This window comes from Podarcis vaucheri (assembly GCF_965113315.1).
Source record: "Podarcis vaucheri genome assembly, chromosome: 5".
NCBI classification, from domain to species: domain Eukaryota; kingdom Metazoa; phylum Chordata; class Lepidosauria; order Squamata; family Lacertidae; genus Podarcis; species Podarcis vaucheri.
The window spans coordinates 35,337,800-35,409,288 of NC_138763.1; the positions used below are offsets into that span (position 1 = coordinate 35,337,800).

General features: G+C 42.4%; 3 protein-coding genes across 3 annotated transcripts; 1 reads left to right on the plus strand and 2 right to left on the minus strand.

The window, feature by feature from the left end:
• Positions 1-7,545: 7,545 nt before the first annotated feature.
• Positions 7,546-12,818, minus strand: MRI1 (methylthioribose-1-phosphate isomerase 1). The gene is made up of 6 exons (XM_082221910.1): positions 12,659-12,818; positions 11,267-11,508; positions 11,013-11,182; positions 10,365-10,541; positions 9,226-9,450; positions 7,546-8,474 (listed from the first exon to the last, which is right to left on the minus strand). Exons 1-6 carry the CDS (start codon positions 12,788-12,790, stop codon positions 8,341-8,343), a joined length of 1,080 nt encoding a protein of 359 aa, XP_082078036.1. The 5' UTR covers positions 12,791-12,818; the 3' UTR covers positions 7,546-8,340.
• Positions 12,819-22,681: 9,863 nt separating this feature from the next.
• On the plus strand, positions 22,682-41,808 carry COPB2 (COPI coat complex subunit beta 2). The gene is made up of 22 exons (XM_082225302.1): positions 22,682-22,810; positions 24,757-24,894; positions 25,308-25,394; positions 26,167-26,293; positions 27,504-27,652; positions 28,104-28,250; positions 28,599-28,698; positions 30,383-30,525; positions 30,760-30,959; positions 31,144-31,254; positions 31,683-31,771; positions 31,865-31,971; positions 32,165-32,308; positions 33,229-33,359; positions 34,536-34,743; positions 35,012-35,122; positions 36,055-36,269; positions 37,864-37,956; positions 38,044-38,224; positions 38,337-38,405; positions 39,574-39,663; positions 41,482-41,808. The coding sequence occupies exons 1-22, from the start codon at positions 22,808-22,810 to the stop codon at positions 41,572-41,574; spliced, it is 2,736 nt and encodes a 911-aa protein (XP_082081428.1). The 5' UTR covers positions 22,682-22,807; the 3' UTR covers positions 41,575-41,808.
• A 136-nt stretch (positions 41,809-41,944) lies between these two features.
• On the minus strand, positions 41,945-48,815 carry MRPS22 (mitochondrial ribosomal protein S22). Its single transcript, XM_082225301.1, has 8 exons — positions 48,659-48,815; positions 47,744-47,907; positions 46,739-46,903; positions 45,347-45,490; positions 44,176-44,259; positions 43,675-43,820; positions 42,500-42,608; positions 41,945-42,128 (listed from the first exon to the last, which is right to left on the minus strand). Exons 1-8 carry the CDS (start codon positions 48,789-48,791, stop codon positions 42,036-42,038), a joined length of 1,038 nt encoding a protein of 345 aa, XP_082081427.1. The 5' UTR covers positions 48,792-48,815; the 3' UTR covers positions 41,945-42,035.
• Positions 48,816-71,489: the final 22,674 nt, after the last annotated feature.

The window sequence follows — 71,489 nt, forward strand, 5'->3', positions numbered from 1 at the left end:
AGTAAAGTTATGTGGCTAGTTCTTATTCTCATTAGGAATGTGACATACATTTTTCCAACTTTGTATTTTGATTGTGGAATGCAATACATGAATTCATCTCTCAGCTTTGTTGAAGAGTCGTTTCTACATAGACATCTGGACATGGGGCAGGATGCAATGTTGTTTGGTATCACACATATGAGCAAGGGTGTGTGAAAGTTTCTGAAAGATGAGGCTTAGGAAGTATTAATTCTACTTTAACTACCGTATTTTTCGCACTATTGGACGCACCGGTCCATAGGACGCACCTAGATTTGGGGGGGGGGGGAATAAAGGCAAAAAAAAATTATTCCCCCCCGCCAGGCGCGGGGCTGGGGCGGGGGAAGCCCGAGCTTCCCCCTCCCCCAGAACGGGACCCAGAGCCATGCCGAAGCTGCGCGCAGCTTTGGCATCGCTCTGGGAGCTTGCGGGGCTGGGGGAGGAGGAAGCCCTCCGCCAGCCTTTAAACCATGTCGGGAGACAGCGGGATGGCGCGCTGCGCCTCTCCCGCTGTCTCCCGAGTTTGCGGGGCTGGCGACGGGGAGGAGCAGGCTTCTCCCCCCGCCAGCCTTCTAGCCAAGTCGGGGGACAGTGGCAAAGGCGCGCTGCGCCTCTCCCGCTGTCCCCCGAGCTTGTGGGGCTGGCGGTGGGGCTCTCCTGAAGCCTGGAGAGCGAGAGGGGTCGGTGCACACCGACCCCTCTCGCTCTCCAGGCTTCAGCGAAAGCCTGCATTCGCACCATAGGACGCACACACATTTCCCCTTCATTTTTGGAGGGGAAAAAGTGTGTCCTATAGTGCGAAAAATACAGTATATCAAAATACATCCATTAACAGTGTATGTAGCCACTGATGAAGTTTCTTTTAAAAAGAAAAGAAGTGTATTGAATTCTGCCCATACAGTATTAAAACTCCATTTTTTTATGTTTAAAGAAGGCTTTTACAGAGCAAGTAAAATGACGAGAAACATGAATAGTGTAAGTGGACTTACTGAACTAATCTGAATGACTTAAAAGTGAATCCAGTAAAAGAAAGTTTCCTGATGGGATCATTTTAGAACAGTTTACAGAGTCTATATGCCACCTAGTGGCGGAATATATGTACTTTTAGTGTGTGGGCAAATCATATGAAACAGGTCCTGTAGCTCTAAAATGCTACCTTGATAACACAAATGCATATGGCATTTGTGGCCCTAAACTGTATCAGAAATTAAGGAGGCTACATTGAAATACTGTGGTGCTTAATCATGGTGCAGGGGACAGACATTTAAATTTACTCTGTTTGTGTGCGCAGAAACACACCACTCACTGAGTCTTTAAATGTTTTCAGAAATGCTCGACAAATCTATGGTAGATAAATGCAAAAGTATTTGGACCAATACAAGTGACTACAGGGGTTAAGGTTTGGGTGTACAAATTCTGTCCACCACTAAATTGATCCACAGTGGTTATATATCAAAGCAGGCAGAACATTACAAATAAAAGACTGAAGACCAAGGCTATAATAAGAGGGCATTGAGTCCTTAATTCAAGGAAGGGGAACCCATGGTTGTGGCTCTGCTTAGGTTCTTGTGCTACAGCCCCATCTCAACAGGCCATGATGGCTGGGGCTGATAATAATAATAATAATTTATCATTTATACCCCACAAATCTGGCCGGGTTTCCCCAGCCACTCTGGGCGTCTCCCAATCGAATATTAAAAACACAATACAGCATTAAACATTAAAAACTTCCCTAAACAGGGCTGCCTTCAGATGTCTTTTAAAAGTAGGATAGTTGTTTATTTCCTTGACATCTAATGGGAGGGCATTCCACAGGGCGGGCGCCACTACCGAGAAGGCACTCTGCCTGGTTCCCTTTAACCTCACTTCTTGCAGCAATGGGAACCGCCAGAAGGCCCTCGGAGCTGGACTTCAGTGTCTGGGCTGAAGAATGGGGGTGGAGACACTCCTTCAGGTATACAGGACCAAGGCCGTTTAGGGCTTTAAAGGTCAGCACCAGCACTGTGAATTGTGCTCAGAAATGTACTGGGAGCCAATGTAGGTCTTTCAGGACTGGTGTTATGTGGTCTCGGCAGCCACTCCGTCACCAGTCTATCTGCCACATTCTGGATTGACTGTAGTTTTTGGGTCACCTTCAAAGGTACCCCCACATAGAGCGCATTGCAGTAGTCCAAGCAGGAGATAACTAGAGCATGCACCACTCTGGAGAGACAGTCTGCGGGCAGGTAGGGTCTCAGCCTGCGTACCAGATGGGGCTGGTAGACAGCTGCCCTGGACACAGAATTGACCTGCGCCTCCACAGACAGCTGTGAGTCCAAAATGACTCCCAGGCTGTGCACCTGCTCCTTCAGGGGCAGTTACCTCATTCAGGACCAGGGAGTCCCCTACCCCCGCCCACCCCGTCCCCACAAAACATTACTTCTGTTTTGTCAGGATTCAGCCTCAATCTGTTAGCCACCATCAATCCTCCAACCGTCTCCAGGCACTCACCCAGGACCTTCACTGCCTTCACGGTTCTGATTTAAAATAGAGGTAGAGCTAGGTATCATCTGCATACTGATGAACACCCAGCCCAAACCCTGTGATGATAAGTGTACTTACACCCTAATAAGTGTAATATGTGTACTTATGATGGCAGCTAAATCTAACCACACACAAAAGACTGCCAAGAGTTTAGGATATTCATTGTCCATGCCCCCAGTTCCCATTCTGTGTCCAGGTTTACATGTGAACACAGTACCGTTTGTCAGAGTCCACCTGCTCCTATAATCATTTTCATGACCATCAACAAGCAGTAAATTCTGGAGATGAGACTTTAATTGTTTTTATTTATTTATAAGTATTGATAGCCTGATCTTCATTGAGTATTTTATTTATTCATTCATTTCATTAAATTCATATACAGCTTGATTGCAGGGGGGGGGGAACCCCTCAAAGCGGTTTACAGAAAATATAAAACAATAAAATGATCACTAAAAAAATTACAGTCATAATTTAAAACACACAGAAAGCTAAAACTGCAATAGAATTGAAACAAATGGAAACTCCTCATACAAACTTTCCAAACATTTAATCCTAAAGCAGGGAATAGTGAAATAAAATTAAAATCCATTAAAAAAGGAGAATAAATAACATTTTTTTAAAAATCACAATTCCAATGTAAAACAAGCCTATACTGCAGCAGGGACAAAAAGTAGAATTTCTAATTCATCGTCATCATCATCATTTTATTTGTATGCCGCCTTTCCATAATTGAAACTATGCTCAAGGTGGTTTACAACATGACAAGATTTACATAATTACAAAAATAACAGAAGTCATAAACAATAAACAAAACACATCAAAAAGTACACAACCAAATGGAAACAATTTCCACGTAAATCATAAGATCTAAAACTAAAGATAAAACAATAATATTAATAACAGCAACAGCTCCCTCAACCCCTCATAAACAATACCCCAGCCCAAGAATCTGTTCAACAATATAACCAAATGGATGGGGAGGGGGAAAGGGGGGACTTTAACCAACTGAAGCAAATGGCCTTAGCAAGAGTTCCCACACTCCCTCTCTCACCTGGGACAGCCCACAACCTCCCTCTGTCTGTCTCATGTGAAGGGGGCTCTACTCTGTGCTATCAGACCCTTGATCTTCGGCTTTTGAGCAACACCTTCCACCCTCATTCTCCAACTCACTAAAGCTCTCACCCCAAGCACCATGAATCGTTGCCCACAAGCAAAACCCCAACTCACCAGGGGGTTTCTTGGTCACTTCTGCAGTCTCCTTGTTTGAAATCGCTCCAGGGTAAAGCCTAACCCCTCCCACTAATTTTTGCATGTGGATCAGCAGTCAAAACAACCCATGTGGTGTTTTTCTGTTGAAAAGGAAAAAAATGAGATCTGCAAGCAACAGTGCGAATAAAATACTATTATTATTATTTTAAGTATTTACTTGTGAACTGGAAGCTGTACATATGGCACCTTGCATGCAACAAAACAAGAGCAATAGCCTGTACAGAGGCTGTGCAATCACTCATTGTAGTGAGTAAATTATTGGTTAACCTGGTCTTGACAAAGTCTCAGGTGGTTATACCAACATCTGCACTGTGTAATGAATATATTCTGCGATTGCTGGGTGATTGCTAATTGTTTGACCCACAATACAGTTGAAATGCCAGGTGTTTTTTGATTTATTTTTTTTAAGGAACAATCACTGGTTTTACCCTTTCCAACAAGACCATTAAATAGGCATTACAACTTCTGGAGAAAGAAATTATTTTTAAAACGCCTACTATTACCCCACACTGCCGACAGAGCTGTTTTCCCCTTGAAGGAACGGTGCCAAAATCAATGCTTAATATAAGGCATGCCTTATGAGAAATCTTGTGGATTATAGTCACACACTGGGTTTTCTAAAAGCTTCTCTTGACAGACTATTTAAATTACCCTGACCTTAAAGCAAATTTTCACATTAGGACTTTTCATGAACACAGTGCATCAAGAGCCCATCTGTGAGTTGGTGAAACAAAAATCATTAGACTCAGTCGAATGCAACTTAGCTGTGCAGATCAGGCTGCTATTGCAAATTTGATCACTAGCTGTGTAACAGTCATAACACACACTGGTAAAGCTTCAAATCCAGTTCATTTAACTGATGAAACAAATTTTAAAGCGTAAGGTCAGATCTGCAGCTGCTGCAAATGATGGTAAATCAAGCCAACTTAACCTACCGGAGGCAATTTCCCCCTGTACGATAAACGGAGATTCCTTTGACCTCTATTTTCCTCCTTCGTTTTGTTATGAATTTGAAATCCCTTATGTATCATAAAGCCCTGCCTGGCCAAGTTAAACATTTTAAATGAATGGTTTATGCCCAGATGATAGGAAAAGACTCGGGGCCAAACTAGATGCGATGACATTCCCAGAAATTAACAATCATACGAATGGCTTTTTGAAACGTTAATTGCTTGGGTCCTTATACAGATCATGGTGCTGGCATGAAGAGTTGGGGGAATTAACCCCTTGCTCCCTCCAAGCTCCTGAACTGGATTGGGGTCCAATCCCTGCCATTTGCATTGAGGGCAGAGCTCCAGTGGAAACTTTTTTTCTCACTGCAGATAGCAGGCACCCACCTCAAAAGGACTGCAGGAGGGGTTGAAATAATTAAATCCCCACCACCATGATGTCAGGGTCTCTACCCAAACTGAGCCCCATCGTGTCTGCAATTTTAAAAATCCATTGCCAATTGCATAAGATGCATCATGTCTAATTTGGCCCTAAAATAGGGCTGACATCCATGCAGAAATCCTTCTTTTCTATCTGAAGTTTGCATATCTCTTTCTGGCATAGCTTCTGTGGTTTTAACAGCTGCGAGATTGCTGGATTTCTGCTAAGACGACTCAGCATTTTCATAGCATATGTTAAATGTTAGTAGCATTTCCTATACACTATCACAGTGGTTTCTACAATTGCCTTTCAAAAGCTTTATTATGCCCACGTTGGAATGGGTGCTAAAGGTGAGAGATGGCAGCTTGAATAAAGCAATCCGGCATGGCAGAGGTGAGATCTGGACCACTCTTAGGAGGCAACGCTATGGCAAGATCCTCCAGGATGAGCTTAGGATGCCCCGGATCTCTGGCTCAGCTGGTGCTAAATCCCCAATCCCAACTCAGCCAGAGTATAATATGCTGGAGTAGCTAAGGGTGCTGTAAGTCTCCCAAAACAGGCATGGAAGGGGCAACCATTGAACTAGCTTACATGACCTTACACAGAACACTGTTTTAAAGATGTGTTTTTCCTTTGCCAGGCTTCAGATGGAGCAGCCTCACTTCTGCACAGAATTTGGACCCAGTGTGACTTTACAATGGGTTAACTCATACGGTGCACTTCATTCCATCGTCTCATGCAGAGGATTATTTCCTTAGCTTAGACCTACACTGGCTCCCAGTACATTTCTGAGCACAATTCAAAGTGTTGCTGCTGACCTTTACAGCCCTAAACAGCCTCAGTCCAGTATATCTGAAGGAGCGTCTCCACCCCCATCGTTCTACCCGGATGCTGAGGTCCAGCTCCGAGGGCCTTCTGGCAGTTCCCTCACTGCAAGAAGCCAAGTTACAGGGAACCAGGCAGAGGGCCTTCTCGGTAGTGGCGCCCGCCCTGTGGAACGCCCTCCCACCAGATGTCAAAGAGAACAACAACTACCAAACTTTTAGAAGACATCTGAAGGCAGCCTTGTTTAGGAAAGCTTTTAATGTTTGATGCATTACTGTATTTTAATATTTGTTTGAAAGCCGCCCAGAGTGGCTGGGGAAGTGGGCGGGGTATAAATTATTATTATTATTATTATTATTATTATTATTATTATTATTATTATTAATGACTGTTTTAATGTATTTTTAATCTTTTAAAGCCACTTCCCCAGAATGGCTGGGGAAACCTATCCTAGTAAAGAACTTCCTAAATTGATTTATGCTGTTCATATCATATTCATCAAAATTGAGGTTTACTGAAGAGCCTTCTCTAAAATTCATGGAAAATCTTTTGAGTAAGAAGAGCTAGCAGCTGGAACAGCTATTAGATAGCTTTTTAGGAACTTAGTAGAAATGTTACAAAACTCCATTTTATGGCATTTCCCAGCTCTCCTGCATCATGTGTATTGATCATACATGAAAGTAAGTCCTGCTGAAAGTAGCTCAAGAAAATCCTACAGCCAAATCTGAACTTGGCAACGAATCCACCAGAGGACTTGAGTCAAGCCACTCTCTTTCAAGCTTGCCATCTCCTCTGCAATAAACAGCTAATCAATGTGACTTTTCAGCCATGCAAATGTACTCAAGATGGGCGTACAGGAAACAGGGGTATTGTACAGATTTCCTGAGTCAAAACCTGTAGGGTACATTACAGTTGTGCAGAGAATCACAGCTTCTTGGGTCAAAGAACTAAACAAGTGAGACTTTAGGGGAACAATTGTTAAATTAAGACGATGAAGAAATAATTAAACAAGGCCATCTGAAGTCTTAGTGGACCTATTCATATTAGTGTAACTTTGGAGGGGAGAATGATGTTTTGACATTGCATAGTATTACTTTAAAAATTTCATAAAATAATAACCATGTGCCCTACAAGGGAAACAAAATAGAAAAGTTCTTTTGGGCAAATATTTCATGTTCCCTATACGAACTCTGCAACAATTTCACTCTAATTAGCAGACAACCAAACAAGGGGGGATGGCTACCCTTCTGTTGCCCTGCTTACAGCCTCCCAGGAGCAGCTGGTGGGCTAAGCTTGAAGACAAGAGTGCTGGATTTGATGTAAATTTAGTCTGGTACAGAAAATCAAGTCTTACATTCTTACTACGTACTACAGAAGGTATTGTCAGAACATGGATTTTCACCCCACTCTTTTACCTCTTCCTACACCAGCCCCCCCCCCCCCCCCCGCAATTTATTTTGTTTCACTCCTGGCATTTATATGCTGCCTTTCAGGACAAAACCTTCAACGATGCTTTTTACATGTGTTTAAAACATAAAATTCAGCTTAAATATTTTTATTGCATTTGTTAGAAAAACGAATGAGTCTGTTTAAAAGCACTACACAGTCCAGTTGAGAAAAGCAGATCAACAGTGTGACCCCCCCATACCCTAGTGCCCACCAATCTAGCCAAATAATAGTAGAATGCAGAATTCATACAATTTCACATTGTGTCAAAGGAAGTCTATTTTAGCATGGTACACTGCAAAGCAAAAAAGGGAATATGCAAAATACAGAGTGCAAAACCAAAGCAGCTAGCTACAATTCGGCAGATAAGCTTGCACATGTATTAATTTTGCTTTTGTGCAAAGAGGAACCTCACAGCTTTCTTTCGAAGGAGCTAAAGAATATGCAAGGATGTAAGTTGTGCCCTAAGGGTGTAGTGAGAAAGAAGTCTCAAACTCTTCTCTGCTGCTCCAGTAAAAAAGGAACATCTCTATTGGCTGAGGCAGAGGCAGAGGATCTAAAGAGCCACAAATGGCTCAGGAACCAGATCACCATCCTCTGTATTATTGAATACAGATGCTGTACAGTAACTGGATGGAAACACGAACAACCCTTCTGATCTGGATTTCCAATCTGCAACATAAGACACAAGGAAAGTAAGTGTCCTTTGCATAGACCCCACTGGTTTGGCGGAATGGTAACGAGTATTTATCAACAACTGTATAAATACAAAGCCAGAGAGCTGAATTAGGAATATATCCCACCAAGCTCAAATACTGATCTCTCCAGCTAACTCATCCTCGTCACACTCTTCTCCACAAATCCAGAAAGCAGCCCAGCTCAACATGTTCAGACTTTCTTCGCTGCCTGTGTCAGTCCTGCTTTAAGTTCAACAGGAGCAAAGACACCAAATTCAGTGATAATGCCACCAGTTATCAGCTCATGAGGGGTGACATCGAAGGCTGGGTTCCAAACGTCAATGCCTAGGAAGCAGAAAGAATACAGTCGGTCCAACAGCATGGTAAAGGTTGTCCTAGCTTAACGCCCCCAATCTCTGCTTCTGTTTCATGATCCCAGTGTTGCAAATAGGAGGCAGACACATTGTCACAAGAGCTCAGAGATGTTTTGTCCCTAAATCATAAATCAAAACATTATGGGAGATGGAAAGGCTTGCTTATTTTGATTTATTCATTTGTTACGTTTGCATTCCACTCTTCCTTCCAAAGGAGCCCATGCATTTTTGCCCCTGGAAAGAGAAGGGATGATGGGAGTTGTAGTCTAACATTGGGAAGGTCACAGGATGGCCATGCCTGGCCAAAGATATGTAGCTGTCTGTTGGATTCTGAGATACTTGAACCACTTTTCCTTGACTTTCTTTTAGGCTTACTGTAAAAACTGCAGTACAGTGGTACCTTGGGTGAAGAACTTAATTCGTTCCGGAGGTACGTACTTAACCTGAAACTGTTCTTAACCTGAAGCACCACTTTAGCTAATGGGGCCTCCTGCTGCCACTGTGCCGCCGGAGCACAATTTCTGTTCTCATCCTGAAGCAAAGTTCTTAACCCGAGGTACTATTTCTGGGTTAGTGGAGTCTGTAACCTGAAGCGTCTGTAACCCGAGGTACCACTGTACAGAGCCTGGTGTGTCCACCTGTTAAAAGCACTGCAACTGAAGATGGAAATGTCCCACTGAATGACCCATCTCTTTGCACACGTCCTTCCCACACTTCGGTACCTGGTGCTGCAACCCGCACACCGTTGATGTGTGTCACTTCTTCACTTGGCCTCTCCTCAATAATGATCTTCCCACCATGTTCCAAGGTCAGGTCACATGAGGTGCTGGGTGCTGCCACATAGAAGGGGATCCCATGGTACTTTGCAGCAATAGCCAGCTGATAGGTGCCGATTTTGTTCGCAGTGTCTCCATTGGCAACAACCCTGTCTGCTCCCACGATGACAGCTGGGGTTAAAAAAAAGAGAGGATGACAAGCCCCTTACACATTTTAAAAAAAAAATGCCCACCTGCAAGCTGCACTTGATTCCTTTTGAAATTCCCCATTACAGGATGGGTGAAGCAGTGCTCACGCTAAAAATTTGTGGCATGTTTAGCCTTGGAAGATAGGTGACAGAGAAAGCAATCCCCATGGAATTCAGTGTGACATGAGCCCACACTAGACACTGACAGCAGGTAGACCTTCTGAACCAAGGTAGGACACTTTAAGTGCCAAGAATTAATAAATTAATAAAACTGTAATGTTTAAGTGTGCACTGTATCTTTGCAAAGATGATAAAAAAATAGAATCAGAACGGGTGGAGGCCACATAACTTTTCTCTCAGCAGAGGAGCAACTGTGACAGCAGGCACTGCTTCTAAACCACAGTAAGACACTTCTCAATTTAGTTGAGTGCTAAGTAATCGTAAAATCGCAGTGCTTAAGTGTCCATGGAATGTTTACTAGGAAGGAGGATGGGGTAAACAACTTGGCCACACCCCTGTGACCGCACTGGCCACACCCCTGTGACCGCACTGGCCACACCCCTGTGACCTTATAGCATCCCTGCCAAGTCCAGAGGACACTAGCTGCCACTGACTTAAGGGCCTCAAAAGCTGGAAATGCCCTGGGTCTCTGAGAGGGCCTGCGTCCTCAGACTTGGGTTCCCCACTCAAACCAGTGTGCCACATTGGCTAAATTGTCCCTGTTCTTCCTCCGTGTTCAAGAGATGCTTGAGCCACCAACAGTTGTTCCAATAGCAAAACTACCTCCAGAAGACAGCCTGATTGCTACATATCAAGCTTCCTTGCTAAACCAAAATGCAACACTAAGGGCCAAACTAGATGAGAGAGAGAGAGAGAGAGAAGCACACCAGCGCTCACCTGCACCAACGAGCTGCTTCATGAGCGCGGCCACCATGCTATCCGTAATGAGGCATGCAGGGATCTCTTCATACTTTAGCTCGTAAGCAGTCAGCCGGGCTCCCTGATTGTACGGCCTCGTCTCTGTGCAGTAGACCTTCTCCAGACGACCCATAGCATGCAGAGAGCGAATGACACCTAAAAAGCAACATCATGAATATTGACACTAGGGAGAAGGTGCCAGCTGTCACTTCATACACAACCTTGTTTTTTCAGAAGGATCCCTAGCTCCTTCCTTTATCTGCCAAGGGAGGGACAGTGGGGAGCCAGAGAAAAATATGAGAAGGTTGGGAGAGGGAACCACCACTCATGGGAAAGGTGCCCCACGGTTTGAGAGGTTTTGTACTTGAGCTTAGGTGACACTTCCAGACTACAGTGGTACCTCGGGTTAAGAACTTAATTCGTTCCAGAGGTCCGTTCTTAACCTGAAACTGTTCTTAACCTGAGGTACCACTTTAGCTAATGAGGCCTCCTGCTGCCGCCGCGTCACCGGAGCACAATTTCTGTTCTCATCCCGAAGTAAAGTTCTTAACCCGAGGTACTATTTCTGGGTTAGCCGAGTCTGTAACCTGAAACGTCTGTAACCCAAGGTATCACTGTATAACTTACCAAGTGCAGTGCCATACCCAGCAGTGGCCAGTGAGCCCGTGTTGCAGTGGGTGATGACAGTCACCTTGTCCTTCCCTATGTGCTGCAGGAGGTGGCGTGCCCCATGCTCCCCGATGCTTCTGTTGTCTTTCAGGTCTTTATCCAACATGGCTTCCGCCCAGCTGATCACGCTGTGACAAAAGGTTACATTGACCTGCGTGTTCTCACCTAAAAACAAAAGGTGTGGGGAGATTGGGAAGCTGTTGAGCCCTCACCTTTCTCGCAAACTCTCCGCAGTGCTCCCTTCACGCTTGGCCTCCTGGTGAACAAAGTGGCCTAGCTCCTGAGCTGCCCGGGCCATGTTGACAGCAGTAGGACGGGCACTCTCTAGGTAGCGCAGCGAGTCTGCCACAAATTTTTCAAGGCTGCCCACAGTCTGCTCTGCATTTCCTTTGGTGTGCAGCTCCACTGCCAGACTCAGGCAGCCGACAATGGCGATGGCTGGAGCACCTCGCACCTAAGGGAAAGGAAACTGGAGTGTAAGCACCATACTACACAGTAAATGAGGAGTTGTGATTCACTTTAATTTGTCCCTCAGCGCTACTTACAGCCTGCCCCAGAACAGGTAGCTGAAAAGCATTTTCGTTTGGGAGATGGATCCTTCTAGCATGTGCGAAGTGCACTTGAACACACGTGTCTTCTCCACAAGGCACATGGCAACGCTGTACACAGTTCAACTGGCATGTAGATTATGTGTGATAATTTTTTTATGTCACTCCTAACACAGAATGTGCCGTAGGGAACTGATTTTTAATGGCCTCTTATGGGAATTTTAGGAGAAAACAATTTAAAGAACATGGATAGCAATTAGCAAGTTGAACAGCAGAATCGTATGTGGTCAGTTCTTGTTGGCCTGCATTACTTCAGACCTTCAGTGGGGGGAGAAGAGATCACATGTTCTAAACCAGGTATGGATAACTTTAAGCCCTTCTAGATGTAGCTGAACTACAGTTCCCATCCACCCCAAGACTCCATTTTGTAGTTGTCATCGGCCCCACCAAGAAATTGTAGTTCGGCAACATCTGGAAGGTCAAAGCCTCCTCAAGCCTGTCTTTATAAATAGAAACAAACCCTGCCTGTCACTCTAGTTTCCTGGGAATGACTTTTTGAACAGGAGCTGCATCAGCTCAACTCTGAATGCACGACTGCTAAACAGATGGAACTCTTCGCGTGAGCAGCAATTACAAACTTTAGTTTTGGCCACGAAGGAGAAAACCAAGTGTCCTCCCTTTTTAAAAGAAAATCCACCTCTGCACAAGATGAACCCCGTTCTTTTCGGCCAGTAATGTTTTGCCTCCCCCCACAATACGGGAAAAAAATATCCTGCTCATATGCCTTCACTTCTGAATCCTCTGCCTGCCACTCTTTGTCGCGGTTCCTTTATCTGAATGATAAACAGTCCCGCAGCTCTACCGCCCGAACTGCGGGCTGGCACTCAAACGGGAGTTTTCTCCTATCACTGCCCCTCCACGTGGCACGAGCTTCTCCTGTTGAACCGCTGCCTGCTGTGCAGCTGATAAAGGTGCGAGACCACAGCCGGGGAGCAGCACGCGGAGCCCCAAGATCGCTCGGGTCCCTTAGGCGTTTCCCCTTCCCCGTCGTAGCACCTTCATGGCGCGGATGGCTCTCCAGCCGTCCTCGACGCTGCCGATTTCCTCGTAGAGGTTCTGCTGGGGCAGCAGGAGCTGGTTGAGAATCTGCAGGGATCCCCTGCGGTAGCGGATCGCTTCCAAACTCATGGCTGCTTCCGAGGCTGGGCTGCGGGAGGCGGAGCGAGAAGGCGGAGTGGAAGCAGCCCGCGTGGGTGCTTCTGCCCGCGGCCGAGAAGCTGCGCTGGGTCCTAGGAAGAACCATTTTCAAGTCCCTGCGAATATGCCCCACTGCTGACCCCAACAGCTCCACTAGGGCAAAGGATCCTTGCTTCTTCTCCTTCTTCTTTTCTATTCGTCTACCGCTGAGTTATTTGTTATTTATTTGTAAGAATATTTATATAACGCTGCATCATAAAAATATATCGCAGAAGTTTATGTCGATATAAAACCAAGCAATAACATCGTAAAAAGTTAAGAACAAGCTAAAAGCAAAAAAGAAATTAAAAACATCAATAGACCATTTTGCGGGATGGATGTATTCTTACATGCCTGCATAGGCCTGGCTGAACAAAATGTTTTCAGCAGGCGTTTAAAAGTTGACGCAGAAGGTGCTCACTGAATCTCTAGTGGCAAAGTGTTCCACAGGACTGGGACAATGACACTAAAGGCTTGGTTTCTTGTTCAAACAAGCTTCCAGTCAGGATTCAAGCCTCATCATGGGACTGAAACTGCCTTGGTCGCACTGGTCGATGATCTCCGGTGGGCTAGGGACAAAGGTGGGAGCTGTTTCCTAGTTCTGCTGGATCTCTCAGCGGCTTTTGATACCATCGACCATAACATCCTTCTGGACCGTCTAGAGGGGCTGGGAACTGGGGGCACTGTTATACAGTGGTTCTGCTCCTTCCTCCTGGGCCGTGTTCAGAAAGTGGGGGGGGAATGAGTGTTCAGACCCCTGGGCTCTCACTTGTGGGGTGCCTCAGGGTTCTGTCCTCTCCCCCAGGCTTTTCAACATCTACATGCAGCCATCATGCAGGGAGAGATCATCAGGGGGTTTGGGCTGGGTGTTCATCATTATGCGGATGATACCCAGCTCTACCTCACTTTCAAATCAGAACCAGTGAAGGCAGTGAAGGTCCTGGGTGAGTGTCTGGAGGCGGTTGGAGGATGGATGGCAGCTAATGGATTGAGGTTGAATCCTGACAAGGCAGAAGTACTGATTTGAAGGGACATGGGGCGGGCAGGTGTGGGGGACTCCCTCGTCCTGAATGGGGTAACTGTGCCCCTGAAGGAGCAGGTGCACAGCCTGGGAGTCATTTTGGACTCACAGCTGTCCATGGAGGTGCAGGTCAATTCTGTGTCCAGGGCAGCTGTTTAGCAGCGCCATCTGGTACGCAGGCTGAGACCCTATCTGCCAGCAGACTGTATCTCCAGAGAGTTGCATGCTCTAGTTATCTACCACTTGGACTACTGCAATGCACTCAACGTGGGGGTACTGTTAGCTGTGGGAGAACATAGCAGATGACACAGCGATTTCTCCAGAGCAGCTCTTTATTTGTAAGCTGGACAGAATTGAACAGCAAACAGCTCAGCCGGCCTGCTTTTATAGGCAGCCGGCTGTCAACATTGTAGCAACAACAACCCAGGGTTTCCCGCCTAAAATAACTGATGTGGACCTGAGTGAAAACTATCTACAGTATCCCCCTGCTGGCCCAGGGTGAGAACTTCAGTACATAACAGGTACCTTTGAAGGTGACCCAAAAACTACAACTAATCCAGAATGTGGCAGTTAGACTGGTGACTGGGAGTGGCTGCCAAGACCATATAACACCAGACCTGAAAGACCTACATTGGCTCCCAGTACATTTCTGAGCATAATTGATAGTGCTGTTGCTGACCTTTAAAGCCCTAAACGGCCTCGGTCCAGTATATCTGAAGGAGCGTCTCCACCTCCATTGTTCTGCCCGGACACTGAGGTCCAGCTCCGAGGGCCTTCTGGCGGTTCCCTCGCTGAGAGAAACCAAGTTACTGGGAACCAGGCAGAGGGCCTTCTCGGTAGTGGCACCCGCCCTGTGGAACGCCCTCCCACCAGATGTCAAAGAGAAAAACAACTACCAGACTTTTAGAAGACATCTGAAGGCAGCCCTGTTTAGGGAAGCTTTTAATATTTGATGGACTATTGTATTTTAATATTTTGTTGGAAGCCGCCCAGAGTGGCTGGGGAAACCCAGCCAGATGGGCAGGGTATAAATAAATTATTATTATTATTATTATTATTATTATTATTACTACTACTACTACTACTACTACTACTACTATTCAACAACTCAGGGTATGACCAAAGATGTTCCTGCAAATGATTTCAGTGATCGAGCTGGGATATAAGGGTTCAGGTGATCCTGGAGGTATCCTGGATCTGAGTTGTTCAGGGCTTTGTAAATCAATGCAAGAAGCTTGAACTTGGCTCAGAAGCAGGCGGGCAGCTACTGCTACCTGTTTTAACAATAGTGTCACATGGTGTCTCAGCCAGAAGCTCCCATCAGCAATCTGGCTGCAGCATATGGCACCATCTGAAGCTTCCAAACCAGACCCAAGGGTAGCCCTACATAGAGCACCTTACAGTAATCCAGCCTCAAGGTTACCAATGCATGGACTACCGTGGTCTGGCTATCCCTGGCCATGAACGGCTGCAGATGGCGAACCAGACAAAACTGGTAAAGGGTACTCCTAGCCACAGGACACTTGGGCCTCTGGTGACAAAGATGGGATTAAAATGTAATAAATTAAAACAAACTGAGCACTCCTGTTTATTAGCCTGTGATTTATTGAGGCGTTGCGAATGGACTGCATTAAGAGATGCATCGTTTGCACATTTGCTGAACGAAAGCTGTTTAATTACTTTCCACCAAAGAGAATGCAGACATTAGGAATCCTGCTGACCATCTTATCTATCCCAAAATAGCAGGCGCACGTGTCTTACAATGCAATCCTATGCACATTTACTCAGAAACGCATCTCCACTGTGTTCAGTGGAACTTACGGTACTCCCTAATTAGTATGTTTACGATTGCAGTTTAAACAGAAGATATGATTTGGTTAAAAGTGTTTCCCAGCAAGTGCACGTATGTGTCCCACAAACCTGCATCCAGTCAAGCGGGATACATATAATGGTACCTCATGTGAATGTAATCACAGTAATGCCGAGCGGATCTAGGCACTGAGCCTTGGCATACTAATAGGAGTCTTACAGTGTGTACCTGTTTTCATCTCCCTGCCTACCTACTCATTGCAGAGTTTTGATAACATCCCTAAACATTGCCAAAGGCTATCTTCCTACGTAAATATGCTGCCTTGTAAATAATGCATGGTAAAATATGCGCCTTAGCATGCGATGTTTTTCTAGTTTCAAGCATTGGAAGCAGAACTGAAATCTGAGCCAGGAGCAATCCCTAAAGCAGAAGGATACAACTTTCGTTCAAATAGAAGCGTGGGATGATAACCATGCAATCTGAAAGCTGTAGCACAGGTTCTCTCATTTCTGGTAAAAGATGCCTGCGATCTGAAGGTACTTACTTGTTAGCAGAGTTCTGAAGGGGGGGAGTGACGGCGGAAGAGATTAGTATTCTTGGGCAGCAGCTGCAGCCCGCAGGGCTATCACTAGGCCAACGAGGCAACTGCCTAGGGCACAGACCTCAGAGGGGCAGAGTACTGACTTTGTAGGGGCACACTTTTATACAGATTAGTTTCTGCTATATCTTGTGCATTACTGATAGTATTTTACCTTTATTTTATATTTTGAAGAATTTTATCATTTTGGAAGTAATTAATAAACGAGATAGAATTGTTGTTCAAGTATATACAAAATAGATACATTGTAGAGTTGATCTGTAAATAATAACAATAGTAATAATAATAGTAGTAGTAATAATTTTATTATTTATACGCCACCCATCTGGGCGGCCCCCAACAGAATTAAAAGCAGAATAAAACATCAAACATAAAAAACTTCCCTAAACAGGGCTGCCTTCACATGTCTTCTAAAATTCAAGTAGTTGTTTATTTCCTTGACATCTGGTGAGAGGGTGTTTCACACGGCGGGTGCCACTACCGAGAAGGCCCGGGTGCCACTACCGAGAAGGTCCCTGTAACATCACATCTCGCAGTGAGAGAACCGCCAGAAGGCAGCCTGTGTACCAGATGGAGCTGGTAGACAGCTGCCCTGGACACAGTAAAAATGAACTTAATTTTAAATCTTACAGTCCTATCCTGATCTTATTTAGAAAAGGTATTCTTGCAATTTAAAATGAATTTAGCAGGTTAAAGTTTTGTGCTTTTTTTCCTATGAGAGATCTGTGTTTGAAAGTTGAAGTTAGCAATTTCCCCCCCGGGGGGCGGGGTACAAGTAGTTAGCTTTGCTTAGGGTGCAAAATAGCCTGGCACTGGCACACACGCCTCATCACAAGGGCCCCGCAGCTGACCCACCAGAGCCCCCTGACTCTGCGGCTGCTGTTCCTTTTGCCATTGTTTCCTGTTTGTCTACTCTCTCTCTGGGCTAGAGAGTGTGAGACAAGATCAAGAAAAAGGAGCAGTAGGTGTCACTGCCTACTCACTCACCTGGACCCAGAGGCAGAGAGATGCAGTGGTGCATCTCCTCCAACATTTCTCCAATTAAAATAGGGATGTCCTTAAGAAAAGCAAGACATTCCAGGATCAAATCAGAAAGCGGGATGGCTTCTGTAAATCTGGGACTATCCCTGGAAAACAGGGACACTTGGAGGGTCTGGTGGTGGATGGCTTTAAAAGAGAATTAGAACAATCCATGAAGGATAAGGTCATGTTCTATTTTCACTGTTGGAGGCAGTATGCCTGTAATGCCAGTTGCTAGCCATTAGGATTATCTCCCTGTTTATTTAACTTATATGCAGAATTCATCATGCGAACGGCTGGGCTGGATGAATCCCTAGCCGGAATTAAGATCGCCGGAAGAAATATCAACAACCTCAGATATGCAGATGACACAACCTTGATGGCAGAAAGTGAGGAGGAATTAAAGAACCTTTTAATGAGGGTGAAAGAGGAGAGCGCAAAATATGGTCTGAAGCTCAACATCAAAAAAACGAAGCTCATGGCCACTGGGCCCATCACCTCCTGGCAAATAGAAGGGGAAGAAATGGAGGCAGTGGAGGCAGTGAGAGATTTTACTTTCTTGGGCTCCATGATCACTGCAGATGGTGACAGCAGTCACGAAATTAAAAGACGCCTGCTCCTTGGGAGAAAAGCGATGGCAAACCTAGACAGCGTCTTAAAAAGCAGAGACAACACCTTGCCAACAAAGGTCCGTATAGTTAAAGCCATGGTTTTCCCAGTAGTGATGTATGGAAGTGAGAGCTGGACCATCAAGAAGGCTGATCGCCGAAGAATTGATGCTTTTGAATTATGGTGCTGGAGGAGACTCTTGAGAGTCCCATGGACTGCAAGAAGATCAAACGTATCCATTCTGAAGGAACTCAGCCCTGAGTTCTCACTGGAAGGACAGATCCTGAAGCTGAGGCTCTAATACTTTGGCCACCTCATGAGAAGAGAAGATTCCCTGGAAAAGACCCTGATGTTGGGAAAGATAGAGGGCACAAGGAGAAGGGGACGGCAGAGGACGAGATGGTTGGACAGTGTTTTCGAAGCTACAAACATGAGTCTGACCAAACTGCGGGAGGCTGTGGAAGATAGCAGTGCATGGCGTGCTCTGGTCCATGGGGTCACGAAGAGTCAGACACGACTAAACGACTAAAAATAAATAAATAATAAAGCCATTAGGGCTGTATCTGCACTATACATTTAAAGCAGTGTCCTAACACTTTGAACCGTCATGGCTTCCCACAAAGAGTCCAGGGACTGTGGTTTGTTGAGGATGCTGAGAGTTGCTAGGAGTTCTCTATTCCGCCCACACAGCTACAATTCCTAGAGTTCCCTGGGAAGAGGGGTTGATTGTTAAGCCACCGTGCAAATTGTAGCTCCCATTCTCCACCTCCAAACACCCAATTTCAGGGCCTTCTGCTAGCTATCACTGGCCAGCACCCATGTGAGAGTTTTGCAGAAGGATACCTCTGTTTAGTCCAAACCAACCTTCGCCCTGGCATAAGAGCCAGCTGCCCTGCTGAGCAAGTCAGAAACTTTCAAAACCACTACCCTATAGGATCACAAGTGTTTAACATTACAGGAACTTATCTGGAATGTGTCACACATCTTGATCCCACTAGTCCTCATTTTTCCATATGAACTATGGACATAGGGTTTGGCAGCGGTCCCTACATGTGCATCAGACATGCTGAGTCAATATGTGGAAGGGAATAATTCTAGCTTCATTGAAATGAAAAGGCATTGTCCTGTACAGTATCTCCTTTTTAGGGTCAATGTGTTAGTATATTATTCTATCCAGATGGCCATTGTTGTTTTCTGATCTATTCCAAATTGTCTTTCTAAATAGCAGCTGTCAGAGCTGCTTCCAGATCCCAGCTCACATAGGACCACGCTAGCCAGCGTTCACTTTATAAAAGTCTTTATTGATTTACAGATTCCATTTCCAAACTGCAGCGTGCAGCTCTACATCTTAATAGCTAGACCGACGAAGTTCCGTCTGATTCTCCGCCCCCTGCACACCAACCTAATACCCTAGCCTTGCTCCACCTCTTGCGTCTTTCCTTCCTCCTCTGGGTCCCTCTGCCCTCCGGGGTTCCCTCCTTCCTAGACTCTTCTGACGCTGACGACCCCCCCGGACCCTTCTGCCTCCTTGCGGCGGGCTTTAGGACCTGGCTCCCTTTCCGGGCTGCTTACTGTGCCGCCTTCCTGTGTATTTGAACTTGGCGCGCGCGCCCAACCTTCCACCTTCCGCTTAACCGTTTCCTCGCTCCCTGATGAGGGCGTGACCACTCCTGACTCATGCCCTCCCTCCTGCGGAGAGCCTCCGGGTCCCGATACCTGGCCCCCTTCCTCCCCACTACGCTCTGCTGGGGACGCTGGCCCCGATCTCCAACTGCTGCTCTCTGAAACCCCTCTGGTTCCTTCTCCCTGGGGTGTCCCCCTCGGTTTCCCCCTTGCTCTGGCCACTGGCGCTCCTTTCTGTGAATCTTCCGATTCACTGGAAAGACTCGGGGATCTCGGGTCGTCGTCATCACTCATCTTCCCTTCGGACTCCTCCCCTTCGCTCTCTGTTTCCTCCCTTTCCCGCGCCTCTGCTCCTGAACCCCTGACAGCAGCGATTTTGGAACTACTGTTACTTATAGGCAAGCGAAGAAACTTGGGCAAGCCCTGCAGGAAGTGGTACACCGGCTGGCACTGTAGCACAGTTGCTATTGCCTTCTAGCTTTTTAAAGCCTGCTCTTCCAAGCTGTTTCCAATTTGCTTGTTGCTTCATTGCACCTCCTAAATCACAGTAAGTTGGTTAATAATAGAATATGCAAAGCCCTACCATTACAGAGCGGTTTCATAGCATTTTTCATTTTTATACTTTCTAAAACTCAATTCAAGTGTCAAAATCTAATTACTGCAACTTGAAGCATATAGTGCTTGATTACAGATAAAATAAAGTGCTCTTTTATTTTTTAATAACCAAAACTCATATTGATGCAGCGGCTCAGTTGGTTGGCAGTGATTTTGATGGAAGTGTATATTACAGTCCCCAAGCAAGTTATTGAAGTATTTCTAGGATAGCATTGCTGTGTTCAGTGTGATTTCATCTAGTGTATTCAAAAGAAAACTGTTTATTTTGTAATGGTCCCATAGACTTCTGGGCTGCCTGTTTTGGTAGTGATTTTAGAAGTCTGTAGTAATCTCGTTTGACAAGTCCTTTCATAACAGCCCTTAGACACATGATCAGAGGCGTGTGTACGTGTGGAATTGTTGGACCAAGATTGCAGAGTCCCTGATCACACAAAGAGCACTTACATGCATCTCTAGAGTATGTACATAGACTCTGCAAAAGTGACCAAAAGTGGCTCCACATATCCCCTTGTTTGGTTGTAGGGAACAAGGCTAGTATCTGAGCTGGCAGGAAGATCACATGTGCAATAAAGTCTGCAAGGAAAGGGGTCGTGCATCATTGGTAAAGCACTATTTTACATGCAGAAGGTCAAGTTTCATTTGCTGCCAGCTCTGGAGTGGGGAAAGTTTGAAAACTTGGTGTTTGACTGCCATCCAGATTGGTAGATGGTACAGGTCTAAGTAGACTAACAGCTTCACTCAATATAAGGCAGCTTGCTATGTAAAAATGTGTTTTCAGGAGTAAATCTAAAAATTTAAGCAGATACAAAGCAACCTGTTAGAAACACTGATTGTTTTTCTATGGTGTTTGCTTTCTTTAATTCCCTGCTGTTCCACAAGCTGCCATGTTGCCCTTTGGCAAATGATAATGGCTATCTTGCCGTAACACATTCTCCACGCTATATTCCACCACCTTCCATGTTCAAAGTCCAAATGCTAATCATCGGATGTCGTTAAGGACAGACAGCAGGAACCGACTCAGGAAAGTACATCAGTGATAAACTAATTATTCTTCCATGCAGAAATAATACAATGCATCTAGCAATTCTAGATTTTATTGTGTCCTGGGTGCTTGGTTCATAGGTTCAGCCAAGCAGTGGGATAGCCTAGCAGATGGGTAATGCAATACACAACCTGTCACATCTAGATCACTAGCTTAAATTCAGCACGGATTTCGGATGATCTGAGAGTGGTTACCATCTGTTCAATAAGGGTTAATGAAGTGGATTAATATCCTTTCAGCTCAGGCCTCTTGAAGGACATATGCCATTGAACTAAACATCCCAATTAGCCAACTAGTTGAAAGTCACGACATGCAGACCAATAACTAAATAGCCCTGCAAAATGAAGAAGGCATTTGCATCAGATAGTTAAAACATGTGCAAGTGAAGTTGGCATGGCAAATACATGTGATGTACCTGAAAATGATTAATAATAAGGGCAAATAAAAGAGAACTGTTTATGTGTTTATGTGTTACTGTTTATGTGTACATACTAGATATTTTAAGAGCCCACACCATACACCTTTACTACAAGCCACTTCAAAAGCTTCCAGCATGGACCTACTTAAAATCTGCTAAATTGGGAATAGGGAACCTGTAGTCCTTTAGACTACAGTATGGAAGTGAAAGCTGGACCATAAAGAAGGCTGATCGCTGAAGAGTTGATGCTTTTAAATTATGGTGCTGGAGGAGACTCTTGAAAGTCCCATGGACTGCAAGAAGATCAAACCTATCCATTCTTAAGGAAATCAGCCCCGAGTGCTCACTGGAAGGACAGATTGTGAAGCTGAGGCTCCAACACTTTGGTCACCTCATGAGAAGAGAAGACTCCCTGGAAAAGACCCTGATGTTGGGAAAGATGGAAGGCACAAGAAGAAGGGGACAACAGAGGACGAGATGGCTGGATAGTGTTCTGAAAGCTACCAGCATGAGTTTGACCAAACTGTGGGAGGCAGTGAAAGACAGGAGTGCCTGGTGTGCTCTGGTCCATGGGGTCATGAAGAGTCAGACATGACTAAACGACTAAACAAGTTCCAGATCCATTTATTACCCGAGTATACATCATTGTTTCCACCTGAGTGAAACATGTATAGCTTATTTTGCGTTTCTTAGTGGTATTGAGGTCAGCTGGATTATTCTGAGGCAAGTAGTAGAGGGAGGGAAACGAAGCACATTTGCAGATAGAATCGCAGATTGAGTTGGAATGGACCACTAGGATCATCTAGTCCAACCCCCTGCAATGCGGGAATCTTTCACTCAAAGTTGGACTCAAAGCTACTGGGCAGTCGAATTGTCCACTTAATATTCACGGGAGGTAGAAACGAGCGTGCTTTCCCCCTATTCGAACAGCGCCGAATCGAGAGCCCATAGAAAGCGGATAAGTCTCCCTCCCTCTCTCCGTTTCTAGACATACGCGGTCACTCTACCCTTTTTGGCTACCTCTACGAACGTTCCCTTCCCCTCCACCCATTGGCTGAGATAGAGGCGACTAGGCGGAAGGGCTCGTGCTCTCGCGTTGTTTCCCCGCTTCTCGCGGGAACCGCTGCAGCCGGAAGCTCCACGTCGGTGAATTGGGCTGTGAGGGAGACGGGGAGCGTCGGTGGCCGCAGCCCGGACTGCGTGAGCCAGAGCCATGGTGAGCTGGGCGAGGAGGGGCCGGCGGCAGCGGGACCCGAAGGCAGGAGGCCGGCTGTTTCTGCCAGGGAAGTGGGCCTGGTGGGTGGGGAGGAGCAGGCGCTGCTGGAACCGGGGAGAGAGAGAGAGGCCTGCCCGGCGGGGCCAAGGATTCCCCGTCTTTTTAAGCCGCACAGCAGGCAGAAATCCGGCAGGTGAAGTGTTTCCCGGCCTGGAGGCGCCTGGACAGGAGAAGGCTCACCTGCTGGTTTCTGCCTGCTTTGATTATGGGGTGGGGGGCGGGGAAGGTGGTACCTGTGCTATTGCTGCCTCTCCCGAAGCTCTGAGCGGATTTACCTCCATCAAACTGCCTGCATCTTTCGTGTTGTGCAGCGCAAAGCTCACAGCCAGCTCCCCTTTGGAGCCCATGGTGGTGTGTTCCAGTGCTGCTTATATTCACAAGTAGCGTCTGGACTGGAGGTGATGGAAGAGATATTGGGGGTAGGGTGTGCATGATGGTTGATGGTTCAATGAAAGCATTTGCTCAGTTGAAAATGGCAAATTCTCCTGGCCACCACTTATCAGCTGTCAGCCTGTTCTCATCTGAAGATGTGTGAAAGGCAGGCAACCAGTGCTTTTTTTCTTCTTCTAAAAAATGTTTAGGGGTACTCTCATTTTCCTACACATATTGAAATACTGCCCCTCAATGAGACCAAACTTTGATTCACAAAATGTTTAGGGGTATGCGTCCCCCCAGAAAAAAGCACTTCCTTCAACCATTGCTGTAATTCGCACTCTTGTGTATCTTGTGTACATATCTTAAGCTGAGGGCTCTGCAGTATGGATAGTAGCCCGATGGCCAGGCATGTGGTTAGGGTATTGGCAGAGTTGCTTCCTGTATTTAGTGTCCCGCTTCATGCCTGCTGAAATGGAAGTGCATCTCCCAATCTGTGGCCCTCCAGATGTTCTGCTGCAACTCCCATCATCCCATTAGCCTTGCTGGCAGGGGCTTATGGAAGTTAGAGTTGAAAACAAATGGAGGGTGAAAGTAAGCTTGCACATTTCTGGGTTTTATGAATTGTATAAATAGGTTAGCTTAGATGTATCCAAGAAGGTGTGAGATTTGATCGAAGCAGTATAATAAAAATACCAGTTATAGAGACAGATCTGTGGTCCATTTAGCCCAGTACTGCCAACTTTTACTAGCGGCAGCTTCTTAGGATTCTGTTGATTTATATCAGGCAGAGGGAAACTCGGCTCTCCAGATGTTTTGAGACTACAATTCCCACCATCTCTGACCACTGGTGATGTTGGCTAGGGATGATGGGAGTTGTAGTCCCAAAACATCTGGAGGGCCGAGTTTGCTTACTCCTGATTTATATGCTTTTAACTGGAAGAGCCTGGAGTCAAATGCATGCAGTGTGCTTTGTGAGTGACCTGTGAGTTTTCCTGGATGTTTGTATATATACTAATGGGGCATCAGTTGTTGTTGTTTTTTAATCCTACCTAGTACTTCTATTACACTTGCCAAAAAAGGGCTGTGCACAAAGGGCATGAACATGCTCTTTTGTCTGTGTCACTTTTTGTGAATATTGTAGCAGTATAATTTCATCCCAAACTGTTGTTTCATATCTGAAATCCTCTCACATTGTCAAAATTCTTAGCCTAGGACTAGGTATATGATGAACGTGTGTTATTTATCACAATAATGTTTTAATAAGCTGACAGCTGTTGCTGATTTTAGCATGGCCTGGGTAAACTAAATCGTTGGGCCATTCCAGAGAACAGTCTGTAAGGGAATGAATGAATGAATGAATGAATAGGTTTATTGCAGTCAGGCTAGTGTGAACCACTTATGTAAATATGACTGGCTGTTTAGGTCCTGTCCAATTTTCTTTCAGCATAAATATATTTAACCAGCTATTGTATGTGTTTGTAACAGCCTCATTCTATTCTTCTGCTATTTAGCCTCTTCGACTTGACATAAAGCGTAAGCTAACAGCTCGATCTGATCGAGTGAAGAGTGTGGACTTGCATCCCACAGAGCCATGGATGTTGGCTAGCCTTTACAATGGTAGTGTCTGTGTTTGGAACCATGAAACACAGGTAATGTGTGATATAAAATATGTTCAGTGAAAAGTTGTAAAATGATTATTGATATTAGGGCCCAATTAAATGTGATTGGGGAGATTTGTGATCAGGACTGCTTGTGTTTTATGAAGTCACAGGGTCCTCTGAATTTGATTGGGATTTTGGTATCACATTAAGACCCTTCCCCCCCCCACTCAAGGGCATTGAACTGTGTGGTGTATTTATTTTCCTAAGAATATTAAATTTATGAAGTGTTTGAAACATTTTGCAACTTATTTATGTAACTTTTGTAACTTATTTATGTTTCTAGAATATTGTCCATCGTGTTCCGACAGTTGAAAAACAGCTATCTGAAATAGCTAAAGAGATTTCTAAATAGCGGTTTTTCATGAATAAAAGTTAACATAAAATGTAACCTTTGTTTTCAGACATTAGTGAAGACTTTTGAAGTATGTGACCTACCAGTGAGAGCATCTAAATTTGTGGCAAGAAAAAACTGGGTTGTTACAGGAGCCGTAAGTTATCTTCTTTCACTAAGAATGTTTTGTTGTTTATTTTGGAACCTTGAAGCTACTAATCATTTAGAGGTTTGCTTTTGAAAAGAAGGATATTTAAGTGGTAAGAAATTCTGAATTGCAAATTTAATTGCAGAGGAACCTTATGGACTGAGGAGGGTTGATGATTTTTAAGAGAGATACAGTGTAGTATAAGGTGCTATATTAGCAAAAATAGAGGTATACAGTCCACTAAAGCAGAGGTGGTGAACCTGCAGCCTTCCAAATGTTGTTGGGCTTCAGCTCCCATCAGGCCCAGCCAGGATGACCAGTGGTCATGCATGATGAGAACTGTAGTTCAGCAACAACTGGAGGATCCAGTTGTTTTCCCATCTCTGCACTAAAAGATATGCAAAGTGATGCTAGACGTTACCTTTTATTTTTTAAAATGTATCTTTCTGTATGAGGGAAGCTTAGAAACAAGTTTAAGAAAAACAATGCAAGATCAAAACCAATAAAGTTGTGAGTTGTGTTCCATTCATACAGTGGGACTTCCCTTTCTTCTCCTGTCCCTGCACATTGCCTAAATCTGCTCTAGAGAGTCCCCCGACTCTTTGGAGCAGGTTTTGAGAGTGCATGGCTGGGACACAGAAGAGAAGGGAAAGCTCCATTGCACAAATAGAAGTCTGTTGCACAAGCAGAATGGCAGCATTAGATACAATCCTTTATTTGGAAGTGGAAATTCCGTTTTCATTTATAGAGAAGCTGATTTTTATTGGGTTTTTCCTCATAGGATGACATGCAAATTCGGGTTTTCAACTACAACACTTTGGAAAGGGTTCACATGTTTGAAGCACACTCAGATTATATCCGTTGCATTGCTGTGCATCCTACACAACCTTTCATTCTAACTAGCAGTGGTAAGAGTTTAATTTTATTACTAATTGTTATTTTAATGAGTTACTCTCTAGAATTTTGTAAGAAAGTAAGCTACGTACCTCCTTGAAGTAGCAACATATTTTAGCGACTCCAGAACTTGTAACAAGATTGCTGCAGAATCCTACCAGAAGCTGTACAAGAGGGTTGACAAAACTTTAGCCGTCCAGATGTTGCCAAGTTATAATTGCACAACTGTTGTCCATGCTGGTTGTGGCTGTTGTAGTTCTGCAGCATCTGGATGGCCACAGGGTAGTCATCCCTGATTAGAACTAGATCCATATTAGCTGGCTTATTGTCTCATAGTCTTCCTATTTATGTTGTTTTATATCTTAAGTGCCCCAGATCTTTGTTTGCATTATACGCTAGTCCCATTTTAACATAAACCCAGTTACTTCTTACAAAACATAAGTATTTATGGTTCTCAAGCATCTGTATTCAGTTATCCAGTTCACTGTGGTAGGATGTAGTCAAACTTCAAAGAATTTAAATGTATGCTGCTGCTGATAATGATGATGATGATGCATATCTATGCAACATAAAACTCTCATTATGGGGATGCAAAACTGGGGCCCTCTACATTTTGCTTGCCTTCAACTCCCATCAACCCCAGCTAGCATGACCAAAGGTCAGCCATGATGGGAATTGCACCTCAACAACATCTGGTGGGCCACAGATTTCCCATCCATGCTCTAGAAAGAATATGTCATAGAAGTATTTGATTAAGAATAAAACTTGACCAAACAGCAGCAACTCAGTATCTGAAAGAGAAACAGTGCATGCTTTCCTATGGCACATCTGAATATAACAGTAGTTTGGGGAGGGGGCTTAGCTGTGAACCTTTTTGGGGGGCCAGGTAGGATTAGAGAGAAACACCCTCTGCCAGGTTATGTCTAGGGAAAAGAGGAAGGGAGCGCTGTCAGATCAATGGCACTTAGGCATGATGCTGTCCCACTGGCATAGTTCATATTAAAGAGGAGAGAGGGACTGCTAAACAGGTCACTGCAAATTTGATATCACTAGAATGAGTAGACTCTTGAAAAGTGATTTTGTAAAGATAAGCTTTTCAGCCATATTGAACTCTTCAGGTAGATCTTCAGGGAAACAAAAGAAAAATAGTTTTAGGTTATCACTATTTTTCTTTCCCTTTGGTGCTTATGAAGTGCATAATGGAAGGTATTTTTTCTCTCCTAGATGACATGCTTATTAAGCTGTGGGACTGGGATAAAAAATGGTCCTGTTCTCAAGTGTTTGAAGGGCACACTCATTATGTGATGCAGATTGTCATAAATCCTAAGGATAATAATCAGTTTGCTAGTGCCTCTTTGGACAGAACAATCAAGGTAGAGTGATTTCTTACTTGAAAATCAGAATTTTAAATTTAAAGTGAAATGCTCTTCTTATATTGTAGGTGCTTAACAGCTGTTTGGAGGATATAGCATAAACTGTATTTTGAGTCATTTTAATACTCTGGGAAGATTTTTTTATTTTATTTATCTGCACCAGTATGCATCCAATACAAAGGTTGGTGCACATGATACACTTGAGTGTAGATTGTGCTCAGAATAGTGTGATCCCTGGGTTTAAATTTTGATCTGCTTATCATAGGGGTTATTGTCAGCACACAGAATTTGGATGGGACAAAATCTGCACCAGGATTTAACACAGGCTACTAATTATACTGCTCCCTTTGACTTCTGTTCTAAACACATGAAATTAGCCAATAGTGATATGTGAAAGGGCTTCCAGGGTTTCATTAGACCCAGTCACCAATCATTTTCATATTCTTGGAAGGTGTGGCAGCTTGGTTCTTCATCACCCAACTTCACTTTAGAAGGCCATGAGAAAGGCGTAAATTGCATTGATTACTACAGTGGAGGTGATAAGCCGTACCTAATTTCTGGAGCAGATGACCGCCTAGTAAAGATCTGGGACTATCAGGTATGTTGTGTCGTACTATTCCTATACCATTTATTTGCATTATATTGAAAAAGCAAAAATGTTATAGTTTTGTGTTTTGTGTTTTTTAAATCAGGTATATGAATATTTTTGTCATTGGCTGTTTTCAGTTCAAGATTATTATATTTTGCTGGAAGCCACCCAGAGTGTCTGGGGCAACCCAGTTAGATGGGTGGCATATAAATAATAAAGTTGTTGTCATCATCAGAAAGGTCTAGTTAGGTACTTTATAACTGTCATTCAGTTTTATAGTTTATAACATTTATCATATGTTAAAGAGTGCTATCAAGTCTTTGCATCCACAGCTTCATTTCTTTTTCCCCTTTGCAGAATAAAACATGTGTGCAAACTCTTGAGGGTCACGCACAAAATGTGTCCTGCGTTAGTTTCCACCCTGAGCTTCCCATCATCATCACTGGCTCTGAAGATGGTAAATTCAACCATTTCTCGATTCTCTTTAGAGTGCCAGTTTATTTTCCTATGGGGGTTTCTGTAGCAGTGAGAACTTAACATCTCACCAAAGCTTGACATGAGCCATAAGCATTTTTTTTCTTTCAGATGCTTACAAATTAACTCAAGACAATTAGAAATAGTCCTGTTATATTTGTATAGATGGGTTGCAGAGCCGAAGTGTAGGTTTGTTAGTGGGTTTCTTTGTGAAGTGTTTTCATTTACAGCTCCTTTATTGGAGGAGCATTGTAAACAAAAGTGAAATATACCTAGAGGCTGAGATTTTTAATAATCACGAAGGCTTAAAAGGGGTATGATTACAAATAAATACGAAATGCAAGAAGGGTGGAATTGTTCCATTAGAGATATTTCCATTGCACAGATTTAAATTCTTCTCAGTTAGAAATGTCTGAGAAGTGATAAACAAATGCTTAATACTCTGATTGGAAAATACTTACCTTTTATATGAAGACTGAAGAAGGCAGACCTGGCCACAGTCATTCATGCTATGGCAACATCCCTGTGGGATTTCTGTAATGTATTTCTTGTTAGACTGCCTTGAAAAATGTACAGAAGCTACAGATGGTTCAAAATGCAGCAGTTACTTCTAATTGGGACTGCAGTAACTATGATGATAATTAGGTTCAGGCATTTGTAAGTCATTTACAGTGGTGCCCCGCAAGACGAATGCCTCGCAAGACGGAAAACCCGCTAGGCGAAAGGGTTTTCCATTTTTGAGCTGCTTCGCAAGACGATTTCCCCTATGGGCTTGCTTTGCAAGGCGAAAACGTCTTGCAAGTGTTCCGATTTTTTCCCGCCTCCCCCCCCCTTTTTCTAAGCCGCTAATAGGGTTGCTTCGCAAGACGAAAAAACCGCTAGACGAAGAGACTCGCGGATCAGATTAATTTCGTCTTGCGAGGCACCACTGTAAATGAAAAAGGGAGTGCTGCTAGAACCACACACACCCTCATCATTTTTGATGCCCTCCACAAATTGGAGGACTTATCTGAAGCAGGGAACCTCCTGCACACGTGATGGTTATCTACACAGTTGTAAAATGTGCAGGGAGCCTCCACAGGTACAAGGTAGCCTTCCCACTCCAGAATATGCCCCCTTCCCACTCATGGAAGGCAACAGAAAACTGAGGGGCAGTGGATCTATTGTTCTCGTCCTCACAGCTCCCGTGCCCTCCCATGTATTGTACACAGGTTACAAACACCTGGAGAGGGCAGTTGTGCAAGTTTTATTGAGTATCTGTTTGTTTCTGGGTCCAGTTCAAAGTGTTGGTTCTATCCTGCTGTGTTCTCCTGCAGGGGAGCACAGGATAGAGAGCTTTTTCAGGTACGGCACCACGCATGTGGAATCACCTGGCCCAATAGCTGCTTGCCTTTCTGTGGACAGTGGAAACATAAATCTTCAGAAAAGTTTTTGATGATGCTTTTGTTCTTTTATTTCATTATGATTCTGCTCCTTTATGTATTTAGGTGATTTGTGCAGTTTACATATTTGTTGCGTTTTATTTTATAGTTTTATTCTTTGTCCTTTATGTAACCCAGTTTTGCACAGGGTATGAAACAGTGTATTAATAATCATGATTGGGGGTTGGGTTCCCCCCTCTGAAGTATCTAAGTAATGTTGAATGCAATAACTCTGCCACTGCATAGGAACTGTTCGGATTTGGCATTCAAGCACTTACCGTTTGGAAAGTACTCTGAACTATGGCATGGAAAGGGTGTGGTGTGTGGCGAGCCTGAGAGGATCAAATAATGTGGCTCTGGGATATGATGAAGGTAGCATCATTGTTAAGGTATGTGCCTTAGAAAATATTTAACTGTGCTAGATGTCCACTAGTGGAATAATTACTTGGCATGTTTTTATTAAATAATTGGGGTCAGTACAGAGGACACCACTCTTATTTGAAATACTGCATTGGAGACTTAACTGTTGGTTGTCACTGTCAAAAGGTTTTTAAGCAAATTGGTTTATTAGTTACATTGAGTATTGTATACATCTCCTCTCCTCATGCTTCCTTCCTTGCTAGCTTGGCCGTGAAGAGCCAGCCATGTCAATGGATGCTAATGGCAAGATAATTTGGGCTAAGCATTCAGAAATTCAGCAAGCTAATCTGAAAGCAATGGGGGATGCTGAAATCAAAGACGGAGAGAGACTGCCACTTGCTGTGAAAGATATGGGCAGCTGTGAAATATATCCCCAGACTATTCAGCACAATCCCAATGGGCGGTAAGGGATTTCTTTTTCCAAAGATAAAAACTTAAATCCGTTCATTAATTTTAAATTCTGTTTAGGACCAGAGACATTGTATGTGTGTATCTTTCTGATCATGCTTTTCTGAGTTTTACAAGTCTTACACAAACCTTCCTTGCATACTGTAATTTACATTTCTTTTGTGTTTACCACCTTACAGGTTTGTAGTAGTGTGTGGGGATGGTGAATACATCATTTACACAGCTATGGCACTGAGAAACAAAAGCTTTGGTTCTGCTCAGGAGTTTGCATGGGCACATGATTCTTCAGAGTAAGTCCTTTGTGCTTTGTTTAATCTTAGCATTTCGTTTAATATTATGGCGCTTTGTTTTGGACTATGAACAGCAATCGTCTCTGCATAGCTTTTTGGTCTGCTGTTGGTTTTTTTAAAAAAGAAATTCAGTATGAAATATAAAATGTGTAATCAACAGTTTTTGTAGTGGCTGCATCCCAATTCAGTTTATGGCCTAGTTGGAGGCAAGGACACATGGCCTGTGGACTGCATCCAGTCAATTTAAGCCTTATTCCAGCCATCCTTTCACAGCTGTTTTGGCAAAAGGGGAATAACCTGTCTATACAAGTCTGTATACATTGGCAGGATCTATGGCCAGTGTGCCTAGTATTGACTGCTCCTGGCCTTGTTTGTTAATCTTGCTGAATAAGATCTTGGTTCTACTGAAATCTTTTGTTTGTGTGCAGGTATGCAATCAGGGAAAGCAACAGCAGTGTCAAGATATTTAAAAACTTCAAAGAGAAGAAGTCTTTTAAACCTGACTTTGGAGCAGAAGGCACGTTATGCATTTTATCTTCTGTACCCATCTTAGCTAGTTTTCAACACTGTCCAGAAAGCTTCTAATTTCTTCTGCTTGTGTCCCCTAAAGGTATCTATGGTGGTTTCTTGCTGGGTGTCCGATCTGTCAATGGCCTGGCATTTTACGACTGGGAAAATACAGAATTGATACGCAGAATTGAAATCCAGCCCAAACATGTGAGTTTTGTTCCAATCGCAACTTGCTGATTAATTAAAGCTCACCTTGCAAGGTCAGCTGCAGTTAATTCTGAAACTTTCGGAGTCTTAAAACAAAACTAGTGTTCTCTACCTCTTTTGGTGCCACAATAGGCTTAATTTGTCTTCTAATCAGAGCCCAAACCTTAAAGGTTATTGCATTGTTTTGATGTAGATTTTCTGGTCTGACTCTGGTGAGCTCGTCTGCATAGCCACTGAAGAATCTTTCTTCATTCTGAAGTATCTTTCTGAAAAAGTTGCAACAGCCCAAGAGACACACGAGGGAGTCACTGAAGATGGCATTGAAGATGCCTTTGAGGTAACTACACTTAATGATTAATAGGCTTTTTGGATCTGATTCTGTCTTTTAAACCATTTATACTGCTGTCAACTAACAGACTAGCCATGTGATATAAGGAGAATGTGGAAATTGACAAGATGGGTTGACTTGGAAGATTAGCTTTGGGGGACACACGGTCATTTTAAACCATTTAGATCCTGTTTTTTCTAAGGAAACCAAAGTGGTATACAATAAAAATAAAAACAGTGTAAAATGATATACAATAGACATTATAATACAATATAACATAACATGATAGCAGCCTAAATATTTATGAGGGCTCTAAAGCCTAATTGAAAAAGAAACAATTTAATTGTTCTCCTAAACATTAGCAGCAAGGGAACCATATTAAGATGTTAATAAGGCTTCATGTAAATATGAATCTTACAGCTGTCTCGATCTGTATAGAGCAGGGCTGGGGATCCTGTGGCCCTCCAGATGTTGTTGGACCCCATCTCCTGTCATTCTGACCTTTGGCCATGCTGGCTAAACTTAATGGGAGTTTGGAATCCAAAAATAGCTGGAAGGTCACATTCCTGGTTCAGAATATTTTGTTGACAACAAAGTTAGTGAATGAACTTTGTTCTGTTGGATTTTAAAAGATTGTTAGGCTACTTTGTACATATGTCACATGGAACTTCTTGTACCATATCCCACTACTAAGGGAACTGTGGTGAATAGGGAATTTGAACTTTTGTTAATCTTATCTGTGCTGTAGTAGAAGAGGTTTTTTTGGTGGATCAATATTTTAAGCTGAGCTTCCATTAATATGGGACTCTTCATCACTAAGCCTATGGAGTTGACCCACTTATATAGCTAAACTCTTTTAATGGACCTAGTGCCTATGGAGAGTTCAGTAAACAAGATTGTCCTAAGCCTTAACACCTTTGTTCCTCCAGGTCCTTGGTGAAATTCAAGAGATTGTGAAAACGGGGTTGTGGGTAGGCGACTGTTTTATTTATACCAGTTCTGTGAACAGACTGAACTACTACGTTGGAGGAGAAATCGTCACCATTGCACATTTGGACCGGTGAGTGTTCAGCTATTCATCAGGTGTAGTTCTAATTGATATGAAATTACCTGTTTATTTGCATATATTTTAAAATTTTCTATATGGAGGTTTTATGATGGCCTATATTTGTAATGCCTAATAAAGGTTTAGCAAAGAAAGATATCAAATTACTGCTATTAAGTGTAGCATGTTCTACTTCTTTGTTAGTTCAGTGCACATTGAGCAGAGTTCTGTGGCAAGAAGTAATTACTGTGTCTGTGATGGGCAGAAATGTGGTCCTTAAGCAAGAAGCTATTTAGAGTGTAAATCTGACTGTGGGGTGCTCCAGCAGCGTAGCTTTTGTGTTGCCCATGCAACCTGCTTCTTGAAGATTCTTTTGTCTTTCAGATATGGCACTAAGCCAGGTGTGGGCTAAACTTTAAGATCACATACTAAGCTAGGTGTGGCCTTCTAGGCATTGTTGAACTACAACTCCTAGCAGCCCTGGCAAGCACAGACAATGGCCAGGGATGATAGGAGTTGTAGTTCAGCAGCATCTGGAGGGCCAAAGGTTCTCCATACTTACGCTAAGCAAGAAATTATTCCTATCCGTCGCTGCTGTTATCTCCAGTGTGTTACTCCTTAAGGAAATGGAAGAGTTTCAGAAATAAAATTCCTTTGCGGTGGGGTGGGTCTCCTCAGTGATCTGGAGTTTCTGTACCTCAGCATACTCACAGTTTGATAGAGACTTACTATCCTTAGCATATCAGTTTAATTCAAGTGAATTACATAATTTCCTGATAATTCAGCGTGCAATCTTAAGGACTGTGATGCTGATGGCTAGGGGAGTGCAGGTTAGGATGGTGTGTTAATGGCTCTCTTCTGGCCAACTGGAGTGCTGGTGGTTCTAAGACCATTGCTATTGCCCATGCTAGTAGAAAGCTGCTGCCAGCTGTTGTTCCACCAGCAGTGGAAAGCAGAGCATCCCAGTTGGGTCCTTGTGTCTCTGCTACACCAACCAGGATCCGATGCACTAAATGTACTGAAGAACCACCCCACCACCATCTTCCCCAGCCAGTGGAGCTTGGGATGTGGTGGTGCAACTGACACTTTGCTGTTTGTTGCTCCACATTAGGATTGCTCTGCCAGATGATTTCTCAGACTGAAGTTATTCTAATGAATGCAATCTCTCCCTCCCACCCCCTTTCCTTAAAGGACAATGTATTTACTTGGATATATCCCCAAAGACAACAGACTTTACCTTGGTGACAAAGAACTGAACATAGTGAGTTACTCCTTGCTAGTCTCGGTGCTAGAGTATCAAACTGCCGTGATGAGGAGAGACTTCAGTATGGCTGACAAAGTTCTTCCCACAATTCCAAAGGAACAGAGGACCAGAGTTGCACACTTCCTTGAGAAGCAGGTGAAAACATTTGGCACATTCTATCAAATTAATCTTTGGTCAACAAATATAGATTAAAATACTGGAATTGGAAATGGCTGCAAATTTAATTTGGCAGGGGTGGACATATCTATTAGGCACTTAAATGCTCTTAAATACAAGGTAAATAATCATGGTGTGTTGTTTTTTGGCTTGTATAAAAAGGGAGATGTATTTGTGTATCAATTTTTGCTGTGGTTTGCTAAGAAGATTCCTTCACTAATGTCTTTGTTATTATTATAATATTCAGGGCTTCAAACAGCAAGCACTCGCAGTATCTACAGACCCAGAACACCGCTTTGAGCTTGCTCTTCAGCTTGGTGAACTTAAGATTGCATATCAGCTTGCAGTGGAAGCAGAGGTATGCTTACACCATTTTAGAAACACAGGAGGAATTACCAATGTCCATGTTAAGATGCAGAAGAATAGTCTCTTACGAAAGAAATGTTTTGGCTCTAAAGGTCCACCTGTAGCAGCAAAACGGAATAGCTATACCTGCCCAACCTGCAATAAAACATGTCTCTCCTGTATCAGTCTCTGCAGCCACAGCAGGTGCTGTAACTCTCCAGTGGTTTGACTTTACCCTCGAAGGTGCATTCTTCCATTGTCTCTCGAGACAAATGGATGCCAGCAACAAAGGTGCAAAGTCAACCTGGTTGTTTAGTGTCAAGGCTGAACTGAATTTAATGGAATCTGTGCAAAATACTGATTTCCCACTGAAGTTCTAGAATTTCTGATTTTTATATTATTGTAAAGCATCAAACAAGATTATTAGACATGATCTCTGTCTGTAATGCTGAAGTGAGAGCAAGATAGCTTTCCCCAGATTTTGACAGCAGCAAGCAGCTTAATTCAAGTGTTTTTTTAAAATATATTTTCTGTCTTGCTGCTAATCTGGAATATCTGACTAGATTTCTTGAATGATGTTTCAGTGGTATAAGATAGTCCACGCGTCTAGGATAGTCTCAAGATCTACCCAGGTTCATAGTTTTTGGTTTACAGAGCATAGTTTAAAAATACCGAGGGTGATCTGGGCAGTGAGAAGTTTTCTGTGGGCTAACCAAGAGTTAATTTTTAGAAGAGGCATACCCGTAGTTCTTGGGTGTCCAAATAGTGCAATAAGTATCTTCTCTTAAGGCATGACCATGTGCTTTGAATGAAACATTCAGTGCAAGTGGGGAACTATAGATGAGAAAGCTGAGATAAAAAACCTAACAGGGCTAAATTTAGTCTAAATAGGCTTCAGAACAATGTCAAACATGGCTGATGTGGAATTGCTCTCTGTTTACGCAGTCTGAGCAGAAGTGGAAGCAGCTGGCTGAGCTTGCTATCAGTAAATGCCAGTTTGGCCTTGCCCAAGAGTGCCTGCACCATGCGCAAGACTATGGTGGCTTACTGCTGTTGGCCACAGCTTCAGGAAATACCAGCATGGTGAACAAGCTGGCCGAAGGGGCAGAAAAAGATGGGAAGAACAATGTCGCATTTATGAGCTACTTCCTGCAAGGAAAGTAAGTAACAAATAATCTCTCATCTATACTAGGGGTGGCTAATCCCCAAACTTTTATGTGGGCCCTGAATGCACACACACCCTTGGCAAATTTTTGATGGTGATATCATCATCATCATCATCATCATTTTATTTTGCTGATGTGGTTTCCTACTGTTGCACTTGACTTGTTTCTGCAGAGAACTGCCCCCAAATTGCTTTGGCATTAGTTTTTCTTTCCCAGATTTACAGTGCTTTCTGAATCACTCAGCAGTAGTAATCTTTTTCTGCTGCTGCTGGCTCAGACAGCTGAGTTGTGTTGACTGACAAAAGATCTGACCTCTGGTCATTCTGCAGAGCAGCCAAAGGCTTTGCAACTGTCTGAGTTCGCAGCTGATTAGAAGAAACCAGGAACAAGTGGCAGTAGTGAGTGGGCAGTTTAAAAATTATTATTATTACTTATAAAAAGTTATTAATAAGTACCTGAAACAGAGGAAGGGGGATGGAAACCAATAGGGAAAGAAGGTCAATGAAATCTTTTAGTTTTGAGAGAGCCAGCATTTGAAAGACCATAAAATGGATTATGACTTAAATGGACATGGGAAAGGGTGTGGGTGCAAGGGAATGGATTCACTTATGAGGGGAGACGGAGATGGAAAGTAAAAAAGTGCATGTTTGCAGGATCCAACATTGAAAGCTGTTTAAAAAGAAAATCCAGAGTTTATCCATTGTCTATGCAATAGAACCTCTCTATGTAAAAGTCCTGTATACTCTCAATCTATTAGTTTTGTTGTCTTAGATTTGAGGGAAATCTAAGAATGGTCTACAGGATGTAACAGTGGTGTTAATTATGTTTCCTTTGTTGTTTATAACACAACTATATACCATGAAGAGGCCCGGGGAGTATGTCTGGCACAATAGCATCAAAAGCTGCTTGCCAGTGCCAGTATAAGACCTACAGACATCATTTTATTTGTATGCCACTTTTCCATAGTTAAAACCATGCTCAAGGCAGCTTACAACATGAAAAAATACATAATTACAAATGTAACAAAAGTAATCATAATAAATAAAACATCAAAAGGCACATAAGCAAATCAAACTGCTTCCCAACATAAATTGTAATCTAAAACAAAGATAAAATTAATATAAATAACAGCAACACCCCCAAGCCCCTAAACAGTACAAGAATCTATTCAGAAGCCTCAGCTTGTGTACTTGGAGTCAGTCAGGGTCTTGCCCTCCCAGTCCAGGTGGAAAAAGGCCTGCAAGGCAGGGAGCAGGTCTTCCAGGACTCACAGCCAAGATGGTATAAGAGAACAACCTGTTCCCTCTAAGAAACCTTAGCAGCTTTATGCCTGATCCTATGTAGTTGCTTCATAGGATCAGGGCATTAGACATTCATTAGCCTTTAAAACCACATTGCCAGTAACGTTGAACACAATGGTTTGCTATTAGCATAATCCTCAGATTATTACTATTGTCTCATTTGTGTTATACTCCAGTAATGGGTACATTTTAAAAACTAGATTTTACTTTTATTTTTGCTTTATTTGCTTTATTTAACCAAACCCAAACAAATGAAAATGTGACTTTATTTAAATGTACCATTGTAGGCTTGATAGTTGTCTTGAGCTGTTGATTAAAACCGGACGCTTACCAGAAGCTGCTTTCCTAGCACGAACATATTTGCCGAGCCAAGTTTCAAGGTAACTTTGAAATGTTAGTGTGTGTTTTGTAAAAAATATTTTGCTTATAACGGAGGTACTTGCAATGACCATCTGTTCCATCGATAGGGTTGTAAAACTGTGGAGAGAAAATCTCTCTAAAGTCAACCAGAAAGCTGCAGAATCGCTGGCCGATCCCACAGAATATGAAAACTTGTTCCCTGGATTAAAGGAAGCTTTTGTTGCTGAAGAATACATCAAGGCAACACAAACTGATTTGCGGCCAGCCAATAAATATCCCCTAGTCACTGTAAGTAGATACAAGTTATGAGCAATTTCATATTGAATCTGGCACGACCTTGAGAATCATTTAGTGTCAGCAAAAGTCTCTACTCACATGATATATTCTCTGTCTTTGGTAGCCAAATGAAGAGAGAAACATACTGGAAGAAGCTAAAGGTTTCACACCAAAAATAGGGGAAGCATTGCAGGTCAGTGGTAATGAAATTATGGAGTAAGAGTTATTTCCACTAAATGTTCAAAATCCTTACTTCCACAGTGTAGACTGTGGCTTTTTATGGACTGTGTTAAAAAAACAAAACTCAGCCATTTAGATTGTCCGTCCTCTTGATATTTTACATTTACTTTGGTGATAAGCAATTGCTCTGTAATTGTGTTCTTTTCATACCATGTTACCTTAATATAGAAACCGCTTTGGATAGCATTGGCACTTAGATGCATGCAGATAATTCTGTTGCTGTCAGTTTTCCTGATTTCTGTGTCTGAATAAATCGGTTGTCTTCCTGAACATTGCTGCATTTCTTCCCATCACAGTTGCTTTCAGCACTTTGAAATAGCCCTGAGCAACAGCTCCAAAATTCTTAGTTTTCTTTTTATTATTTATCGCTTTATGAGCCCATCCACATATACTTCACAACATTTAAGAAGATTGTCCTTCTAGACTAAATTTTGAGAGCAAGGAGAAGGAAGGGTAGTAAGAAAGGAATGGCGAGCAAATGTTGCACGTTCCAGGAATGAGAGACCTGTTCACGTCACAATAAACTATAGTTTCTTGTAATGAGAATGCTCAGGCTTGAATGCTCTGCTCCAACAACCTGATAGAAGTTTAAAGCTTTTGATCAGTTTGGACGTTTTGCAGTTTTCCATTACATCTAACTATGTGCAGCTGTGGTTAGTTCCAACCAATGTTAATTCAAATAAACCAGGATCTGAAACTAGCTTTGAGATCCTGGTATGTTAACTGTGGTTAGGGCAAAGCTGTACCTGTTTAAATATAACCAGACATTTTAAGCTTCCTTCCCTATTGAGTGTGTGTTAGAAAGATGGGTAGCTCACTAGAGTTTATTTTTGTCACAACCAGGTCATTATTTGGTATGTCATCTGAACAGGGCAAGTGTCAATTAGATCAGGAGTTCTAAGGGCAATAGGTAAGATTGTAGGAAGAATGTCTTAATGGAATAAAATGATACATAGTATTTCCATATGCTGCCTTCTCTCGAATTTGCTTTTGTGTAGGGCTAGTATTACACGCTTTCTTGGTGAATCCGTTTCTTTGGGTTACGCAAACTAAGAATGGGATCCAGTTTTTCCTTATATGAGCCTTATCAAATATTTAAATATTTCCTTTTTCGTCATAAGGATTCAGAAGAGGAAGAACTAGTTCCTAAGCCTGTGATAGTGCCTCCGGTTGCAGGGAAGGACCCAATTGAAACAATAAAAGATGAAAAGGTAAAAGCTCAAGTGCACCATGAAAAATCCTAAAGCTGGGAAGGTTCTAATCCCAGTAGCAATCCTTATTTCTCTTGTTCCAAACTGTCGTTGGAAGTTTCAAAATTAGACTTTTTCTACAGGCTATACAGAATAAGAGTAAGTCAGCAGAGCTTTAGATTCAAGACTGGCGATAGCAAATCTCCCTCCGTGTAATAAACTGGCACATGAGGTTAAGCTTGGTTTAGTTACTTTTGCAATGTACGAACATTAAATGCAGATCATTTGGGGAGTGAGACAATCTAGAATTCTACCATTACATTTCCATTCTCCATAAAACAATTCAGTGACAAGCTAACTCCATTCTGCAATTTCCCCCACTTCGCTCACTTTCTTATGTTACATTTTTCTTGTGAAGCATAGCCTTTGAGATCAGATTTGTACTTGAGAGCTCTTGAGAGAATAACACTTTCTCCAGAGTGTGGCTAAATGTTAATCTGACCTCTTTAGGAAAGTTTGCCATTGGATTGATTTCCTCTTAATTTAATATAGAAACTTGTGCTTAGTAGTTGTTTACATTTCTGATCAGTACATCACAGTACATTCTTACTGCGTGCTCTTGGCTGCAATCAGATTTTGTTTAGGATGGGTGTTCTTAACTTGGGCACATGAAGCTTGTTTGCAGAGTGTGTGCTAAAAAGAATGCTTCCTTCAACTTTCTCCCACATATCCCTAATGTGTTTATACACCATGATCAAATTGGATTGCAAAACTGAACGTTCCCTCTTTCCAGCAAGATAGGTATTTGTGATATCCAAGATTAGTCATATTCCCAGTAGATTCATTGAAGTCAGTGGACTTAAGTCATGCCCAGAGTATGACTAGTGTTGGATATTGCCCCTTGTCAGCTAAAGCCATAGGTTTCAGGCTTGAACCTAGCTGCATAAAAACTTGAATTCTTCCATTCAGCTTGTTAGCTTTTGGTTCTTTAGGACAGAATCCAGTGTTGCACAAGTAGGTTTCCAGTTGTGCCACAGGACTTGCATTCCTCTCCTCCTCCCCCATTTCTGCTCCAGAGTCCCGAAGCAGATTGAAAGTGTGTAGGAGACAGTGAAGTCCCATTGTGCAAGCAGAAGTCCATTCTCATATGTGTGACAGCAGTGGATACAACCTTAAAGTAGTTCTATCAGCACACAAACCTACTTCTCAAGGAAGTCCTTATTCAGATGCAGCTCATTGTCAGCGTGTCACAGAGATCGTGGCTATCCTAACAGAACACAGGATATCTTTGATAAAACCAATCTTGCCAATAACCTCGTTTTAATCTTGCTGCTGATTTGCTGTACTGTACCAAACCCTGCCCCATCCTCATCTCTACTGCCTAGGTAAACTTACTTCTGCTTGTGGAATGTGTAATATTTTAGATAGTAATGTAAATACTGTCCCATTATACAGCCTCTAAAACTGCCTTAATCACCATTGCTCAGAGTGTTAGAGGCCCTGTTTGGAAAGGTTTTCTAGGTTGCACAATTCTTTATGAAATCAGAAACAAGTTACTCATCCTCTTCCTTCAACACACAGATTGTACATTGGTTTAAATCAGAGTTGCTTATTATACCCAAATTTTGGGGCTGTGTTTTATAATAAGCAAATATATCTAGCAGGCCCATAGTTGTTTAGGATGGTGGTAGCAGGATAGTCCAATATCACTAAAAAGCAGTAGTTGGAGCATTTCAACTTGCAGAAATAAAATAAGTAGTTCCCAGTAAGTAGTTCTTTAGCAATGATAGATGCATGGTATTTAGTAAGCCATTTTCTTCTATGTACTTCCCGCCACAGGCATTATTGGAGCTGGATGAAGACTTGGATAACTTAGACCTGGAGGATATTGATACTACCGATATTAATTTGGATGAAGAGATGTCTGACTGAATTTTTTTTTAATGACCAAATTTCTTACAAATTACTTTCCCTAAACTTCATGTACTGCAGTCTTCATTGTGGAAAGAAGCTTGGTTTTTGTATGCAAGCTGGATCAAGTAAGTAGGGTTAGACCTGTGAACCGCATTGCAGTATCTATTTCTGTTGTGTAGAACTCCTTAGATACTATGCCAAGCTCTTGTCACATGAAGACCATGCCTTGTAATAAATGTCTTTTAAAATGTAGTTTCCCTTTTAATGTTTTGATTACTAAGCACTGTACCCACAAAACTATTCAATATGACAAGTTCTCTGTATTTCTGTTAATCAAAACAGGCCAACTGTGCTTTAAAAGCTAACTAAAGCTACTTCCCATACGCTATACAGCAAAAAGTATTTTATTCAGAATTCTATATACATTTTACACCACCCTCCCACTCGCAAACATCATATTAAGTGGATTGGTAAGTTCTTTATGAAGCTGCAGATCTAGGTGTAGTTGCTTGATAAGACTGGAGTGCAAGTTCAATGTATCCAGCTCTCTGTGTTTCTGTCTTCACAAAAACCTGTACAAAAATGAAAAGGATAATAATTAGGTAGCCAGCAAGCTTTTGACTGTGTTACTAGGGTTGGGCTCTAGCAGGTAACCTCAAAATGACGAAACTAGCCTACTGTTCTAAATTACATTTTGTGAAATGGAGGATACAGGTTATGAAGTTAAAAGCTGTGCAGTCTCTAGTCCATATAGGGATTATTTAACACTGAATAAAGATAACTTCAGCTATATGAAATGTTGGCCTTTTAACAAACTGTTCCATGGATGATTTGCTTCCACAAATGTGTACAATATTTCTTGTCCCAAAGCTCAAAAAAAAGGAAAATTGCTGTGATAAGTACCTACCCCATGAAAAGAGGCCCATATAAAAGAATTGTATACCTTAATTAAATCTAGTCCTTGAATGTCATATTCTTGTGCTTCTTTTGCTGACTGGCAATCAGGATGGAGCATGTGATACAAAGTAACTAATCTTACTGCGTCCTCAATTCTGAAATACAGGAGTTATTCAAGACTTAATTGCTTTTCTAGGAACCGTCACAGTTAGCACTCCACACAAACACATTAAACTGGAACTAGCTTGTTTTATTAAATTCACTAGCTAAAAGAACTAAGTTTTGAGGAATTACTAACCAATGAAAGCCATCACTATGAGCAAATATCTTCAAAGAGGTGGGTTTTTACCCAGCTGAATTCATTTTCGATCTCAGCTTCACCCTTGCCACCTGTGCAGGTAGTGTCTCCATTTGGGTTCAGACCCATATAGGAGCCATTCCAGCAGTAGGGATTATATCGTAGAAAGAACTCTCTCACACACCTCCTGCTCTGGGCGTTCTGTAGTTACACACGTACCTTTACAATATAAATCACCCCCTTTCAATATTGGGTTACCTCCCAAGACCACTACAGTTTAATGCCTTTGTAAAACTATCCAGCATCACTGATGAACATGTATTGGAGAAGTCTTACTTCCCACCAAATTTAAAGGGATTATTCCAAAGGACTGCAGCTTTACAGGAAAATCCAATCTGATACCTTACCCTAACACTCCAATCACATTCTGCAGCCTTACTCAAACTGAATTGATTCCTGGATGACACCAAAATATGTTTCGGATGAGTAAATAATAAAATGTGGGGGGTATTGTTTTTATTATGTATTTTCTCTTTTTTCTCTTGTATTTTTATACTCTGAGATGTATGGAGTGGTATATAAAGGGTGGTATACAAGTTTAATAAATAATAATAAATGGAACTGAATTATCCTACCCATACAGGTGAAAATGAAAATAAGCAATAGCTGCAGGAATTGCTAGCTACTATTGGCAGAAAACACTATTAACTAGTGTCTCATGGCAAACTCTTTCAAAGTATGTTAATGATCGTTAAGAACCCAGCCTACAGTTCCTGAATAAAAGTCAACTAGTGCTTTGATCCTGAACACATATGCTTACAAGTGCAACTAATCTCAGCAGATAGGCTGCTTAAATATGAACTTTTAAATTCTGTATTGCTTTGGAGAACCCAGATAACTCTAGCTCAATAAACAGCACTTACAAATCTCTTTGGAGCATGTCTATCAGCAATCCATCAATCCTCTTTCTATTTGTAAAGTACCACACCATTCCTCCAAAGTGTCTTGTTGAACGCAGCAGATCATATTTTCCATGTTTCTCAATATCATCATACGTCCGCCGATGAACCTGTGCAGAAGTTGAAACATAATAATGCTTAAACGTCGTAATAGCTTCCCGAGTAAGTTTCTGGAATAAGTGTATGTAGCAAAAACAACAAAGACTTGGGGCACCTTAAAGACTAAACAAATGTATTATATAGCATTACCTTTCATGGACAAGTCAAAGGGATAGCAACTTTGAGGAATGATACCATCTGGTATATAGGATAACACTGGTCAGCTGCAGCCCATGAAAGTTTATGCCACAATAAATTTATTTGTTGTGCAAAAAGTTAAGACTGTTACAACAAAAACATAACTACCCCTTTGGAAACAGCAGCTGTCTCAGCCCCACGCTCCCTTCCCAAATGTTGGCAACTCACTCTGATATAGTCAGGTGAATCTGGCTCAAACTGTACAAGGCAACGATCAAGGAGTTCTTCATGGCGGTCTTGAAGAAGCGTCGTCTGGAACAATAGTAACAAGAATGAAATATAAATGAAGCATCCTGCATCAAAAAACCAGACTCAATAACAGTAATAGTCCAGGTCTAAACAATGGCAATAATTTAGGACAGCAGTTGCAAAAATGTTTTGGGTCCGTTCTTTAATAGATTCTATCAAGATTACCAGCACTGTCAAAGATCCGGATCTCAAAGTAGTTTTATCAGCTTCATTTTCATTGGATTTTTATACTACAGTGGATTTTTATACTACATCACTTACATGAGGACTCTGTTCTGGGGGTCCATGGGCAAAAACAAAATAGTGCATAGTGCCCCCACTAAAAGATGGAGGGCTGCTTACTGGGGTCTGTGAAGGTTGCAGGTCTCCGGGCCCTCCTGTGACCTTCCCAGTAAGTGATGAGGCACCTTCCCTACCAGCCGAGTCCTCCCACCTTCCCATAGGCTGCAAAGGATGGGATGTGTTTCCTCATCCCATCCTGGTGTAATTAAACTGCAGTTTGCTCTAATAACCAAAATTGAGAATGGTAGTCTATTAACTGTATTCTTAAATGCAACTTCAAAATGTGGTTTAAGATTCTGGGAAGTAAAACTCTCATTAAACGAGGATTGGACATAATGGCAAACTGCAGGCTAATTATACCAGGAAATAAGTGCCCAGACGGGAAGGAAACCAGAAGACAAGTGAGAATGGAGTGTGTATTTTCACTGCTCATTCCCAGCTTTTAAACTATGGTTTAGCAAATAGAGAACTGAGTTTCCAAATGGGCCATTTGGATACCCGTATTTTTCGCTCTATAACACGCACCCGACCATAACACGCACGTAGTTTTCAGAGGAGGAAAATCCGTAGGCATGCCACCCGTAGGCATTCCCTCCATAACACGCACAGACATTTCCCCTTACTTTCTAGGAGGAAAAAAGTGAGTGTTATGGTGCAAAAAATACGGTAATTTAGAAAATCATGAAGAAGGATACTGGTAAGGAAGCTGAGACAATGGCAAAGGTGCAGTAGGCCCAATATATTTGTCTCATATTGCTCACGTGAGTAAGATTAATTGCTTTGCACAAGGCTGAATACTAGCTTTTACCATAAGGTTTTCTTCTTTGAATAGAACTGGAGGAATAATTTTGCGCCCTTCTTTTGGGAAGTATATTTGTATCATTCTGTCCCGTTCCTCCCAAGTGGCCTTGCGTAATTTTCCATTTGTTTCTCGAACTACAATAAAGCGTTCCTGAAATTGAAAAGAGAAGTAAGCTGCACTTGTAGTCATCTGTTCCATCATGTCTCTTTACTTTAAGATATGGAACAGTGCAAACTTTTAAAGGGCCAACTGTTTTTCAGTAACTTCCTATCAAGATATTTGAAAAAAGTAAATTGTATCAAGTCTTCTGCACAGCGAAAACAGAACATGCTTGTTCAGCTTACCTGAAGCTGATGTTACTGCTGCTTGGAAGGGATTTAAAGACCAAAAAACTTAAGAGTATGGGAGTTACCTTAATAGTTCAGTTCTGCTAATCCAGCTGTTCTCTCAACAACAGTCAGCCAATAGTCTCTAGAAAGCTCACAGGCTAGTCAGAACACACCTGGAAAATCATTCTCCTTAGTTTCATTTAGCTATTATACCCAGTATCCCTATATTGGCATATCCTGCATAAATTTATCTAATCCATATTAAATCTACCTGTACTAAAAGGCACAGCATCTTGTAGCAATGAATTCTATAGTTTCAAGTGTAAACTTAATTCCAATAGAAAGATTATAGTAAAGGAGAGAGCCCTGTTCAAAAGAAAATGATTCAGGCCTCTGTTGACCCCATGGGACGTATCTTGAGGGACAAGTGGGATCAGATAGAGCACAAGTTCTTAAACTTGAGGTCTGCAATCACCACCATGATAGCCTGCGAAAAGGCTAACATCACCATACTTCAAAATGAAGAAGCAGGATGGATGCTGCACCTGATCTGATAATAAAGCTGACAAACATTACAATTTCACAGATCTTTGCTCACAAAAACAGGCCCATCCTATTAAAAAAGCAAGACTGCAGTTCTTAAAATGTGAGCTTTGTTTGGATTTGTAGAACAAAAAACAAATTTGTGATGTGGTCTATCAAGACTCAGCCAATATTCAAGTGGCCCAGGGGGGGAAAGTCTTTTTTTCAGAAGCATCAAGTACTACTTTACAAGAGGGTATAGGTCAGCCCAAGAATATAGTGTCACAACATGCCATGAGCAAAAAGCCTCTGTGTCCAAGGATGGCAAAATTCTTCCTTTCTTCAAATCCATCAATGGTATTTTTTTTAAAAAAGCATACCCAGCTATATATCCTAAAACTGCATATCCTGATTTCAGAAGCAGCTGCTGTTGTGATCCTGTGTGTACAATAGAACAGTGCATTTCCTTGTAGATTAGTGTCTACTAGTGGAACTGCAAAGTGGGTAAAATTAATTGATATTTTTACAAGGTAGCTAACAGACTCACACGGTGGGGGGTGCTGTATGCTAGGTCAGTAAATACATATTTATAAGGTTCTATTCCATCCAGAATCTTGTCTTCTGCTAATACATCATTAATTGGCTCCCGCTCACTTAATACAGGAGGCATTTTGAGCCTCTCTTTAGCCTTCTCAACAGCAGCTTTTGTGGCCTAAAAGGAAGAAGTGAGTAATTAATTAAACAGAAAATGTCATATTGGAAAATCATCTAACATAAAAAATGTGTGAATATTTGATAGATATAGGTTTTTGAAGGACAGGGGGAGAAATGGTTTAGCCATGCAAAAATATGCAAATTGGCATGGTGACAATTAAACCCAAAGGTTTCAGATATTTTTGCATGTCTTACTACAATTTCTTACACAAAAATTATTATTTGTTGTCATTTCATTGGCAAAACATGTTAGCATTTGACAATTGTTCAAAAATACTAATAAAAACATGAGAGACACATGGAAGCGCAGATACATTTTTTTTACAAACTGCACCTACTATTATTGATCTGAGTTCATGGAAATACTTATTTACATGCCCCATAACTAAGTGCCTGGGATATTAAAGAGTTGTGACCACATCTGCATACTGCAGGTTAGATTTCATCAATTTTCATGTACTTGATTGCCATCTGGATCAAAATGAGACAGAGAGATTTTTTTCCTGCTGTACAAGGCTACTCTGAATCAGTTACTGTTTACAACATTTCAGCATTCATCCTCATTATTACCACTGCATAAGCAATACATTTCTCAAGGTATATTATATGGTCATTGTATTGCTCTGAATAATTTAAATTATTTTAAATGTTTTTTCCACAACTGCCTTGGTATGTTAGAACCACAACATATACATCTTAACAAATATATAAATGTTTTGAGTGCCTAGATTTCCTAACTCTTCTTATGGCCAAAGCAAATAAATAAAAAACAACCAGAAGTGTCTTCTATTCATATCTTAAACCCATTTATATTATTTCTTGAACACTGGCAATATACCTCCTCCAGCTGTGCTTCTGTCATAAGCTTGTACGTCGGGGGGTTTAGTTCTTGTTTTACTGGCTTAAAGACTTTCTGCAAATTCAGTCCTGTCATCTGGAAGAGTAAGTTCTGAACTTTTTCATCCGTAAAAGGTGGTTTTGGAACATCAGATTTCTTCTCCCCTGAAAAACAAGTGGTTGGTCTAGCACAGAGCTTTCCAAACTGTGTTAGTGCACCAGCTGCAGTGTGTTGTATGGTATCTCTTATAAGGGGTTAGCTTATCCTCCGGTTTGCTGGTAAAACTAAATTACTGTGTGGCGGAGTAATGCATGTCCAAAAAGTGCATCCCCAATGTGAAAAGTTCGGAAAGCTCTGGTCTTGCAGGAAAGCAACAGCTCAAATACCTTTTTTAAAATGCAGTTTTGAAAAGTGAGACTTGAACGATGCTACTAAAGTGCCAGCTGTAACTTAGGCATGACCTATGCATGTTTTACCTTAGAGTAAGTCCCATTAAACACATGGGGACTAACTTTTGGCTGCAATATTGGATGTTTTACAAAAAATACTTAGGTTGCAACCCTAACGTCCCTGCCACTTGTGTGGGCCAGTGTAGGAGGAAAAGATGCTTCTTTCACTGCACCAGCTCCCAGGCTAGCACAACGAAGATGCCTGGATCAGGCCCAGCAGATGGGTGCCAGCCCAGCCCCTTCCCCTAAGCGTCCCATTTATTGGGGTGGGGTCGTTAACCGGCAAAAGCCAGCAGCAGCAGCAGCAGCAAGTTCCTCCTGCCCACCTGCCTCCTTGGTTAACCCTTGAGCCCCAACCAGGTGAGCCATTTCCACAGGAAGCGCTTTCAAACGCGACGTCGCCTCAAGCGCCCAACGTGGGGGGCAGCCCGTCCGCCTGTATCCGCCCCCCGAGGGAAAGACTCACCCGCCTCCGGGCCTTGGCAGAGGCCCCGCCATCCCCACGCGGCGCGGCGTCCCTGCGGGCGCTGCCTCAGGAGCAGCGAAGCCACGGCGACCCTTCCGCCCCGCAAGCACCCCGACGCTCCAAGCGCAGCCATGGCGCGGCGACCCGGAACTGGTCCCGCAAGCGCTTCCGGGTCGCAGCGCCGCGGGTTTCTAAGGTAACGCAATCCGGAAGCGGCGTTTGACCAATCCGCTCTAGGCTCCGATGGGGCAGCGGCCTCTATGCTTGCGCCACAGAGAGAGCGCCGGTTTGAAGCGCTGGTGTTGGTTTGTTGGCTAGGCTTTTGAGTGCGCCCGTTCCCGGCACTGCGGAGCTTGGTTTGCGTGCAAAAAGCAGCAGCGCCGAAGGAGAGACGAAGGTGGGAGGGAGAGAAAGCCACACGAGAGAGGAAGAGGCGCTCGAGATAGGCACCTCGTTCTGGTTTAGCGCGATTTATTGCAATGGCAGCTCAAAGCAGTACAAACGCTGCCCTGTGAAGCGAGTGAGGCTCAGTTTTAAGAGGAAAGGAAGGATGTTTTGGGACTACAATGCCCATCATCCCTGACCACTGTTAGCTAGGGATGATGGGAGTTGTAGTCCCAAAACTTTTGGAGGGCCGAGTTTGCCTATGCCTGAGTTAGTGGCTGGGCAAAGCCCCCTCCAGCTGCTGCTGTTTTTAAAAAAATAATTTTTATTGAATGACTTATGTTGCAAAAAAACAATACAACCATACTACCACCAAATATAATTAAGAAATAAAAATTATATGCATCAATATTTAGTTTGTTATTTGTTATTTACCGTCTTATTTCCTCCCAAATATTCCATACAAAAACACACATGTGCACACACCCACAACACAAAATGATAATAACGAAAGTCATGAAAGTGTGTCTCCAGGCAGGGTGAAGTCAAACTGCTGGGTTAGCAGAACCAAGGGGGCCTCCCCAAGGTGCAAGCCTGGGCAGGGTGTATGGAGATCCTGGGTTGCCCAGATGACAAGACCTTCCCTCTTGTCCTCGCTGATGTGGTCCAAAGCGAAGCAGAGCAAGACTCAGCACCAGTTTGGCTGCAGGAGTTGCTGGAAGGAGGCATACAAGACACCGTCCAAATGTCGTAGGGACTCTACTCTGGATTTCTTCAGGGTTTACTCATTCACCCCTCTTCTCCCAAAGATCTATATCCCCAAAGGCAGTGAAGGTTTAAGATCAGAGTTTTCCTTCTCCCAAGATGTACTACCTCCCCAGTTTGACATGCTGCATCTGCCCCTCACTTCCCTCTACAGAACTGCCTTCTTGACTGTTGGCCCGCTATTGGTCTTGTCCACTCAAGTCTGCCGGAGCCTATCTTCACATGCAGGGGAAGTCCCTAACTCACCAAAGGTTTGAGAGCCATTGGCTAACCTCACTTGGTTTAGCCAGCCAGTCAAAGCTGTTCCCAGCATGTGGCATGTCACATGCTGACAGCTTCTAGGAGCCACAGGTGAGAGCTGAGTGCAAGGTGGACAAACTGCCCCAGAAGGATCATGACATGTCCCCCACCTGAGGTACCATCCCTCCCCATGCTGTCTTGGGGATTTTCTGCCTCTTAAGTGATGACACATCTGGGTGTGCCACAAATAATCAATCACAAATTTACAACAACTGTAAAAATACAGAAGAGCAATGGTGATCAAGCCTCGTTTGGACTAGGAGAGAAATGGGGAGCTAACCCACCAAATGTTGTTTAACTCCCATCAGACCCAGCCAGCATGTGTCAGGGGCTGGTCCTGCACAATAACTCTAGAGTACCACCGTTTCCACAGCCCTTGACTAGGAACACCTTACAACAGACTTGCATGAAAGGTTCTGCGCAGGAATTGTCACTCTAGAAGTTTTTAAAGGTTGATGTTTTATTCTATTTTTAATATTTTGTTGGGAGCTGCCCAGAGTGTCTGGAACAACCCAGTCAGATGGGCGGCATATAAAAATATCATCATCATCATCATCATCATCATCATCATCTTTATTAAAACATTTACATTTCCAACACCTTTGTGGACCCTAAATCCAAAATCAAGGTTCAACAGGCAAAACAGTTTAAGCTATCATAAGTTTGGGAAACATTGCATTAGTCTTTCAAAAGTTCCTTTCCTCTTAAAATTTAAACCTGGCCAACATAGGGATGGCGTATTCAGTTTTTATTTAAAGGCAAACCTACCTAATTTGCACTTCCGTAAACAACGTGTGAACCGAAACACAACCATCTTTTGAAATGTGCTTTTCTCATAATTTTGTGCTGCAGTTCTCCAGGCAAGTAATGTATACATAAGTGCACATGCTAGAGTGAACTGAAAATAACATATATGGTAAAATGCATTATATTCAGTAGAATTGTGTGCAAAAGTGCTACTGAATTCTCATGTGGACTTTAAAAAAAATGAGCTGATGGGGAAATGTGGAGATTGGAAAATGAGAAAGTGAAATAGATAGATTTGTCCACCCCTAACTATGCACCTTTGAGCAGACTGGATCGGGGGGGGGGGGGAGCCAGCTGCTGATGGAACAGTTGACAGGCCTGCAGGGTGGGAGACTTGGAGGCTGCACACTTCTTTGCCACAGGGTCACACAGTTAAACCCTGCCGAGGCACTTTGGCAATGCTAGGAAACTTTAAAAAAACTTAAAGGAAATGGAAAGGAGCTTGTTTTTCCACGTTTGATGCACATATTTTCTAGAGGGAGAGTTCTATATACCCTATTAGGGAATTGGGAAGCTATTTGGCTACATGCCTAAAAGCCACTTCAGCCCAATACATGTGTCTGGATGGCAACCCAGAGTTCACTTTAATTTGCAGAAGTGCTTAGGAAAACAATAGAATTTATTAGGTTAGATCCAGGCGTAGTTAAAATCATATTCATTTTGTACTTGAGTGGGAACAGCTGCTGGGAGGATTAGCTTTGCTGGCATGTGAGATAAAGTTAATTCCATATATATTTATAATCATAAATCAAGGTATAGTCAGTTCATGGTGCTTACAAAAGGACATGCATTTGAATCATGTAAGTAGAGTCAACACTCTGTAAACACATTTGGAGATGTGAAATTAGTCTATAACAGTCATGGGCACTGGTGAGCACAAAGGTATGTTGTGAGCATATGTTGGTGGTAAATGCCATACATGCCTTCAGCACTTCTGTATATTTGGGCAGCTGGCAGGACCCTTTACAGATGGCCTGCTCTAAACCCACCCATATCCCCCCCAACCCCCAAGCCTGGCACTCTGACCAGTTCCAGGCAGATTTGGCCACCATACAAATTTCCTATAATGCTCCCAAATCTGGAGCCTCACTGGAGGATGTCCAGCTCAAGCTGTGAGCCCTTGCTCAATTTCAAATGGCACACGAGTATTTCCAGGGACTCTTTGCCACGTAGGAGGTGGGTGAAGTGGATGATCAGAGCTGATGTCAGTGTAAAGGAAAGAGGAAATGAGCAGGAGGAAATGAAATGGTAGCTAGCAGATGAAAGTGAATCTGGGCCAGGGCTGATTTTCGAACAGGGAGCAAAATGAGGAAAGGGCAGGCACGAGAATTTAATCAATAATTTTAATGTATAAAATTAAAATTATGTATATTTTATGTAAGCCTCTTAGAAGTTTTTACAATTAAGTGGTAAACAAATTCTACACACACACACACACACACACACACACACAAACACAAACACAAACACAAACACATAAATAAATAAAAAGTCTGGTCAATCAGTTCAGCATTGGATTCACTCCAGAGCTACTCCAGAACATGACTGACTATGCTTGGAACCATTTGGGATGAGCTTCAGCCCCACTCAAAGGTGACTCAAATGCCATAGAGAATGGGGTCTTTACTTCTAACCTAGGACTCTAAATGGCACAGATTGGAGTTTAGGCTGAAATCCTACACGTGTTTTCCTCAGAAAATATCCCACGGCTCTCCCTTTAAATTTATTTCCGAGTAAACATACATAGGACTGCGCTGTTAAAGTTAAACATGTGTGTGACTCTGCCATTGAAACTGATGGTATATAAAAGTACTGAACTTTGGCTGGATTGTGCCCAAAAATTCCATCTGGCATTTATGAGGAAAGAGATTGGCCCGTGTAATTTGGCTATAAAGTCACATTTCATGCCGTTGCCGGTTATACAAAAATTAGTGTTTGGCTTTCTGTTTTCCGAAATGGAAGTCGTGTGCTGGCAGTTGTGTGGATTTTTCTTTTTCCCGAGGGATGCTCTAGTATGGGCTAAAAGCCACTTCCACCTGCGTATAATCATGATTCCAATGGGAGTGACCTTTTTTTTATTATTTAACAAAGGAGATGGTGCTCAGATTGAAAGAGAGCACTTATCAAAATTAGTAAATTGCGTTTATTTAGGCTGTAAAGTACTACACTTAACTGCCTGCTATTTCTATATTCCTTGCAAGGAGTCTCTAAAAGATGGTTTCCATTGACCATGAATGCAGTTACAAAAAATTACTTGCATTTGATTTGACTTGGCAAGTTAAAATGTTACACTAGCATAGTATAGATAGAAGCAGTGACATGCGTTTACCCAGACACTTTCCTATGCAAATCAGCGTATATGCATAGTGCAGTTTTTCATTTGCAGCATGTTCATTGTGCTACATATTTGGGTTGGACGAGATGATCCTCAGCCTTCCAACTCTATGATTCTATCAATCTGTCAACTCTTTTTGGTAAGCAAAGCTAAGCACTTTGAAAGTGCAAAGCTTGCCTAATACAGTGGTACCTCGGGTTACATACGCTTCAGGTTACAGACTCTGCTAACCCAGAAATATTACCTCGCGTTAAGAACTTTGCTTCAGGATGAGAACAGAAATCATGCTTCAGTGGCGTGGCAGCAGCAGGAGGCCCCAATAGCTAAAGTGGTGCTTCAGGTTAAGAACAGTTTCAGGTTAAGTACGGACCACCGGAATGAATTAAGTACTTAACCCGAGGTACCACTGTATTGTATTTGCAATTGGCACCTATCCAGTGTTACTACTGAACCTATGAATTTGGGAGGGGGGGAAATCAGCTGAAAAGTAAAGCGCTAGATTTTTTAAATAAAAAAATTAACCCTCCCATGAGTAGAGAACTGTATTACCATCATACCAGCACAGAACTAGGCAGTAATATGGTGGTGGAGAATTAGGCTGCATATATCCAATTCTGTCTCCCTTTCCTCTTTCATTTTGATTTTTAGTCTTTTCATCCTCCTGCAGCTCACAACAACAACAACAACAACAACAACAACAACAACAACAACAAGAATAACTTATTTATGCCCCACCCATTCTGGCCGGGTTTCCCCAGCCACTCTGGGTTGCTCCCAATAGAATATTAAAAACCTGCAAAATACATCAAGTATTAAAAACTTCCCTAAACAGGGCTGCCTTCAGATGTTTTCTAAAAGTCTGGTAGTTGCTTATTTCCTTGACATTTGATGGGAGGGCGTTCCACAGGGCGGGCACCACTATCAAGAAGGCAATTGGTACATAACCTTGTTAAACGATAGGCACGCGGGTGGCACTGTGGGTTAAACTACAGAGCCTAGAACTTGCTGATCAGAAGGTCGGTGGTTCAAATCCCTGCGACGGGGTGAGCTCCCATTGCTCAATCCCCGCTCCTGCCAACCTAGCAGTTCGAAAGCACAAAGTGCAAGTAGATAAATGGGTACCGCTCCGGCAGGAAGGTAAACGGTGTTTCCATGCATTGCTCTGGTTCGCCAGAAGCGGCTTAGTCATGACCCGGAAGCTGTACGCCTGCTCCCTCAGCCAATAAAGTGAGATGAGCACTGCAACCCCAGAGTCGTCCGCGACTGGACCTAACGGTCAGGGGTCCCTTTACCTTGTTAAATGATGGTGTCCAAACTTGAACACCATTCTCCAAGCATCTTCCAGGATGGAGTGGAAGGATAGGAAAGGCATACAGGTATTATTACACAGCCAGCCAGTCAGTTCAATAGCTGGATAGGCGAGGGCAACTTTCTTAGTTACTCACCATCAGTCTCAACCAACACAGCTGGGCATAATTTTACTGCGGTTCCCTTTTGATCTCACTTTGACATCATGTGCATTCACCAAGCATGCAGCAACATATTAAGACGGCAGTCAAGTGCTACCCATTTACCAGCAATTGCTCTCCTAGTGACTTGGATCAGTTTCGGGTTGGTCTGGTTTCAGAACCTAAGCACTGTGTGGGTAGGAACATCTTTTCTGAAGAACACCAGGGGGCACTGTCTTCCTTCATGTGATACACATGAGCTACAGGAGCAATTCATTTCATACACCATTCTGCAAAATCTTTTTTTAAAAAAAGTTTCTTTTGAATTATTTTATAGCATATTGTGTTTTTATTGCAAAAAAGTCATGGATTTGCTCAGTCTTTTTTCTAAAAAAGAAAAGAAAAAAGTATCGTAGTGCCTTGTAGACAAGCCTTTCTTCCTTGTGGGAGTTTTATTTAAGGCCACATTTTGTTGGATGGGAGAGAGGAGTGTGTGCCTTTCTTTTGTCTAAGCAAAAACTAGATAATTGCTAGATATTCAGGGTTGGAGGAGAAGGGAGAGGAATTTTGCAGACCCTGATATCATCAGAACATTCCTTAGACAACAGGAAGGAATGAAAATACGGTACTTCGCTCCCATATCCCTTTTTATGACATCCTTTACACAATTCTGGAGCTTTAGAGTGAAAACACACAGAGATTTTTTTAAAATGATAATAATAATAAATTGAAGTGAAGGTGGAGACATATATGGGCAAGTGTGGTTTATCAATGTCAGAGCTAAAAAAAAAAAAAACCTTCAAGAGAATTTTATGCATTACTGCCACTAATGGTGTGATCCCAAGCACACTTATCTGGAAGCAAATCCAATTGAAACCAGTATAAAAGCATTTTCCAGAATTTAACAATTAGACTTTACAATATGAGAGTGGCTTCATGGGTCTGAAAATGATGTGAAGTGCAGTTTTATCAGCTAGAGGGCACTCGCCTCTTTTTTTTATTTATATGCCCCCTCCTATCTCTCTCACACACACACTCACAAAATGCCAAGTATGGAAGTTTACTTGTTGAGTCAACCAACTTTCAATTTCAAATATGTGCATCTCCTTTTCCTACCAACTGTTGACTGAAGCAGTGTCCCTTTTCGAAGAGAAACACAGGCGCAAATGACATACAGGACAGTGCACACGGTTCATAATAAACACAGATGCAAAAGGTTCAGGGACTTTTACAGGCACTTGTTTTGCATTCGGCAACTATTTAGAGTAAAACGACAAACAATGATGCAATTCAGAGCAATGAAAAATTAGCAGTTATTTTGTTCCATCTGGGAAACCTGAAAAACAAATGGTTTACAAAGCAGTGAAGAGTCTGATCACACCTTAAGGATCAACAAATGTATTGTTATCACAGAATCATAGAATTGTACAGTTGGAAGGGACCCTGAGGGTCATCTAGTTCAAACCCATGCAATGCTGGAATCTCAACTAAAGCACCAATGCCAATGGTCATCCACCCTCTGCTTAAGAACCTCCAAGGAAGGAGACTCCACAACCTTCTGAGATTGTTCCACTGTCGAACAGCTCTTACTGTCAGAAAGTTCTTCCTGATATTCCATCAGAATCTCCTTTCTTGTAACTTGAATCCATTGGTTCGAGTCCTACAAATAGTGATTCCTTTGTCAGATCCACAACAACATAATTGCACATTACGTTTCAGTTGGAAAGGCTTGAATCCACCAATCCCTTTTAAAATCTGGCAGTAGAAAGTGATTTAGTTGGTATACTTTCAGCCAGCAGTGATGGCTGGAACAGAATCTTAGTTATCAGTTATTAGTTATCAGATTTCTCCCTGACACATAGTTATTAAAATCACAAGATCTCTCTCTAGTCAGGATCTAGCCACAGAAATAAAATTTGCACTTTTTGTGTGTATTATGTATAACTGAAAAGCGTGAACACAACAAACATGTGCATCAATACAGGTCAAGGACAAACCTGAGTTTCCTGTCACATACTGTGTGAAATAGGCCATAGTTTTAAGTGTCTGGATGGTAGGAATGAGGGATAAATTCAATTCAGTTCCTATTTAAAAAGCAAACCCACCTAATATACTTTAAAGAGCAATATATGATCTGAAATACATGGATCCTTCAAAATGTGCACTTCCCAGCCAAATAACATGTACAAAAATGTAGTTAAGTGGCATATAATGTGTCAAACAATAATAAATAAAGTACATATTATTGGGGAAAAACATACAAAAATGTATCCTTTTTGAGGAAACTTCTGTGCAAGAATGTCTACGTTAGAAGAAATGCAGAGGCTTTTGACTGACCCACTTCCGTGTGAATACAGCTTTTGGGTTTGCTTTGCCCTAGTTAGCAACAAATATGGAGATTCTGGTTTATAAGGAACCGAAGCAGTGAGGGTCTTTCACTTGTCATGAAAGAGGTTCTGAAAAGTGCAAGGCATTCTCTTGAGCACTGAGTTTCTTTGAAAAATGCATCACACCACCATTCCAGATTATTCTAGGGTGAAAAGCCACAGGACCAGCAAGGACGAGCTCCACCATGAGACAGAGTGAGGCGTCTCCATCACATTTGTGCCTCTTCTTTTGCTGTGACAACTGTTCCACAAGTGACTACATAATGCATTCATTTTCTGTTGTATTCTCTGGTTTGGGGTCTCATGTAGCAAATTGCTAAAGCTATTTTAACATATTATTCTTGTGTTTTCGCTGCTAGGGAGAGGGAGGAATGCTTGCTGGTTTTTGTCTTGGGCTGGCCCTGGCTTCTATTTCCATTGCAAGTGAACACTGCAGAATAATCAAGTTACAGACTCCCCAAGCTTTTTGTCAAAAACAAAAAACAACAACCTTGCAACAGCTTACTGAGGAATGTATGGATGAAGTGGGAAGCCTTTCCCCCCTATGGTTCAGATATGGATGCTGATTAGCTAGTTACACAAGTTACAAAATGTATTGATTTATCACCATAATCAAGCTTTAAGTCAGCCTTTGCTGACTTGGGGCCTTCCAGAGGCTGCTATCAGCCCCAGCCTTCTTTGTACTTAGTTGTTCCATAGGTGGCTCCCTACAAAACTCTTCATTTTCTGTTGTCTCACACAATATGCATAACATGAAAATTCAGCAGCATTTTAGTGTGAATTTATTTGAAACATACACATCTTGCATGCACTTTTGCCTAATACACACACACCACTGCAGAACAATTTCCCCTAACACCATGCATTCTTGTATGTTATTTTCTCAAATATATACACACTTTGCCCTAACATATACATTTTTGTACACATTAAATGGCTGGAGAAACACTGCAAATTTTAAAAAAATGTACTCCTGTACAGAAATTGCTTTCTTGCTAACCACAGAAATGCAACAGATAGTTGTTGTTTTTCTTGTAAAGGGATGAGCAAATGAGCCAACGTCCTTCAGAGAAACAGGAAATCCTCAGAAGTGGCAGCTGGATTTCCTATTCATGATCTAAAATCCAAACTCAGTTCAGTGTGGCATATATGTGTAGAGTGAGCAATGAACATACAGGTAAATGGGCGTTCAGAGATGTGCAGCCAGTCCTATGGACATCACATGTATGTCCCATTGTTTTTGATGAGGTTTCCCAGCTGTAACAGGCCATAAGCATTGCAGCTGCAGCATCTTCTATTTGTGGCTTAGTTCCCTATTTCAGATTTCTAGCTTCTCCTCTCCTTCTTACTCCCACCTCCTTTGGTCAAATATGTTGAAAGCACTCTGTTCATTTATTCCATCTCAACACAGCGATGAGCTCCAGCAGATGTGGGAAGTGAATTTAGGATGTGTGTGGTCATAGCTGAAGGTCTTAGCAGTGAGCATGCAGTAAAATATCCTTGGAATGGAAAATAAAATAAAATGAATGCTAAACCAAAGCAATGTAAACAGCGGCTGATCTAGAAAAGGATCTCTGATGACAAATGAATCACTCTGGAAAGATAACGAATGAATCTCATAAGGAAGTTAAAGTGCAATCAGCTGAACAAATTGGGGGGGGATTATCTTCAGCTGCACAGCCTGAGCTTGTGAGTGTTGACTTGGAAGTAATCCTATTTAATTAATTCTTATTCTCAAGTTAGCATAAGGCTACAGTCATGCATAAAGTTTATTTTTTATTTTTTCTATTACATAGCTGCCTTTGTACTGTTCTTCCAAGATCCTCAGGATGGGATGACTATGTGACGTGGGCTAGTTGCCTCTAAGAAGCCTGGGAAATCAGAAATGGCACATATAGGATAATAATGGATAAATGATGGGTATACAATATAAAACAATCATCTCATGAGTGGGCAAATATAGGAGCCTTGAACAAACATAAAATGTGGGTGGGGGAGAGAGGGAGAGAGAGACTTTTTTGTGGTGGCTCCTCACCTTTGGAAATCTGTCTCCAAGGAGGCCCACCTGGAAACCTCATTGCTATAATTTAGGCACCAGGAAACATCTCTTCTGTTCTCCCAGGCTTTAAAAATGTGCTAATGCAAACATTTTTAACTCCGCTTGATTTAAGCGAGCTTTGCTACTTTAATTTGTTGCTTTAATTTTGATGCATTAGCTTGCATGTTTTATATTATTCTCTTGCATACTTTTTTACTACATTGTCAGCCATGCTGAGAACATAATATGTACATTTCTGGAATATGCATTTTGTAAATAAATATATCACCTAAGGATCTAATTTGGGCTTCTCACACTTTTTAATCCCAGGGTCCACTTGGAAAGACTAAAAATTCAGAGTCAACATCAAAATGGTGGCAGATGGATATTGGCCTAATCAGTTGACAATTACGGACATACTTTTTTATTGCTATCTAACACCTCTTTGGGAATGGGCAATATCCCTGTGGCAGGGAGTTCCATAGTTCAGTTTTTTCTCAAGCTGAGTACGGAGGAAAGAATTCAGTAAAGACTATGCCCAGTCTTTACTGAGCTTTCCTTCTGATTTCGTTGTGGAATGATTATAAGGCAATGAACATTCATCCTGATTTGCTTGAGTGGTATTTATAAGTTGTTCCCATTACTCATTCATTCATTTGGCATTTTTAAATGCTCCTTCAGTGTGTGTTCCACTATGTACCTTCATTCATTTAAATAAGAGCACATCTTCATGCACAAACAAACATGTGCATGGGGTACTTGCTCCACTTGAATGGAATAAAAAGAGGGTAAATGAATTGTTGAGTTGGAACATCTATTTTGTTTCTTCTCGCAGAAATGCAGTGAGGGAGGCTACCCTTAAGTTTGTTCCACGTGCGAGAGAATTGCCACATCCAAAAAACTCATATGTAGCAAATAGCGCACAAACCTGAGAGACGGGGTGAAGATGAAAACAATAACAGCCCTCGTGGCACCTTAAAGGCTAACCAGTTTTATTATGGCATCAGCTTTCGTAGACTAGAGTCTATCAGATGCACGAAGTGTAATCCTCAGTTGACAGGTATGTATACACATGGGTGCAAAGGGAAGGGGATCTAGAAGTTGGCATTACATGGCAATGGAATCTGAAACATATGGTCTGTGATAATTTAATTACTGTTTGAATGTATGTAAAACAAGCAAAGTGACCCTTCATGACACAGCAGAAGACAGACAGACATTCTAGGTCTGGTGAAAATTGTCTGAACACACATCCTTGACCTGAAAACAAAATAAATTGGAATGTAGCTAATGCCAGTTGATTTTATTATTTAAGGTCTTAGGCAACCATAATATTGCAATGCAACATTCAAAATGTATAGAGGCAAAAGCAAACAAAGCAAAACCAAAGGCTTTCCCCCCTTCTTTTAGAAATGTATGTTCAAACCACTTCAGCTACATTTTAGAATGCATGTCTGTTTTAATTCTGAGGTCACCACCTGGAATTATTGGAGGTGTGCAGGTCAAGGGTGACCATGTGGAATCCTCAGGTACTGGCGGGGGCGATGCCCTGACAGGTCTGCTGTGATGCCTGGCCTGCCCCTCCTTTAATTCCCCATTCCCCAGTGCTGGGCCACCACATGGTCAGCATCTAAAATCCTACAACACTCTGGAATTATGCTTTATGTGGAACATTGAGGGGGAAACAGGAGAGTCGGATCAGGACACCCCCTGCCCCTAAACCCACAATGGGGGACACCAGTGTAGGAGAGAGCTCATCATAGTACTGTGCTGAGTGCCCCATCCCCAAGTCCAGATCCAGCCACAGTGGTGTGCATTTCATTCCATGTACATTGAATTAGATGACTATCTAATTTTGAATTGCCCACTTCTTTCTAAACAGGAGTGTTTTCCATTTAGGAATTTGGTCCATATTAAAAATGAAATGAAATATGGGAGACAAGGAATTAGCCAAGACCACTCAGGGCCAATTTTTGTTTTGCATGTTGTGTACCTGAGTACTAAATGCATAAGATTTTCATCAAGTGTGAAGGGTGCATGTGTGTAAAATTGGGTGCATTTCTCTTTAAATTCTTAGAAGTGGTGCTCCAGAAATGATTGGACCCTCAGTTCTGAACATTTTGAAGGCACATGCATCAAATTTTATACATGTGTGCCCTTTGCACTTGTTGAGCAACTTACGTATTTTGTGCTTGGGTATCCATGCCAGAGTGCAAAAAGTAAATTCAGAATCAGATTGCATTGCACCCCCCTCTCCACACATACACTTCTGAAAATTTTAAAGAAACATGCACTAAATTTTACACATGTGCCCTTCACATCTGTTTATCTGTTTTGTACTTTGTGTCCGTACAAGAGAACAAAATGTGAGGTGAGAATTCATGCTAGGTGAGTTCATGAGCCCAGGCTTCCACCAGGTTCCCAGGACCACACTAACTTGCCAAGCTCGCCTGCCTGTTTTTAACTGTTGCTTACAACATCCACAAAGGACATTAGAAGGAATATGCACTATGCACCTGTGTATCACTTTTACATCTCTATGTGACTTACGCTTTTCCATTTCTTTTGAAGCAAACATTTTTTTCATTAGATGTCATTTTCGCCCCCTTTTATTAAATTATACCTTATCATGGCAACTTTTTTTTTTAAAGGAACAAGACATCCTAAAGGGATTTTGGGGTGGGGGGGGTGGAAGGAGTTACCTTTCAAGTCAAGCACAAGACAGATGCTTGGCGAAAATGAAAGCTACAAAGTCTTTGTTAATAGCCATGGGAATTGAAAAGCATTCCAAAGATTTGATCTATGCAAGTGTTCGGTCTGTTCCAGGTAGTTTGACCATGTCATCTAGATGTCACACCCCGGGTCACATCTCTTCAGGAGAGACATTTGGGGTCGACACCCAGGTCTTGGTTTGGCTGTGAACTTTTGAAGCAGCCTCTGGGGCACTTGAGTGGTTAGCCTTCTGCTAGCTTGTCATTTCCTTGTGCCTTTCATTTCCCCCAAAGTCAACTTTGATTAGAGAGAGTTTCATCTAAGTTTGAAAACGGTCCTGGAGATCTGGTGGAGATTAATGCAGAATATCTTTTTTTATAGTTGTCAGGTCATAGCAAAAACAAAACAAAAACAAAAAAACCCCAGCTTGAACACTGGGTCATCTGCCAGCATAGTACCTACTGCACAGCAAGATTTATTGCAGCAAAAACTTGCCTAATTCAATGGCAGCATAATGTTTAGGGTCAGCACTTTCCTCTCCTTACATACAATGAATGGCTTTGCTTAAACCTGATCAGTCTAATGCAATTCAAAGTTATGATTACTCTGAATAAAGTATATTCACAGCCACTTCACTCAGTGTATTGTACGATTCAGCCTGCTAGATGGATGCTCAGACATTTTCATGACCTCTGTTAAGAACAGATGGTTGTTGTGTTTAAGCCTCCTTCCAGTCTTTTTGGTCTTTCTGATTTCACTGGGAGAATTAACTGATTATCGGCGAGAAAACTTGCTTAGTTCTCTACTAGTAAATTCAGTGGGACCTGGAAGTGCTCATCTTTGGTTGAATTGCGTCCTTGTTTGTAAACTGAATGAAGGAGACACATTGATTGGAAAGTACACTGGATTTAAAATGGTTCTGGTTTGTTTTCCTTTTCCCTCCCAAGCTACTTCCCATCTGCTTCATGTCTTTTTAGATTGTAAGCTTGAGGGCAGGGACATTATAAGTTTCAAAATCCAATCTAGCTTTATTTCCCCCTCTTCCTCCCATTTTGCTTATCATCAAGCTGGATGAAGAGTTATGGCAGTCTCAAATGCTTGCCTGCCATTTTGTGACGTTTTGGTTGGTCACAACCAGAGCTTTTTTTCACCTGGAACTCAGGTGGGCACCATTGTCATTCTAAGAGCCTGAGGGAGGTGTTCATGGTGAGTTCTGGCACCTATTTTTCTAGAAAAATAGCACTGGTCATAACAAAGCCATTTGGGGATTTTTCAAAATAAAAGTGCTTAGCCACGCATGCTGCTGTAAGCTAGCCCTTCCTCTGCTTAGCATTCTGAGTGGGTTTCTCTCTGACATAAGCTTGTGGCATGCTGAGGATTCACAAAGAGCATCCCAGGAGATGATATAATGGCCCTGCTGTGAAATAAGTGCAGGCGGTTTGTCCTTGTCGGTCCCTGCACCACTACACCACTGCGCCACACTACTGAACATTTAGTGGCATATTTGTGTCACAGATATGGTGGTCCCTGTTGAGCCACATGGCTGTTGTTCTACTTCCTACGACACCATGCGGGGATACAATCTTATCTTTAGATGTACCCCTTTCATCGGAGTGGCTCGACCATTGGGCAAGGTGAAGCCATTTGCTTCAGGTGGCAGACTGGACCCACTGCCTCATCTGCCCTTGCACTCCCGCCAGCCATGCCAGTGCTTCGCTCCTGCCACCAACACAGCCCCATTGCCTTAGCCACTGCTGCTACATGTTGGTGGCAGTGAAGGCACAGCTGCGGGTGAGGATACAGTTCTGGTGACAAGGCTGGCAGGAAGGGGGGAGTGACAGTGGGGGCAGGGAGGAGAAGGGGGCCTGGATCTCTGGAGGGGGGGCATCATCATAGGGTTGAGGGCAGTGTCAGGCTGTTTTGCCTACAGGCCAGCCCTGCCTTTAATGGATTTCATTGTGAGGTGATGGGTGCATACATTCAAAAGAGGCATACAGTGGTATCTTGGTTTTCGAACGTAATCCATTCTGGAAGACTGTTCAACTTTCAAAACGTTCGAAAACCAAGGCACAATGGGTGGTCTGCAAATTTCATTGAGAAAAAATGAGAAAAATACAGAGGAAGCCATTTAACTTGTGAGGCGTGTTCAAAAACAGAAGCATTTACTTCCAGTTTTTTTGGTGTTCGAAAACCGAAACGTTCGGCAATAGAGACGTCCAAAACCTGAGGTACCACTGTATATACAAAATAATTAAGAAGGGCATTTGTTGTTAATAATGTATTTTTTATATCAAATAAAAACTTAAGCAGTGCCATCTAAACATTATAAACCAATATGGGTTTTACACAAAATGATTTGGGTCTTTAGCATACTTGCGTACAACTCTATAGTTCCTATTCTTATTCTTATTCTTATTATCTTTTCTTCCCTTTACCATAATGTGAATCAGTTAAAATTTCTTTGTTACTAACAACAGAATCACAGTAATGACAAACAGTTGTAAGAAGTGGAACTACTGATCTGACTATATGTGTTGGATTTATCAAGTTCGTTCAAGTAATAAGCCTCATGGTTTGGGGTTTGTTTTTTCCCATTTCAAGCCATTTCCCTTTTTATACCAATGATTAGCATCCAAATTGGATTCACTTACATGATTTGTTTTAGCTGTGATTTTAAATTATATTTGTTTAGTATTAACTGGAAGTTCCCCCAAAGCTCTGCTCAGTAAAACCTTATTTCGCTGGCTTTAGTTGCTGAACTAGGCTGTTGTTATTTAGATTAGCTTAATGTAATGATATGGTTGGCTGGTGGTGCTGAGGATCACCATTACTCTTTTTCATGCAGCTAATTCAAGAAATGTTTTGCTAACACTGATTAGAGTTGAAACCTGCCCTCATGGCTACTTGGGGATTGTATATACAGTGTTTCCTTTAGGGATAGGTATAGAGGCCGGCTAAAAGGTTCAGAATGCAGCGTATACAAGGCAGAAACTGAACGAGCATAACAAGGGAATAACGTTATCTAGCAGGGGTACACACAAAAATCCATTTTGGAAATACATGATTTGATGTAGGGAGAAGACCCAAGCTTATATGACTGAAAGGCAGGCATACTTAAGGCAGCCTTTTCCAACCTCGTTCCCTCCAGTCTGGGGATGGGAGGACCTGTCAGTTTCTTAGATTCAGTTCTCCACAATCTTTCAGCCATTTTAAAAAAAGAACATGTAAAAATCTGTGTATTTGTCAAAGCAGCATATGAAAAATGTAATGTTAGGAGAAATTCAAACTAAAATGCTAATCAGTTTTCATGAGGATTTGGAAAAATAAATCAGTCACAAACTTCTGCAGAAAGGGAATTGAATTTGAGATTGGGAAAATGAGAAACCGAAACTGACAGATCCCTCCATCCCTCCTGAACAGCCACAGAGGCTTTGGCAGATGCCTCCCTCCCATCTGCCAGTGTTGCCATGGCAGCTGATGTGCATGAGGGGAAAACTCCAAAAGCCAAACAATCTGATGCAGCAGCAGATGTTGCTAAAGCATGCATAGGCCCTAATCCAGCCCTCAAAGTGGGGTGGGATGTCATTGCAAGGCACCCTCCTTCTTTTTCAGGGAACATAACTGAGTCTGGCCTAACTTTGGAATGATGTTCTCCACCTTCCTCATCCTTGGGGCCACCTCAGTGGCATATAAAGCATTAGGCTGGTCCAAGGTTTAGAACAGGGATGGGGAACCCTTTGCAACCTGAGGTGCCACATTTCTTTCTGAGCAACCTTCTGAGGGCCACATGGCCTCAGACATGGTCAAACCACAAATGTAAAGCAAATTAGCTTCTACAAACGTCTGCACACACACTCTCTCAGACAAAGAAAAGGCTGCAGCAGAGTTCAAGGATACATTCCAGCCAGGCAAAACTCTGTGTTCAAAGCAGGGTCCATGAGAGGTGTGGCCTGGAGTGAGGGGTGTGGCCTGGGAAGAGTTCCAAGGGTCCGATGGAGAAGCTTGGTGGGTGCATTTGGTCCCTGACCCTGAGGTTCCCCCACCCCCCAGGTTTAGAATAGAAGATGAATGAGGGCAAGGGGAGCTCAGCCTTCTCCATGCCCGCAGCTTGATATATCACTGTAGCCACTCTTTTTTCTTCCAGATCCAAACCGTACACGTTACTGGCGTTAGCAGATGGGAAGGGATGGGAGACTAAGATCAGGGCTGGGGTGTGTAGATTAGGGGGGTGCTTTTCCTTGTCCACTTTAGGTCCTTCCAAGGACCACCTGCCAATTGGTTAGCGGCTTTCTTCCAGCTGATGAAGGTGAATATGAATCGAAACAGGGCCTTGTCCTGGTTTCTGATCCATAATTGACTTCTGGCTTCTGCTCAATGGTTGAAACTAAGATCTTCACGTCAAATCTTACTATGGACTTACATGAACTTATGTCTACTCATAAACTCTTATTTTTAATACTGTAACAAATTATTGTGTTATACATATCCTTATGAGTTTGAGATCTTTATTTGAGTTTGTAATCCTTGTCAGAATACATGCTTTTGAATGGATTAGTTTTTGTTACAGTTGACTATTGATTTGCGAGTAGGGGCCACTCCCACTATTGAAACTTATATTGGCCAGAGTTCTTGGTGTGCTTTTTTCTTCCTGTGGACAGCAGTGGCAGCTCGAGGGAGGAAGGCCATTTTCCTCTGGTTTGTGGCAGTGGAGGAAAATGGAGGAATACAGGCCTGCCTTATTGCAAGTCAGGCCTAGCTTAGTGGAAGGATGTTCGGATCCAGAATTGGCCTCCACAGTCCACAGGCCTCCACTTATGGACACACCATTAAGACCATGTTCATGGAAGACAATCTTACTTGTCGACGAGTGATTGCCAAAGCTAAGCTAAGTGAGGTTTATACCAGCCATGCCCATCCTGGTGTTCTCCACATGATTTTGGATCACAGCTCCCATCATCCCCAGCCAACATGGCCAGTGGCTATGGGAGTTTATAGTCCTGCAGCATCTGAAGGGTACCAGGTTAGGGTGCCTTAAGTGTCTGAACTCGCACATAGAAACACATGCTTTTCTGAACCAGGCTCTCTCATCTGCAGCTAGCTGCATGCAGTTGCTGTATTGCTCATGGCTGTGGCAGCAGATGCGGTTCTGTATCCACATTACAAGCACATGTCATGCATCTTCATCCAGGATCTCATGGGGCTAGTCAACTCTGCCATACGCGTTGCAACTGGTTGTGGATCTGCATCCAGTTTGCATGTCCAGTTCCTCATCCAGTGAGACGATGTGTTCATGGAACTCTAATTCTGGTACAGCGGTACCTCGGGTTACATATGCTTCGGCTTACATATGCTTCGGGTTACAGACTCCACTAACCCAGAAATAGTACCTCGGGTTAAGAACTTTGCTTCAGGATGAGAACAGAAATTGTGCTCTGGCGGCACGGCAGCAGCAGGAGGCCCCATTAGCTAAAGTGGTGCTTCAGGTTAAGAACAGTTTCAGGTTAAGAACGGACCTCCGGAACGAATTAAATACATAACCTGAGGTACCACTGTATAAGAGTAATTTAAGTATGGTGATGTAAGCTAAAGCAAAGTACAGCCCAGAGCTGTGGAGTTATGAATAACCCCCACTGAAATATCAAAACATCCCCTTTCCATTTCAATTCTTATTTGAAAGTCAGCCTTAATTATTTTTAAAATTGGTTATGCTGCCTTGTGTTGAATTTTACCTTTATGTAAATACATGACTTTGCACCAGTAGTTTCATCATGTGCACATTCTCTGCACACCCACATGACGCTTTTTAAAGCCTCCTTGTTGTTATTGCACACTGTCCATATAGTGAAAACGACTGAAAGCGATAAAAAAAAAACATATTTGCAAATATCTAGTACCGCTGAAAGAGAAACTCTGCATTTTTGCACTCGGTAGCCTGGGGTACCCTTCTCAGTTAATAGGTTCAGGCCCAGCAATGGACTCTAGAGATCTGCATTCCAGGTGTGCAAGCAGAAGAGGACACCGCTTTCTATATACAAACGGTTGCTGAGATCTTCATACTGTTGCATTTTTCTCATGTCTGTTCAGAAGTCTCAAAGTCCTTCCACTTGAATTTAAAAAAGCAGTTTTACAGATTTGACATAATTTCTTTTCTAAAGGGAAATGATCATGGAAGTGCGTCATTTCTCCCTTAATGGCTCTTTGTGGCAAAGTGCGTACTGACATCCATATACAAGCATGCGCACCCACTGGTACATGCAAGTGCAAGGACCCCCGCCCTTCTCTCTCTCTTTTAGATAGCCAAATAGGACACAGCATGGAACAGAATTCTTTTCCACTCCCCCCCCAACAACCTACCACATGCCACAATGTGAGGCATACAAAACCCATGTATTATACCCAACAAATGCAGCAATTTCCCATTAACCATGCATATTGGATAACTGTTGCTTTTTCTGCCAATGCCCCAGTTTCATCAATATTTTCCTAATTTAAATGACATACTGTAGAGATATTTGGTATGAATCATTTCATAATTGGATATGGTAAAATAATAGATTCAACGGTGCCCTGTTAGTTTCAGCAGCAAATATTGATTTCCCCACCCACCCCTCTCCCTCATATATAGCTTTCTGGGGCATTCAAGACTGATGCTTTCACCAGCATTTGTCCGTTCTTACAAGTATCAGCCCCTTTTGAACCAACACCCACAGTTAATGCAAACGGCGTGTGCTGCTGAGACAGTTTCAGAACGATGCCAAAAGTATCCTTTTTTGGGGGGAGGGGACCCAACTGATACTATGATTTGTTTTATGATAATCAAAGTTATCTAGAGAGCCAGCCCTTCAAAGATAGGACTGCGTGGCTGATCCTTTAAAGGTACTTTGCCTCTAGGTTCAGCTTTAATCGTTTTCATTCTGTGTTGCTCAATTTGCCCTCATATGTTTCTCCTTTAGATAACATTACTTGTACAAATTCCAACCTTAGCTGGATTGGTAAGACTCAGAGGGTCTTTATGGCATTTCTTATATAACAGATCTAGGGATGGGCTAATCTATCAATTTCGTTTCTCCCCATTGCTCTTTTCCCCCAATCTTAAGTTTGTTATTGACATTCCCGCATAAGGTTGTAATTTTGTTTTGTTTTTTAAAAGCTCTTCAATAATTTTCATCTGCATTATAGTTTGTGTTTCTCCTGATCTATACATTTTGATATGCATTTTTTTGCAAGCAACTTTCTGCCATATTTTGTATGTTATTCTCAACAATATATTTTTATTCTATTATATTTATTTATCATTTATTGAGTTTAAATCCTGCCCAAAGGAGGGCTTTTCCACTTATATAAACATTTTATGTACATATAATCTGACTGGACTACTCCATTGTAAAAGTTGGAGAGGTTCGCATATGGTTTCAGGAGGTGTAAATTAGGTAGGCTTATGTTCAAATGCAAATCAAAGCAAAATTTCCCCTCATTCCTAAACAGAGTTCAGCTTAACTTTTTGTGCTTTGCATCTTTTCAGTGTGTGTTTCCCTGTCCTCAAGTCCCCTAGGCTGAAGAAATATGAAGAGCATGTGGGGATTGAATAAATATCAAAAGTTGGTTTGTTGGGGAATAGGGAATAGCATGGGGAGATTGAACTTGCTTCAGTTTGGTGCCTTGTCTATGGCTGCAAGCATTTGGGTAGAGGAGGCAATTGGAATTGGAACAGAAAACAGTCACAGTAGCACCCAAGTAAATTATGTCTACCCTCTTCTATGTTTGGGTACATAGTAGAATGAAAAGTAAAATCAATTCCAAACACACAGACTCCACATACTGGCAATACTTGTTGCTGTTGAGAGCTATTTTATGAATATAAATGTTTCCCTGATAGAGATGGCCCGTGCTCATTTTGTGATTGCAAAGTTCGGCTTAAGTGATTTCGGAACAAAGAGTTTCAACAGCAGGGACGATATTGTGTAGCTTGTTAGTAAAACCCTGAAACATTCAAAAGAAGAGATCTTGACTCCAACTATGCTTGAACAGCTTGCTATTTGTTTTATGCTTTTTCAGAATTTCATCATAGTATGGCCAAGGCGTGCGCGCACACACAATGGCTCTCCCTGAAAAGAGAGATGTTTTGGAATATTGCCTGTTCATTTTGTGGATGCATGGAAGTTTTTTTAATATATGTGCTGGCACTGTTCCTTTCCTAAACTAGCAATATTAAGCTACATTTAGGTCATGGTGTGTTTCTCCAAGTAGGAATGGAAATGGATGTGGAACAGAACACCTAACTATATGCATTTATAATGCTCTTCTGCACACATTTCATTGGAAATGAGTCCCATCATGTTTAGTGGGGCTTACTGCCAGGTTAGTGTGTTCAGGACTGCAACCTTAGTTGGGAAACAGACTTCCTCTCTGTATTTGCATTGTTAGGGACAAAGGAACATAGGAACATAGTAAGCCCACAACTTATGCAGCCCTGTATAAGGAAACTTTTTAAGGTTTAATGTTTTACTATGTTTTTATATATGCTGGAAGCCACCCAGCAGCTGGGGCAGCCCAGTTTGCTGGGCAGGGTACTAATAATTATCATCATCATCATCATCATCATCATCAACAACAACAACAACTTTATTCAGGGGTTACATTCCAGTGATTGTGCCTAAAGCCAGCATCACTTATAGTCAAAACACATTGGGTTCAATGGCGGGTGAGATTATCAGTGTCTTTCCAACCATCCCCCTTTTCCCCCTTTTCTTTCTTTCCTCTTTCTTTCTTCCAATATTTTGCCCAGTGTGCAAAGCTGAGTGTGCACAAGTTAAATACAGTAAGTTGTGGGCTTACTGTATTAAGTCAGATCATTGGTCCATCTAAATAACTCACACCTGCCTGCACCAGGAATTTTGAACCTGTGGCCCTCTAGATGTTTTTGGACTCCCAACAGCCCCAGCCAGATACAGTGGTACCTCGGGTTAAGTACTTAATTCATTTTGGAGGTCTGTACTTAACCTGAAACTGTTCTTAACCTGAAGCACCACTTTAGCTAATGGGGCGTCCTGCTGCTGCCACGCTGCCGGAGCACCATTTCTGTTCTCATCCTGAAGCAAAGTTCTTAACCTGAAGCACTATTTCTGGGTTAGTGGAGTCTGTAACCTGAAGCATATGTAACCTGAAGTGTATGTAACCCGAGGTACCACTGTATAGTTCAGCAAATTCTGAAGATTCTCTACTCACTAAACATCAGGAACAACTTTCTGACAGATAGGTAGCCGTGTTGGTCTGCCATAGTCAAAATAAAAAAATTCCTTCCAGTAGCACCTTAAAGACCAACTAAGTTAGTTCTTAGAAGAACTAACTTAGTTGGTCTTTAAGGTGCTACTGGAAGGAATTTTTTTATTTTAACTTTCTGACAGTAAGAGCTGTTCGACAGTGGAATGGACTCCCTCGGGAGTCCTCCTTCCCTGGAGGTTTTTAAGGTTTTAAAGCAGAGGTTGGATGACCACCTGTCATGGATGCTTTAGCTGAGATTCCTGCATTGCAGGGGGTTGGACTAGATGACCCTCGGGGTCCCTTCCAACTCTACAATTCCATGAACACATAGAATGGTTTGTCCTAGAAAAGCAGCAACTATGAAGCTCACTAGGAAGAAGGAAACAAATCACTA

Bases quoted from the DNA above. Each gene is read 5' to 3' on its own strand.
- MRPS22 (XM_082225301.1), bottom strand. From the start codon at position 48,791: ATGGCTGCGCTTGGAGCGTCGGGGTGCTTGCGGGGCGGAAGGGTCGCC. The intron at 47,908-48,658 runs GTGAGTCTTTCC...CTTGTTTTTCAG, and splicing joins CTGCCAAGGCCCGGAGGCGG to GGGAGAAGAAATCTGATGTT. The intron at 44,260-45,346 runs GTAAAAGCTAGT...CTATTGTTCCAG, and splicing joins TCAAAGAAGAAAACCTTATG to ACGACGCTTCTTCAAGACCG.
- COPB2 (XM_082225302.1), top strand. The intron at 34,744-35,011 runs GTGAAAACATTT...TATAATATTCAG, and splicing joins CACACTTCCTTGAGAAGCAG to GGCTTCAAACAGCAAGCACT. The intron at 37,957-38,043 runs GTAACTTTGAAA...TTCCATCGATAG, and splicing joins TTGCCGAGCCAAGTTTCAAG to GGTTGTAAAACTGTGGAGAG.
- MRI1 (XM_082221910.1), bottom strand. From the start codon at position 12,790: ATGAGTTTGGAAGCGATCCGCTACCGCAGGGGATCCCTGCAGATTCTC. The intron at 11,183-11,266 runs GTGAGGGCTCAA...CTTTTGTCACAG, and splicing joins GCGGAGAGTTTGCGAGAAAG to CGTGATCAGCTGGGCGGAAG. The intron at 10,542-11,012 runs GTAAGTTATACA...GTTGCTTTTTAG, and splicing joins TGGGTATGGCACTGCACTTG to GTGTCATTCGCTCTCTGCAT.